The sequence below is a fragment of the Sceloporus undulatus genome, chromosome 5 (assembly GCF_019175285.1).
Source record: "Sceloporus undulatus isolate JIND9_A2432 ecotype Alabama chromosome 5, SceUnd_v1.1, whole genome shotgun sequence".
NCBI classification, from domain to species: domain Eukaryota; kingdom Metazoa; phylum Chordata; class Lepidosauria; order Squamata; family Phrynosomatidae; genus Sceloporus; species Sceloporus undulatus.
The window spans coordinates 13,500,072-13,571,765 of record NC_056526.1 but is presented as its reverse complement, the minus strand read 5'-3'; the positions used below and the strand labels follow the sequence as shown (position 1 = coordinate 13,571,765).

At 41.4% G+C, this 71,694-nt stretch overlaps 3 protein-coding genes across 12 annotated transcripts in view; all 3 read left to right on the top strand.

Annotated features, from left to right (window-relative positions):
- Window positions 1-8,890, top strand: part of LOC121931224 (islet amyloid polypeptide) — a 26,963-nt gene extending 18,073 nt beyond the window's left edge. Inside the window, exons 1-4 of one of the 2 annotated variants that reach the window (XM_042468705.1) lie at window positions 1-42; window positions 363-479; window positions 648-785; window positions 8,273-8,890. The exon at window positions 1-42 is cut by the window's left edge and continues 51 nt beyond it. In XM_042468705.1, coding sequence (XP_042324639.1) covers window positions 400-479; window positions 648-785; window positions 8,273-8,444 — 390 coding nt within the window. In that variant the 5' untranslated portion in view covers window positions 1-42; window positions 363-399 and the 3' untranslated portion in view covers window positions 8,445-8,890. The remainder of the gene's footprint in view (window positions 43-362; window positions 480-647; window positions 786-8,272) is intronic. The other variant, XM_042468704.1, reaches the window with a different exon arrangement.
- A 24,533-nt stretch (window positions 8,891-33,423) lies between these two features.
- Window positions 33,424-51,904, top strand: PYROXD1 (pyridine nucleotide-disulphide oxidoreductase domain 1). Its single transcript, XM_042470865.1, has 12 exons — window positions 33,424-33,555; window positions 34,517-34,597; window positions 37,343-37,462; window positions 40,099-40,227; window positions 42,849-42,922; window positions 44,256-44,416; window positions 44,921-45,021; window positions 46,515-46,653; window positions 48,097-48,209; window positions 49,802-49,924; window positions 50,885-51,022; window positions 51,609-51,904. Exons 1-12 carry the CDS (start codon window positions 33,460-33,462, stop codon window positions 51,855-51,857), a joined length of 1,524 nt encoding a protein of 507 aa, XP_042326799.1. The 5' UTR covers window positions 33,424-33,459; the 3' UTR covers window positions 51,858-51,904.
- Window positions 51,905-55,500: 3,596 nt separating this feature from the next.
- Window positions 55,501-70,393, top strand: LOC121931305. Of its 9 annotated transcripts, XM_042468910.1 has the most exons (7): window positions 55,501-55,551; window positions 55,701-55,751; window positions 58,120-58,179; window positions 58,565-58,614; window positions 63,146-63,283; window positions 64,074-64,404; window positions 65,419-70,393. In XM_042468910.1, exon 7 carries the CDS (start codon window positions 66,609-66,611, stop codon window positions 69,165-69,167), a length of 2,559 nt encoding a protein of 852 aa, XP_042324844.1. In that variant the 5' UTR covers window positions 55,501-55,551; window positions 55,701-55,751; window positions 58,120-58,179; window positions 58,565-58,614; window positions 63,146-63,283; window positions 64,074-64,404; window positions 65,419-66,608; the 3' UTR covers window positions 69,168-70,393. The 9 variants fall into 9 exon arrangements, with proteins under 9 accessions (XP_042324844.1, XP_042324846.1, XP_042324842.1 ...); XM_042468912.1 differs by lacking the exon at window positions 58,120-58,179 and having other exon boundaries at window positions 55,538-55,551; XM_042468908.1 differs by lacking the exon at window positions 55,501-55,551 and having other exon boundaries at window positions 55,565-55,751.
- Window positions 70,394-71,694: the final 1,301 nt, after the last annotated feature.

Below are 71,694 nucleotides of genomic sequence, written 5' to 3'. Positions count from 1 at the left end.
CAGTTCCTTGACTTCTTTGGTGCATTCTTGGACCACCAAAAGGTAAGTCTTGTCACAGCTTATTTATAAAACTCACTGTCGAATAAGCAAACAATGAAACAAATGAAATAAAATGCCCAGAGTTGAGTAGAAAAACTGTTGCTTTCCCATTTGATGCAGGGAGTGGGAAAATGAAGGTTATGTGTAATCCTTTAGAATGGGAAGGGGGTGGATTTTGTTGGTTCACACATGTTGAGGCATTTGCCGTTGTTTTCTCGTTGTTTGATCATTGCTACAGGTTTCCTTACAATTGTTATTGAGTATTTAATGAACAATTTGTGTTTTAGGCTGAACTCTTTTCCTTTCTTTCTTTTTCTTTTTAGTCTTGTGATTCTTTTTCTTTCTGGTGACTCCTCAAAGATGTGTAGCCTGAAAGGACCCTTTCTTTTCATGATCTTGTGTATTACTTTGAATTCCCTGGAAGCAACACCTGTTGAGAGGTCAGTAGCCTTTGCTCATGTCTTACTTTTGCAAGAAGTTGAATGACTTGTTTTGTACAATTTCCTTCTGTCACATGGTTCAAAAGCCAATTACTTTAGCTGATGGTTGGGGAAAGAACAAGAAGTGTTAATGGGAAGAGGAATTTTGCTTTTTGTTCTCATTTATAGACTGCTGTCTTTGGCTGACGATCTATCTGATGGAACTCCTGACAGACAAGAGTGGTTTTTACCCATCGTGTCACGAAGTACTGGCTTCTTGGGAATTAATGGTGCACTGCTGGGGGAGGAAGTGCTAAAGCCCAAAAGGTATGAAATGCCTTCTGACCGTGTTTCATTCAAATGCAAAGCAGGCAGAAAGAAACAATGGGTTGCAATTTGCAGTCAGGCTGTAGATGTCTTCAGTTCGGTTCCACTTGCTGTGATAATTCAATTGTATCTCAAAAGAAGAGCTTCTGATATTCTTCATCTGCAGCTTCCCCCCAATGGCTCAAAACAAGAAATTCTACAAACTGCTGTATATAGAATTCTCCACATTTGAAGGTTTATAGGATCACACCTTTTTCACTGTAGAAGTCCTAATATAAAAAAAACTAGGTTTTTAACAGAGCTGTAATCCTCTTTACAGTGAGGAAAGGCACTTTATTAACCATGTGGATAAGTGAAATTTTAGTTTGGTTTGAAAGGAACTTCCCAACCTTTGCAAATTTCTTGATGAAAGTATTTGAGGTTTTAAATTAAAAAACTGAATGTGGGAATGTATCACCATTCCACTCTAAATGTGGAGCTGTACAGCTGGGATTTCTAGCAATCTCTTGGGTTATTTTCTGTGTGTCACTTTTTCCTTCAGCTCAAACTTCCCCAGATATAAATGAAAAATACAGTATTTAATAGTGCATTGACCTTAACAAATGTAATCCATACAAAACAGTCCCCCGTGCCAGGTGAGATGATTCAGTGTACTGTACTGACATCTTGATAGCTTAAACACACTATGTTTCAGCTCCTTGCAAACATACTTAATCTTAAATAGCATCCCACTGATCCCAAGAGCATTTTAATCAAATTAAAAAGAGAAAAAAATATTAAATATGCCCATGCAGGTATTAAATACCAGGAAAAAAAGTCAACAAGAAGTGAGGCACAAACTTTTCATACAACTTATTTGGTCAGTGAAAAGTTTTGTTTTGAGTGGAATTCTCTGTTTTTCCTTTTGCATTTTAAAGGAGAATATTAAATAGTAGTTTTCTCTTTTCCTCTCCAAAAACTAAAAAGAAATTGTCTTGTGGAGCATGCTAATAGGCTTGAGAAACAGACATATCATTTAGTATTCCTTGTTCTGTAAAAAAAACAAAAAACACAACCGACTTTCACAAAGAACCTATGTAAACAGCAACTGCTTATATGCCTTTCCATGTACTTATGAGTGCCTTTGCACTGAATGAATTATAAATACAATTTTTCTTGAGGAAAATAGCATTTTTAGAGCTTTTGGTTTACTAAATACTTCTCTAATTTTAGAATGACAAACAGAGTCAGATAATGGCAATGCTTGATAATTTTCAAGAAGCATTTCAGCAGCTGTAAATCCATTTATACACTAATCCATCCATCCATGATTAGTTCAGAATATCCCAATAACAGTTGAGTTCTCATGCTATAGACAGTACAGCCACTTGTACTGGTTACTGCACTGGATCAAGTGTGAGACTCAAGAGATCTGTTCAAATCCTCAGTTTTCCCTCTCTTTTGTCACCACTTGTCTTACCCATACATCTTCAGCCAAAATGAATATTTCCCTCAAATATGCCTCTACTTTTCATCTTCTCTAAAGCCACAGTTAAGGGCTGATCCTACTCTTAGGGTGAGGAAACTGCTGTCAGTTCTTCCTAAATCCTTTCTGTTGAAGTCCTTTCTGTTGAAGAACCAAATTGTGTGTACCATGCAACCTGATTCCCTTTAACTGCCTTGTTGCTCTGAAATGCAGTAGAACATCCTATTCCAATGCCTGGCAGTCTACATAGCTTCTTTACATGGAATGGGAAAGGAGATTGCCCCAGGTAGCAAAGATGGGACTGAGCTAGCCCCATCTTTGAAGACTGCAAAACTCTATGGTGAAGGGATCAGTGATAGCAGGTTTGGGTTAGTCTGATGTTCTCTTTTGCACCACTATCCAGTCTACACAGGCTGAGCATTCATTTTGAAGTCATTTGTTCAACTGTCTGGCAAGCTGTAGATTTGGGACAGAAAAAGCAGCTCATGAATGTTCTGCACACAGGGCTATCTCCCACAATAATGTTTTTTATTTGAAGGAAGCAGTTGGAACAATCAAGTCCTCTCTGCTGCGGAACAGAGCTCAGGAAATTCCTTTTGGATTCCAGCATCCAGAACTGCCAGCCAGCATGGCAGGAAGATTCAGGGAGATTTTTTTAAAAAAAGATGCCAAGTTCTATTTCAGGCCTTGTCTACATTGGCAAATGTTTTTCTTGTCCCATGGCACAGGTGATTGTCCAAGTCAGGTTTCTCAGAGTGCCTGGCTCTGAAGACCCCTCTAGAAGTCATGCAAAAGAGAAACAGGCTGCTCAGAGCCAGCAGCTTTATCTTCATGATGATGACTTTGATGTTTATCACACTATGCTCTTAAAGAGCTACTATTCCAGTGTGACTCCTCTAGCAGCCTCCTGTTGCATGCTGGGATTGGCAGTTTTAAGGAGCTGAACTTCTCTGCCTGAGAATTCTAAATACCCCTCCTTAAAACTGCCAATCCCAGCATGCAACAGGAGGCAGCTAGAGGAGTCACACTGGAATAGTACCACTTTAAGAGCATAGTGTGATAAACATCTTTGTTTTCTTGCCTATACCATCACCATTGATATTCTGGCATAGTTACCCAACAGGATTTTGGCTTCAGTGCTTAACTGCTGAAAGTGTGAGCTTGATTCCCTGTGTATTTGACAATATTTATGGTGCAGAATTAGTATTGTACTCTCTTTTGTTTTTGAAGTCTTCTCATCACCTGGCAGACAGATACAACATGATATTCTATAGGGGAACATCTACACTATAGAAATAATGCCGTTTGACACCACTTTAACTGTTCCATCCTAAAGAAGCCTGGAACTTGTAGTTTGGTGAGACACCAGCATGCTTTGGCAGTGAAGGCAAAAGACCTTGTAAAGCTACAAATCCCAGGATTCCATAGGCTGGATCTCTGTGTGTATGTGTGTTGTGTGCCCTCCAGTCATTTCAGACTTATCATGGGGTTTCCTTGGCAAGATGTTTTCAGAGGAGGCTTGCAATTGCCTTCCCTTGAGGCTGAGAGTGACTTGCCCAAGCTACAGCACTTAAAATGATAAAGCTACAGCACTTAAAGTGGTGTCAAACTGCATTGTTTCTACTGTGTAGATGCTCCCTAGTCTGGAAATAGTGGTACCTACTCAGCTGTATGTGCATGTTCCTTCAAGTTGCCTGCCGACTTACTGTTGTGTGCCTTCAAGTCATTTCTGACTTATGGTGGCCCTAAGGCATTTCTTGGCAAGGTTTGTTCAGCGGTAGTTTGCCATTACCTTCCCATGAGGCTGAGAGCATGCGACTTGCCCAAACTATCCCAGTGGGTTTCATGGCTAAGCAAGGAACTGAACCATGGTCTCCAGAGTCATAGTCCAACACTCAAAATACTACACCAATTAACCCTGGTTTTTTTAGCTTGAGGTTTGTTTTTTTCTCACGTCCCTTGTTTTTGACATGATCTGATCCAAATTGACAAATGTTTTAATATTCATCAGGGGAAAGGTGATGCTTTTTTAAAAAAAAGAAAAAACGAAAATCAAATGCAAGAGAAAGCAAAATAGAAATTTTCTACTCCCACATTTCCTGGTCTTATCATATTAGGTAGTAAGGCCTAAAGAGAAGTCTTACTCATGTTTACATCAGTGCAAGGACATCTTGCAATGCAGTTGGCAACCCTGATGAAACAACATGGCAATGTTGGACAGGAAAGGCTCAGAGACAGTGCACAACAGAGGTATAGAAACTGTTCCCCTTTCTCACATTTGTACCTTTAATGCCTCAACAGGGTTTGTGTGGTTGACATGAAAAAAATGAGTTCTGTTTTTCCTTGCTTGGATCCATTGTAAACTAGAATCCATGATACAATGCATCATTCCTGTGCAAATAGCATTCAATGAAGATCGGGGGGGGGGGGGACTCATGATTAGAAGCTTTTTTTCTCCATGTTTCAACATACTAAAGGAGGAAGAAGAAAAAATCAGAACTACTGCTTTTGATGGTAATTCCATGGTACTTTCAGTATTTTCCTGCTTTTGCTATATTTCTGTTGTGGCCTCCAGATCCATTCTTTACACAGCATAATGGTTTCAGTAATTGTTCAGAGCACTTCACACAGTGTGTGTGTGTGTGTCAATGGCCCTTACAAGAGCCTTTAAAAGAAAGTCCTTATTCTCTAGTTCTAGGGCACTCTGTGGTATAGCTCTAGAAACCCTATGAGAGTTCCAGAAATTGTACCATTTGCACTTCTAGGAAGCTTCCTAGACCACTGTAAGATGTGTGAAAAAGCCCTGTGTGTCCCATAGACAGGATTTTATTAAAGAAAGATTAAAAAGACATTGACAGGAAGGGGATTCAGCTGCAGCCTCCATGAGAAGTAACAGGGGAACCCATGCCTCCTTGCAGGATTGGGGAAGGCATAGTGTGGGACCTCATTTCTCCCATTCAAAAAGTAATGGCATGTGTCAGCTGTTACCCTGAGATGGAACAAATTGTATATAATGCATTATTGTGTGGCACATTATCTCCAAGATCTGTGCAAATGTAACAAATTAAAAAGGAATGGTTCTCAAAAGTGCTAGGTGACTAGGGATGATTCTGGAGAAACTATGAGGGAACAACTGCCACTGCTCTGCTCCTTCAGGAGCTGCTGACAGAAGCAAATGATTGATTCTTACACTAATCATTCCCATGATATCAGCAAGTTCCCTAAATAGCCTTTAAAAGTTCATCTGAAAGCTAACACTGAGTAATTGTTGCCACTTAGTAACTTTACTATAATTATCTACCGCTGAAGGTGCTACTATGAACAATCAACCTAAGATCTTCTGTATATAACCTATCTGTATGGTTGTCACTGGTCACTTTACAGTGTTTTCCTGAGAGTTTCTTATGCACATTTTCTTATCCAAGCATAAAGCAGGTGATGATTAAATGCTTGTGGCGATGATGGTGTGCTTCCAAGTCATTTCCAAATTATCATGACCCTAAGGCAAATTTAGCATGGGGCTCTCTTGGTATGATTTTTATTTTAGAGGAGTTTGCCTTTGTCGTCCTCTGAGACTGAAAGGATGTGACTTGTCCAAGATCGCCCAGTGGGTTTCCATGGTTGAGTGGGGATTTGAACCCTGGGCTCCTGGGTCCAGCACTCTATACATGCTGGCTCTCAAAATAGTAATCCGCTGTTGTTGTTGTTGTTGTTGTTGCTCTGCTTTCAAGTCATTCCTGACTTATGGCAACTTTAAAACAGAAATCCTTTGAAAGAGTTTGTTAACAACTTTTGTATATGCACCAATAACAGTGATAGTGTTGCTCTGGATAAGAGTAAAAAGAGCTTACTTTTGCACTAGATAATAACAGCTTCAGAAAATGCAAAAATAAATTAGCATGCTGAAGAATCAACACCAACAAATCTTACAAAAGTCCTTTCCAAAGAAGCTAAAAGTGTGTGAATCAATTAAAACCAAGCTGATAAAATTCTGTGTATATGATCCTTGTCTACTGGAGGCAAAATTTACCTTGGGGTAGATGGTGTGAAAAAAATATTTTCTAGAGCATGCTATCCAATAACTGGAAGAAAACAGAACAAATGTATTGGTTTTAATACAACAGAGATATTGCCATCATACACTGAGCTTTGGCATTCTAGTCAACTTTTAGGGTGCAAGATTGTCCTCTGAAGACTACCATTACTTTGATGGAATTTTGTCAGATCCTGGAGTTTTTACATACCTCATTGTCATATTGCTTCAATGATTCTCTTGAAAATAGGTGTTTTTGTGGACCTTGACCTCTACAGATTTTCAGACTATACTTTTTATTATCAAAAAGAGGAGAGTGAATTGCCTCTCCCAGAAACTTCCAAGAGTGGCAAGTTACCTTTTCAGTAGGCTGCATTGATTTTCAAAAATATTGTTTTTCAAAAGCAATAGTGGCATTTGAACCTCTGTTTCTCTGTTTGTTATATGACATTTTTGGTAATCCATGTGGCCCTTGCAGGTTCTCGGGAAGAAAGGTATTCCAGAGCCCATCCAGTAGCCTATTCCTGCTAAATGTCAAGGGAATGACAGCAAACAACATGGAAAAATTATTTTTTGGTTGAATGTTCCTCAAATCCTGTAGTTAGTAAGGGTCCTAGGAGTTATATTCTAAAAAGTAACTTTTCATGCTATGGACAAAAACAATGGGCCTTTATTTATTTATTTATTTATTTATTTGCTTGCTTGCTGGCATTTTAGATGTGTTGATAGAATTCATTATTATTATTATTATTATTATTATTATTAACCTTTATTTATAAAGCACTGTAAATTTACACAGCACTGTACATAAATTTTTTAGTCAGACGGTTCCCTGCCCTCAGGCTTACAATCTAAAAGACACGACACAAAAGGAGAAGGGAGTGGTGGTGGGGAATAGGATCAGGTCCAGCAGATCTTCTCCACCTCTGAGGCCTGGACCAAGGCAGATGGACTGGAGGAAGGGCTTGGCTTCATAAAATTCATAAAACTATTTGTGTCCCATCCAAGAGTAGGGGGAAACTTGTCCATTTCAGTTCTTGTTAATGAATGTTTGTGACTGATAATACGTGTTTTCATTTAAGACAATAACTTTCCATGTTTATACATTAAGTATTAATGTGCATTCCACATTATTTTTTTTTAAAAAAATACTTTGAGTCAATACAATACACAAAGGACTCCCCCAAATGAGTTCTCACAATATAGCTTTTTGGCTTTTGCAAGTTGTTGTCTCTGCTGCATCCACTGCTTCCATCCTTCTGGGAAGCTGTTTGTAGAGATTTATCAGATTTGAAGTAGGGCTCTTCCAAAGGTTTTTTTAAAACTAGAGTACCGTTTACTGAGGTAATCCTACAGTTTGAGGAGCAAATTGTCTGCACTCTTAAAATTCTTAGTTATGGTGTTACAGTGCAAAAGTGCCAGTTCACCAATATACTAATGGAATATAACTCTATTTTTTTTTAAGGCGGAGAAAGAGATTTTTGTTGTGATACATCTCAAAAGTAGAAAGAAACCCACGCAAGAGTGGGAATAAAATATTATTGCCGCTGCCAGGAATTGTCAGAAAATAATTCCAGAAAACAGGAAATCCATCTGGATATTTTTAAAAACCTTTGAGAACTACAGCAACAAATACCACACCTTCCTGACATATTTGGCCTATCTGGAGAAGCTCAAAATCTTTTGTTTGTTTGTTTGTTTGTTTTGTTTACAGAATTTGTACCTACTCAACAGAAAAGGCTCCCACAGCCCTAAATCCAATTGCTAGTCCCAATTAGAGGTGGCCCATTGTGTCAATGGATTTACATGTGTCTATTTACAATTCAGTAACTGAGTCAGAGGTCTACAATCTACTGACAAAAATAAACATGCATTTTAAAAGCATGCAGTGAAGTACACTGGTTTAAGACAGTGTGCAACACTGAAAGCAGAGGGTAATTTTGAGGGCCTGCTGGTTTTCACAAGACTGTCTCTGTTTTATATTTCCAGTCACCGCTTGGAGAAACGGAGGTGCAACACTGCCACATGTGTGACACAACGCTTGGCTGACTTCTTGGTTCGGTCCAGCAACACCATTGGTGCTATCTATTCACCTACCAATGTAGGATCCAACACCTATGGGAAGAGAGACAAAGAACCTCCCAACTATCTACAGCTTTAATGTTGCAACAAGACAGTAATGGGTGCAGTCCTCCTCACTAGAAATTCTTCCTCCTTCCCTTTCTTCCCCCTAGCAATGTATAATCCAGGCCTCCACATATGTTCTCTTTCTTTTAGTGAGGCTGCCACTTCAACAAGTCATTTAATGATTTGGCTGCTTACACAACCTTTTGGTTATTGACTACCTGTTCATTCTTACCAGTGCCTTGTTTTCTTTGTGTGTATTTTATGTATGTGCATGGGTTTGTCATACTGCCTAGGTGGATGATGGCACACAGAGGGGCTCCCAAGTGGTAAGGCTCCAATGGCTAAGATGCTTGTGAAATTCCCCTGTTCAAAAGAAAATAAACCTCACACACCCATGCCACAAGAATCTGAAATGCAGAAGTGCCACAAGTGTTTGGGTTTTTCTTTTTCTTTTGACTTTTTTTTTCCAGAAAATTAAAACTGTAAAAAACAACAACATGTGAGATGTATATCTTTGTATGGGAGCAGATTTCTGTCAGGGAAATATCTTGATACACTCACAAAAAACTTATTCTTTTAATGTGGAAACTTATGACACCAAAATTGTACTACGGGTCACCACCACCCCGTACCTACAATATTGGTAACTGTGGTTTTATTTAGCCATGGTCTCTCTAGATATCTAGAGTGTCTCTCATTAGGCAGCTGGAGGTCCTCCAGTGTGGCTCCATGGCCAATCTCTGCCAGTTTCCCACTGGAGGACCTCCAGATGCCTAGAAAGGTGTCCTCTCTAGGCATTTCCTAGGTCCTCATCACAATTCCATGCTGTGCTACAGCATTCTTTGCATCACCTGCAGTTTCATTTATAAACAGTAAGTCCAGGAACATATTCACTGCAGATACGGTGTGTGTGTGTGTGTGTGTGAGAGAGAGAGAGAGAGAGAGAGAGAGAGACTTGTATCTGTACTCAATAAATAGATTGTCCTAAGGGACATTTTCCATGGGCTGGATGATGGAAGCTAGTGGTCGCCACCGATCACATCACTGCCTTTACATCATTTGGGTTTCTTAGCCATCAGTTGAAGGAGAGCTCTTCTCAACTGGCTTCTTGTTTGGAAGCTGGGTTCTCTCTGCCTAGGACTTCCCCAAACAGAAAAGGATCAGATGGTGTGAAGAAGAGAGAAACTTCTACTCCTGTGTTCTCTGAACTGGGGTGGGAAATCTTTGGACTTTAAACCCTAGAAGCAGATGTATCTTGCTATAAAGCAGCAGCTGCTGCTGTTGCTGCTGTTGTGTGCCTTCGAGACATTTCATATTTATGATGACCCTAAGGTGAACATATCACAGGGTTTTCTTGGCAAAGTTTGTTGAAAAGGGGCTTGCCTTTTCCTTCCTTCGAGGCTGAGAGAGTGTGTCTTGCCCAAGGTCACCTAGGCTGAGAGGAAATTCAAACCCTGATCTCCAGAGTTGTAGTCAAGCACTCAAACCACTACAGCATGTTTGCTTTCTTGAGCAGCCACTAATACCATTAAATCTGAGGAACCTGTTTCTTAAATGATAGGTCTTCTTAAATAGATATGTAAGTAAAAATGCAAATTTTATTTCATGAAATAAAAATAGGCAATTATTTCTTAAAACCTTCTTGCCATTCAGGCTTGCCATAAATAGAGACCACTATGCATTTAGAAACCTGTCAATAGGATAAGGAAAAGAGGTAGTTACATAAATAAAGAACCAATTCAAATAGCACCAAAGACCCCTGAGTCCAATTTAAAACCTTGAATTGTGAGGTATTCATAAAAAGGTAGAATTTATGCCTACTATCACTGAACACTGTAGTGCAAACCTGATCCGACATGAAAATGACTTGGGTGAGGTACAATGTAGAGGAAGCAAAGCAATACATTTCAATGAGAGATTAGTTTCATTTTGTAAGAAAAGCTATTTGCAGGATGAAGGAAGGAAATCAAAATACTTTCTCCTCTTACAGCATGCAAACCTCTTTCTGCAGCTACAAGGGACCAGTATTCAGAGATCCATGAAGTCAAATACTAGCTGAAGTTCAGGGGAGGGTAAACTTTGGCCTGTTACAGACAGCCAAAATAAAGCTGCTTTGAGTCACAGTGGAGGTATGATGTTTCAATGATGCATGCGTCTTAAGAGTCCAGAAGCCACACCAAAGCCACGCTCCAGTCCGGAGCGTGGCTTTGGCACGACTTCTGGACTCATAGGACACATGCATCATTGAAACACCATACCTCCACTGTGACTCGAAGCAGCTTTATTTTGGCTCTCTGTAACAGGCCTTTGAGTCTAATTTGACCTACAGAATCATAGAATCATAGAGTTGGAAGAGACCAGAAGGGCCTTGGTCCAACCCCCCACCATGTACAAATACACAATCCAAACATCTTGACAGCCATCCAGCCTGTGTTTAAACACCTTCAAGGAGACTCCACCATTTTCTGAGGAAGTGAGTTTCACTGCTGAACAGCTCCCACTGTCAGGAAGCTCTTCCTAATGTTTAGGTAGTATCTCTTTTTTCCTGTTGTTTGAATCCATTGCTCTGAGTCTTATTCTCTGTGCAGGCGCAGCAGAAAACAAACTTGCTCCATACTCAATATGACATCCCTTCAAATATTTAAGTATGGTTATCATGTAACCTCTTAACCTTCTCTTCCCCAGGCTAAACATACCCAGCTCCCTAAATCACCCCTCAGAAGGCACAGTTTCTAGACCTTTCACCATTTTGATTGCTTTCCTCAGGACACACTTGTGGTGCCCAGAATTGGACACACTGTTCCAGGTGAGGTCTGACTAATGCAGAATAGAATGGCACTATTACTTCCCTTGATCTAGAGCAGCGGTTCTCAACCTGTGGGCCACAACCCTTTGGGGGTTCAACGGCTCTTTCACAGGGATTGCCTAAGACCATCGGAAAACACATATTTCCGATGGTCTAAGGAACCAAGACGAAAATAATTTTATGGTTGGGGGTCATGACAACATGAGAAACTGCATTAAAGGGTTGTGGCATTTGGAAAGTTGCGAACCATTGATCTAGAGACTGTACTCCTATTGATGCAGCCTTAAATCACACCAGCCTTTTAAGCTCCTGCATCACACTGTTGACTCAAATACACCTCGTCTCTAAGGGGCTGTGCAGACCACCTTAAGGGGCGACCTGCAGCCACCTTCTTTTTTGATGGATCGGAGCCACAGCAACCGCATGTGTGGCCCTCATCCAGCCATTCCGGCTCCTTTTTGCACCCTGGAAAGGGAGCGATAGCCACAGCACTGCAGCTTTATGGTGCTCCTTTGGCAATGTGTCATGCAGACGCAGTGCCAGAGGAGTATCATGATGCCACGCATTGTGCAGTGTAGCTTTTGGCATCACACTGCCCTGGGGGCAGAGTCAGGGCATGTGTCATATGGACGCTATGCCCTGACTCCACCCCCAGGCCAGCCTTTCCCACTGGCATCCACAGCTCCTAAGACTCCTATATCACCTTCATGTGTACTGTTGTCAAGACAAGTGATACCCATCCTATAGCTGTGCATTTCATGGTTTTCTGCCTAAGTTTCTAACATTTCTCCCTGTTGAACATTTCTCATTGTTAAAATTCATTTTGTTAGTATGGACCCAACTTTCTAATCTGCTAAAGTCATTTTGAATTATGATCCTGTCCTCTGGGGTATTCACTATCCCTCCTAATTTGGTATTATCTAAATGTTTGATAAGCATATCCTCAATCCCATCATCCAAGTCATTCCCTATCTGCTCTACAGAGGTCTGAGGGAAAGTTCTGCACCTTTCCCAACCTCCTGCCCACACACACTCACCCTAGTAGAGGGAGAACCCTTGTACATCACCACTAGCCTTCCCAATATAGCACAGGTTTAAGTGGTTATAGGATTGTGGAAGTAGCAGATTAAGGCAAACGATTGTGGAAGGCTGGTATAAGCCCACAATGTATTCCAAAGCTGATATCCATATTCATGATAGTATGAGTCCCTGGTAACCATGCTTTTGAAAGAGTGAAGATAGACTGAAGAGGGGAAAGACATAAATAACTGTGGGCTTTCAGAAGATGTAATTGACCACATTGTGTTCCTTATTAGTAATGCTACACATTGCAACTAACATTATTTGGGGGCTGATGTTGCATGTGTGTGACCTCTTGTCTTACAACTCCATTCATCTGAGGAAATAGATTAGTCTTCGAAAACCTATGCAGCAACATCTTTCTCTCAGTCTCAAAGGTGCTACAAGATTCCTTTGCAAGTTGTGGATTTTATCTCTCTCTCCTTGTTTCTCTCTGCCCTGTTTTGAAAAAGAAAAGAACTACAACTTGCATCATATTTCATGCACCAGTCAAATCAGAATCATCATATTGAAAGTCATTTAGTATTGTGTTAATCAGAAAAACCAAAAAAGACTAATTCAAACCACAGGGTGAGATAAATCAATTAAAATACTAATCATTCTGCAGCTTTGTTCTCCTTTTGTAATGCTAAAAGGTTTCTCTAACAATGGAAGATATAGAAATTATTCCAGTCATGTCTGCAGGTTTGTGTCACTATCAGTGCTGAAAACTCATTTTCAGTTTCTCTTTAAATTCTCCAGTTACTACCAAGTGTTACATTTTAGGATAGAAAAAGAACTCTCAGGGGGACTACAGGATAAATACTGCACTATATGTACTTTCTAGAAAGGTAGGGCACCTCATAGCCTTTATCTCTGAGGATATTTTCTTGCTAATGTAGAATGTGCCTGCACTACAGGAGATTATCACACTCAGAAGGGATAGGGATGAGATTGCTCTCCCATCCTTATCCTGTCCATGTTGTGTGTGGGGGGGGGGGGAAGGATCACGTGAAAGTCTTTCATATCATACATGCTGATGATATACATGCTGATATCATACATTATCCTGTCATTGAAATGCATACAATTAATGTGAACTCCCATTAATGCAAAATGCCAGGGCAATGCCACTTCAATGATGGGACAATGACAGGATCCATGCGATGTCATTTGAAAGGCTTTCGCACGATCATTGTCACTCACACTTTCCGAATGGGATAATATCCAGATAAGCACAACGTCGTATGAAAGCCCTTCCCATAATCATGTGGGAAGGATGGGACAGGACAATTACGTCCCATCCCACGAGTGATAATCTCCACAGTTATAGCAGTTCAGTATCACTTTAGTGGCAATTGGCTCCATCCTATTGTATCCTGGGATATGTAGTTTGGTGTGTTACTCAGGTAAATCATGGTGGGGTAAGTGCAGCCCTTTGCATGTGGGAAAGCCCTCTACTGGACCTCAAATTGACTCCCATGTACCATAGGGCATTCAGCACCCCACCCCCCCAGCAAATTTGATGTGAGGAGGGTGCAGCCCTTCAACATGTTCAGGGGGCAATGTGGCCTTCTGAGACCCAACAGATCTGAGATGTGAACATAGGTGGGTAGGAGGGGCTTTCTAGCAGAGAATTTTAAATACCTCATCAAGCTGCAAGGATTCCAAAGGACAGGGCCGTGACAGTTAAAGCAGTACTGTATCAGATTCCCTCCAACTATTCTGATATGAGATTAACAGCCTCAGTTAATCTTCTGTCTTCCCACTTCCTCAGCTGTTTGTAAAATGTCCTGGTTTCTCTCTCTTCTTCCCATTTTCCCCCTTTGTCTTTGTCTTGAGTTCGGTCAGTGCAAAATGAGTTCAACACGCAAATTGCATTCAGTTTAATTCATCATGGGAGAAAGAAGAGAAGGGCGTGGAACCTTACTCATCCCAGCAGACTCATGGAAAAGCAAACTGCTGCAGCATTTCCTTGCTTGTCTTCTTCCTCATTAATAACATTTGCCATCTTGACGGCATTCTGATGTTGTCTTGGTGTCATCTGATGTGTCTTGGTTTTTATCTGTGAAATATTGGAGAATATGCAATCACCCACCCACTGTAACTGGACAGGAACGTTCTAGCAGAGAATTCTAAATACCTTACCAAACTACGTGGATCCTAAAGGACAGAGCCATGGCAGTTAAAGTGGTGTAAAACTGCTGTAACTCTGTAGTGCAGATACACGGTGTGAATGCAGGTTGAGGCTGATTGTACAGGTAGAAACCTGCCACTTGTCATGTGAGCCTGGGGGAGAGGAATCACAGTACTTTCATTTGGAAGAAAGAAAATGTTATATTTTACAATGGCCCATTGAGTCATGTCGGTCTCACTTCCATTAAGCATCAGCAAGGAGATTCCGGTGAGATGGGGAAAAGGCCCATAAATGTCATGTCATCTCCATTGTATTAGATTTATTTCTATGACACCTTTGTTGTTTAAGGGAGCACTGAGATTGGGTAGCTCTGACTAATCCTATGCGTGCAAATTACTGGGGGAAGAAATCAGCTTCTTGTCAAGCCCAGATACTTTATAAACCCAGAACTTCCTTCTCCTCCTCCTGCATTTCCATCAGTGGAATTGCAAGAGTGAGGTGGAAAGGGGAAAAAAAGACAAGATAGATATATGCCTCATTTGTACTTTATCTAAACAAAAACAACAAAACAACCGTTGCTATCTTTGTTGGTGTCAAACAGACATCCAATTTAAATTTCACACAGTTTTTAGTATAATTACCAACAACTGTAACTATTCTTTTACATCATCTTTAGCTAAAGTTAGATATTGCTCTTGTTTGCTCCTGAAGAGTTACAGAGCTTTCATTTTCTTCATCTCAGTTCTTTTACTTTCCTACTTTTGCAAGTAGTAAGTAGGGTACAAAGGGAGACACTAATGTAAAGGAGTTCATGTAAGGGAGACACTACTGTAGTTTCTCAGGGCCCTTTCATATGACATAATTACAGAACTATGATTCCAGTTTAACTGCCACAGTGGCATAGTATGGAATCCTGAGCTTTGTAGTCTGGGGACGCACTAGGTCTCTCTGTACGAGAATTATAAATGCCTTTCCCTAATATGCTAAGGCAGGCTTACTGCTGAACATTAAGAAAACAAATAATGACCTTAGAGGACTTATATAAATTTGCTTTAGATCAGGAAATTGAAATAAAGATTTCCCATATCATGGATCAATCACTGACTAGAATGGAAGGTGGAGCCAAGAAATCAAAAGAATTGACTAAAACTGGGTCAACTATGAAAGAACTAGACAAGATCCTATTATTATTATTATTATTATTATTAAACTTTATTTCTAAAGCGCTGTAATTATACACAGCACTGTACAAAGTCAGTAAACTTAAAGAGTATATAAAAGCCTGCCCAAGGCGTACACTCTAAGATAATAACAATTAAAAAGAGGAATAGATAAAATTACCATATAGAAAAGAAAAAACAAATTAAAAACATCAAATATAAAAACAAATCACATCACATCAAATAGCCAGATGACAATCACAAATTCTCTGAGAACGCTTCCCTAAACAATATGGTTTTCAGCTCAGCCTTAAAGCTGGTTAGGGAAGTGATGAGCCGTGCATGCAGAGGAAGAAGGTTCCAGGAATGAGAGAAGGGACGGATCCGGGATGGGGCAGAGAAGGTCCTGGGTTGAGAGAGGAGACTTTGGCTACCAGAGCAGAGAGTGCGAGTAGGGATGTAGGGAGAGAGAAGATCGGTTAAATAAAGAGGGGCCAGCCCATGCAGGGCTTTAAAGGTGAGTAGCAAAAGTTTGTACCTGATACAGAAAGGAAAAGGGAGACAGTGAAGGGAGGACAACAGAGGAGAGACATGATCATAATAGCGAGCGAGTGAAATGATGCATGCAGCTGAATGCTGAACAGAAATTAATGGGTGGAGATGAGAGAGGGGAAGCCCTGCCAAGAGGAGGTTACAGTAGTCTAGTCGTGAGACCACTAGGGCATGGACCAGTGTCTTTGTGGTAGAAGCTGAGAGATATGGATGGATTTTGGCGATATTATAGAGAAAAAATCTACAGACTTTGGCTGTAGTCTGGATCTGAGGGATAAATGACAAAGAGGAGTCAAAGATGAAACCAAGACTGCGGGCTTCCTGGACCAGCTGGATAGAGATGTTATTGACAGAAATAGAAAAGGAGTAGTGAAGGGTGGGCTTAGGAGGGAAAACAAGAAGCTCGGTCTTGGACACATTGAGCTTCAGACGCCGGTGGTGCATCCAGTGGGAGACAGCTGTTAAACAGGATGACACTTGCTGCTCTAGCTCTGGTGAAAGATTAGGGGTGGAAAGGTACAGCTGGGTATCACCAGCGTACAGATAGTAGGAGAAACCAAAAGAACTGATAAGTTTGCCAAGGGAGAGTGTGTATAAAGAGAACAGAAGGGGACCCAAAACAGAGCCCTGAGGAACTCCAACAGATAAGGGGACAGAAGACGAGGTCTGACAACCCGAGACCACTGAAAAAGATCGATCTGTGAACCAATCGAGAACAAGGCCCGAGAAACCAAGGTCAGAGAGTACGTCTATTAGGAGACAGTGGTCCACAGTGTCGAAGGCCGCAGACAGATCGAGAAGGACAAGGATAGAGTAAAGGCCATTTCCCTTGGCCCGCAAAAGATCATTCGAGATGTTAGTAAGGGCCGTCTCTGTGGAGTGCCGTGGGCGAAAACCAGACTGGAAGGGATCCAGAATGGAGTTGGTTTCAAGAAACTCAAGACAGTGTGAATAGACAACTCGTTCCAACACCTTAGAGAGAAAAGGAAGAAGAGAGATTGGACGATAGCTAGCCAAGGAAGAGGGGTCGAGAGAGGGTTTTTTCAGGATAGGGGAAACTAAGGCATGTTTGAAGACTGAGGGGAAGGAACCCGAGGAGAGAGAGAGAGATTAAAGATATAGAGGAGGGAGGGTAACAAAGAGGGGGCTATAGAGATTAGAAGATGAGAAGGAATTGGATCAAGAGAGCAGGTGGTGGGTTTGGATGAGTTCAGCAGCGAAGAGAATTCTTCCAAAGAAACAGGAGGAAACACAGAGAGTTTATTAGTAGGAGGGGCGAGGAGATTAATGGTGGGAGCCAAATCATGAGGAGTTAACTCAGAGCAAATGGTAGTGATCTTTGTAATAAAATAATTGGCGAAGTCGGAGGGAGAAAATAATGGAGAGATGGAAGGAGGAGAGGGTTTTAACAGTGTGTTGAAACAGGAGAACAAACGCTGCGGGTGCCTCTCGTTGGCGCAGATCAATGATTTAAAGTAGTCTTGTTTTGCCATCGACAGGGCGCGTGAAAAGATAAAAGAATGAATTTATAGTGGATAAAGTCGGCCCACTCCCTGGACTTTCTCCAGAGACGTTCGGCGGCTCGGGAGCAGGACCGGAGAAATCTAACAATGGGAGTGATCCAGGGCTGAGGCCTAGTCATAGAGGAAGAGGAGGACACGCACGTAGATACTGGGGCAAAGCTGACAAGAGTTGAAGAGAGAGTAGAATTCAGTAAAGACATAGCTGAGTCAGCAGAGTCCCCAAGATTGAGAGAAGCAAAGGATGAGTCCAAAGACTGAGTGAGATGGTTAAGGTTAAGAGAATGAAGATCACGGAACTGGCAGAGGCTGGTATGATGGGGAGGTGGGATGTAGGTAAGAGTAAAGAAAAGTAAGTGATGGTCAGATAGTGGAAAATCAGAAGCCGAGTAGTCGGACACGACACACTTGGAGGGGAGAACTAAGTCAAGACAGTGACCAAGGGAATGGGTTGGAGAGTTGGAATGTGGTTGGAGACCGAAGGAAACTAAAAGAGAGCTGAAGCGAGAGGTTGAGGAATTCTTGGGATTGTTGAGGTGGATGTTAAAGTCACCTAAGATCAGGGAGGGGACTGTATCTGAAAGGAAAAATGTCAACCAAGACTCGAAATCTGTGAAAAACTGTGACACTGAGCCAGGAGGACGATAGATGATGGTAACCCGAAGTTGCAGAGGAAAAAAGAGTCTGATGGAGTGTAATTCAAATGAGGAGAAGGAATAGCTGGGGGGAGGAGAGAGAACCTAAAACTGGCAGGACTTTGATAATAAGTGCAAAGATACACAACTAAACATTAGTTAGGATTGTGCATAGCATCATAGCATCACATTTTTCATCACTATGTATGGAGTGAAAGTTGAACAGTGAAGAAGGCTGATAGAAAGAGAATGAAGTCATTCGAGATGTGGTGCTTAGAGAGGGGCTCTGTGGGTGCTGTGGACAGCTAATATAATAAATGGGACTTAGAATAAATCCCTAGAGGCCAGGATGACTAGCCAGGGTTTAGAGGTCTTCCCAATTGTATCTTGGTGCAGAATGGTTGCCTTCTAGGGATAGAAAGAATATTCAACGTTATTCATTCCCAGGATCAAGAACTAGTTTCCCAACAGTTGGTAATAGTCCAGCAAGAATTTTCTGTACAATTTTCTACTGTTATTTAACATCAAAGCAACAAAAAAACTGACATGCCAGAGTGTTGCTCAGTAATTATTCTATGCAGGAAAAAAGCACAAGAAGGGGCTGCATTTTTTTTAAAAAAAAAACTGCTTTCTGATAAGAAAATGGGTTTCTTGCCCAGAAAAGTCTGGTTCCTATGCAGGAAATTTATTTTCTTTGCAAAAAGAAAAAATTTTGAGCAAGAAAACAGAAGAATTCTTGTGCAACACTTGGGGGTGTTCAAATATGGGGGAATACTGTGGAGTAATATTCATGTTCTCCTGCAGTTAGGAGAAAACTACTGAGGTGCAAGGATGAGATTTATATCTCAATTGCCTTCTCATCAGTAAATGCGCCTATTGTAATTCTGGTATGTATAAAATTTCCTATGTCTGACATGATGTCTACCAGCAAAGACCTGCCTGCTATCCCCTAGTGTAGAAATATTATTCATGAAATGGAGAATGATTCTTCAAGGATACCCATTACAAAGAAAATCATCTGAAGACTTCTTTTATTTGAACTAAACTATGGGCCCGAACAGACAGGCCAAAATAAAGCTGCTTTGGGCCACTTTGGAAGTGTGCTGTTTAAATGATGCATGCATCCTAAGAGGTCTGAAACCACGCCAAAACAGCTTTGGCACACCTTCTGGCCTCCTAAGATGTGTGTGTCATTTAAACAGCATACCTCCAAAGTGACCCAAAACAGCTTCATTTTGGCCTGTCTGTTCGGGCCCTTAGTTAACAGATTGATAGCTCACTTACAAATACATCCAGAACGTCCCCAGTTAATAATAGAACATTCCTGATGAATAATAATAATTATTATTATTCTTTATTTATATAGTGCTGTAGATTTGCACAACACTGTACATAAAACAATAAATATATAAGAGTAAACCTGCCTATGGTGTACAATCTAAGAAATAATAGGATAACACATATAAAATACATAGGAATACAGGAAATGGTACGATAAAACAGGCAACAAAAAGAACATCAAATAGCAAGTGACAATTATGCAATGCCTGGGAACGCTTCTCTGAACAGGATGGTCTTCAACTCCATTTTGAAGCTGGTTAAAGAATAAGAAGAGCACTTCTCTTGAGAGTCTGCAAATTTACTTCCACATATATGGAGACCTGTCTTAGCAAAGCACAATGTCCTTAAGATTGAAAAGCAGTTGCTTTGGGCCAGAAATCAATACAAATTATAACTGAACCAGAAATCAGTTTAAATGTATTGGTCTCATTTTGTTTTATGTAATTAGTCATTCTGGAGATTGAAGTTCTTTGTTGTTCAGAGTGAAGAACTGTACAATGTCATGAATTACACTAGCTGGCTTGCTCATGCCTTATGCATCACAATAATATAAGCCATTACTCATTAATGGGACTTTTCTTGAGATTCTTAATTTGGAAGGTCTAATGCAACTTTTGGTCTTTTAGATGAGTTCAAACTTCACACATCTAGTACATTTTGTACTTGTATTCCATTGGCTATAGGTGGTGATTCTTTAATGGACTAATCAAGTCTTAAATAACAGGGAAGAATAATGGACTATGGTCAACATGACCGATAATTGGAGAGATATAGCCACTAGCCCCCAACATTAATATGTCAACAGGACATTAAGATATTTCTTTTGTATATATAAAAAAGTCTTCCTACGTGACTTTTGAACCTAAGTATCGATGGCATATTTTAACAGAACATACTGTGCCAAGAGAAACATGGACAAAATTAATCACTTCCTTGGTATCACTTCCTAAATAAAGAAAGGAAAAACCAGATGGGAAGCATATTCAGGGTACCTGAAAACATGGCTTGGTGGCCAATACTCAACTGTACATTGCATTTAAGTCTCTGAGCTCACAAAAAACTGCACACTTGAATGAGTAATCTCTATGGGTTATCTCTCTATAAATAGAATCATAGAGTTGGAAGAGACCCCAAGGGCCATCCAGTCCAACCCCATTCTGCCATGTAGGAACTCTCAATCAAAGAATCCCCGACAGATGGCCATCCAGCCTCTGCTTAAAGATCACCAAGGAAGGAGACTCCACCACACTTCAAGGGAGTTTGTTCCACTGTCGAACAGCCCTTACTGTCAAGAAGTTCCTCCTAATGTTCAGGTGGAATCTCTTTTCCTGTAGTTTGCATCCATTGTTCCGGGTCCTGTTCTCTGGTGCAGCAGAAAACAAGCTTGCTTCCTTCTCAGTATGACATCCCTTCAAATATTTAAACAGGGCTATCATATCACCTCTTAATCTTCTCTCCTCCAGGCTAAACATCCCCAGCTCCCTAAGTCATCCTCATAGTTGTTCCTCCCTAAGTCGTTCCAGATCCTTCACCATGTGTAGTACCCCTGTGCCTAGTTCTTCATCAATTTTTAACAGTATATCTAGTGCTGGGATTCTGCACACGTTACCCCCTCTTGCAAAGCCAAGCTGAATATACCCTAAACTAACTGAAGAGACTACAAGCCCCATACATTTAGGGTAACAATGGGGACAGATATAGGACCATTTAAAAATAGAGATAGTGCCAGTTAGGAAGAGGAGAGTGGAAGAAACCTGAATAGAGTTTTCATGGGATCTGAGAAATGTGGAAACAGTTCAGGGAGAAATATTACTTTGTCTGAAACTGAGGTGCTACAATGTGCGGAACCAGCCTAAGCCTATATGAGGCTTATCACATGTATTATTAAACCAGCTTACCTCTATCTGGCTTAAGGGTTAATTCAGGCAGCACCCTGATTTTATCACACACTTTTTACTGCATCCCAGGGCCATCCTCACTTGCAGAGCCGCTCCTCCTGTCTTTTTGAATCCAGGCTTATGTCAACTTCCAGGTTTTGTCTGAGAAAGCTGTACCCTTTGAACATTCAGCTACCCAGACTCTGCTATCTTGCCTTATGGAGTAGAGATTTCACTACCCTAATCTCAGTACAGTTGGCCCTCCATATTTGCAAGTTTGACTTTTGTGAATTTGATTATTCATGGATTATTTGCTGCCACCTCTGCTTCTGCTCTTTGCCATTTTTAATAGGGACTGGAAGCCTTGCAAGACAGAGAGACTGAACAACATTTGTAAGTCCCTATTAAAAATGGTGTAGGGCAGCAGTGGAGGTTTGAAGGAACCCTGTCACCTAGAAGGCATCCATGGAGGGTTGAATCTATGGGTCATATTTTTTGTGTATGTTAAATATGATCTGGGATGGCCTACAGTTATTTGTGGTTTTCCACTTTTTCAGGGGTCTTGTGTCCCAAACCCCAGTGAATGTGGAGGGATGACTGTAGTCCTAGTTCAGCACAACATGCTACGCATTCAACCCCTCTCTCAAGAACAGGAAACATTTTGCATCTAGCAATTGTAGGGCATTATGGTGAGGTAAATCAGGTCTAAATCAATATAATGAAATCAGACTTTTTTCTTTCTTTTTAAAAAAAATGTTTGAAGGATCACAATAAATCCTAGAGCTAAAAGCTGAAATTTCCATAAGGTCATATTTCCAGATCAAAATAAAAAATACAGAATTGCTAAGGTTGCTGTCATCCTGCCAAAAGAATTTTTAATTTGAAACACCGAGGTCCCATATTGGTTTGATTTTTAGAACGTTTTCTACAAGGTTAACAACAGATTGACCTTTTCACATAAATCTTGTAAAGTTGCAGGAAACCACTTATGATAGAGCCAAACAGACCCCCACAAATGCCTCCAGAGCTTTGGACTAAGTCACAACTGTATGGCTCTTGATGATCAGGAGCAAGGGAGGTAGACAAGAATGAATCATCAACACAAATGAATGGCAAATAAAAATATCTGAATTTAGTATTTGTCAAGAAGGGATCAAATATCCAAGCTTTGAACCAGACTATTTATAAATACAGATCAATCTGAGATGGATAACAGCTCATTTGGCCCATTGGTTCTGCTTCTATTCTCTTGTCTGAATTTAATTTCATATTTTTATAATGCTCACATGGTAAAAGACATAGGCCTGTTACAGACTGCCAAAATAAAGCTGCATCGGGTCTCTTTGAAGGTATGCTGTTTAAATGATGCATGCATCCGAAGAATCCGGAAGCTGCACCAAAGCTGCACTCCAGTGCTTAGGAATGGAGTGTGGCTTTGGCGTGACCTCCGGACTCTTAGGACCCATGCATCAATTAAACAGCATACCTCCAAAGAGACCCAAAGCAGCTTTATTTTGGCAGTCTGTAACAGGCCATACTGTCTTTCTGATCAAGCACTCAGGATAGTTTATGGCTCACCATCTGAGACATAACACCCCACAAACACACACACACACGAAGACATATGAGATGAGAGATTTTAGTTTCTGAAGTCTTTTGTTTCTGAAATGTAACTAAAGTATTATTTATAATAACCAGATGAAATGGTCACTGCAGAAGATAATTTGGGGAAAGGAAGCACCAAGTGGTATACTTTGCCCAGCTAATGAAGACAGCCTCATTTTCAAACCAGAATGGCCATTGTGTAAGACAGTTCAGGGAGAGGAGAAGCCAAATGCAGCTGAATCGAATTGATCTCAGCCAACACGCTGCAGTCGTTTGAGTATTGGAGCAGGACAGGGACGTAGCCAGGATTTTAGGAAGGGGGGGGGGTTCAGACTAAGTGCCACCATTATAATGGGGCTTGGGTGCGGTGGCACAGCAGCACGCACCATTCATTTTTCTAATGGGGGGGTCCAGACCCCAAGAACCCCCCCCCCTTGGCTACGTCCCTGAGCAGGACCACAAAAGACCAGGGAGCTTTAGCACCACTAAAAAAAAACCTGGTTTACCTCTCCCAAGTTGAATTCTAATTCAGGAGGCATTTGGGTTCTATCGCACATAATTCACATGTAATCCTTGCTTTTGTAGTTTGTTGAAAACTCCCGACTTTGAAAAGCAGCTTATTGAGTGCTCCTGGGATTCGGCCTGCAGAACTGTGTTTGTCCAGCAGATTCTGCAGCAAATTACATGTAATACAACCTGGCTGCCTCCTGAATTAGAATTCAGCTCAGGAGAGGTATGCCAGGTTTTTTAAGCGGTGCGATAAACTCTCATAATTTGAACCTCCATTCACCAGTGGAAAACTATTGAGTAACCTTGGGAAAGTCACACTCTTTCAGGCCCAGAAGATAATGGCACACCCCTCTGAACAAATTCAAGAAAACCTTACCAAGAAAACCCTGACATAAGTTCATCATGAATCAGAAAGAATTTGAAAGCCTATTGCTCCAACCTTATGGAGCAATACATCAACAGAGGAAAAGTCTGGCAGTCCAAAGTCAAAGCAAAAACTAGGGCCCGTTCCGCATGGGCGCAAAGTACGTGCACGGCAGGTACTAGGGTTAGAAAGGGGCATCCTTTCTGGACACCCCTAACCCTAGTATGTGCCGAACGCATACAAAATGGCAGTGCCTATTTTACATGGGCGCTGCCATTTTGACGTCACAGATGCCTAGTGTCCGCACATCGCGCAGCAGAAATGACGCCGTGAGTGCACCACTGGCACTTTGCAGCGCCATTTCCTTGCTGCAGAAAGAAGCCACTTTTTGAGGCTTCTTTTTGCTGAGCAAAGGAGTCGCACAGTTTGTTTGCTGCGGCTCCTTCACGCAGCAATCACGGGCGCCGGCAGAGTGCCTTTTTGGGGTGCTCTGGAAAGTGCCCAGGATAAAATTTAACAAAAACAAAAACAAAAAACCCAAAACTCAGTCCTAGGCCAGATAATTTATAAACCATCCCAACAAGAAGCACAACTTACAAGAACCAAAACTCAGCTAGAAACATTGGTTCCAGAAATTTGAGAACATAATTTTTTTGTCTGAGTTGCCCAAATCACACTCAGAGCTCAGGTGCAGGTGCTCAAGCATTAAGGCTTCCTACAAGCAGACCCTTCACTTGAGAAGACCTCATACTCATGAGGAGCCCTCTTTTATCAAGAAAGCCACCACTCAAGTTGAGCAGCCATCCTGATAACCTCAAGCTAAAGAGCTGCCTTCACTTACTACTTCATCACATGAGCCCCATTCTTGCCACAATCAGGCAAATTAATGAGGCAAATCAACCTCCTCTTAAATAACCTGCCAAGGAAATCTCATGATATATTCACCTTAAGGTCACCATCAGTTGGAAATGACTTCAAGGCACATAACAACAGAGAAGGAGACCCCACCATTTCTCTAGATAATTGGTTCCGAACTGTTCTTACCATCACGTAAATTTACAGCGCTTTATAAATAAAAGTTAATAATAAATAAAGTTAATAATCACATAGTTCCTTCTAAGGTTAAATTGAAATCTACTCTCCTGTAACTTAAAACCATTAGACTCATAGAATCATAGAATGATAAAGTTGGAAGATACCACAAGGGCCAACCAGTCCAACCCCCTGCTATGCAGGAACTCACAATCAAAGCACCCCCAACAGATGACCATCCAATCTCTGTTTAAAAACTTCCAAAGAAGAAGACTCCAGCACACTCCAAAGGAGTGCGATCCGAATAGCTTTTACTGTCAGGACTTTCTTCTTAATGTTGAGGTGGACTCTCTTTTCCTATTGAGAAGGGGCCAATGTGACCTGGTCCCACCCACTGGGGCAGCAGAGAATAAGCCTGTACCCTCCTCTCTGTGACAGCCCTTTAGGGATTTAAACAGTGCAGTTACATCACCCCTCCATTTTCTCTTCAACAGACTGAATAAACTCAATTCCTTCAACCTTTTTTCATGTTTCGTTCTCCATACCTCTTTTATCATCCTTGTTGCCCTTCTCTGTACCTGCTGCACATCCTTCTTCAAATGAGGCTCCCAGCCCTGAATGCAATACATCAGTCTGATCCGATGGAGACTGTCATCTTAATACAGTCAGTACCATTGTTTATATTCTTTTATATATTCTAATCTATATTCTTTTTCTGTATTATAAACTATTTCCACAGAAACCTCCCATATAGTCTGGCTGACATAAATATGCTTAGGGCTATAGATTTTAACAGGCTGGGTCTCAAACTTAATTCTCTCTGGCCCAAGTAATTTGCACGCCTCTCTTCAACAGTAATTTGTTCTTGTCTTTTTTTAAATCATTGCAAGTACTGTCTGAAACAATTTCCATTACCCCCTGAAGACAAGGAAAGAAAATGAAGAAAAAATCCCAGGAGAAAAGAGTTCTGACTTTCCTTATTAAGGGCTTTATTGAAATATGCTGAAAATACTGAAAGCAAAAAGGACTGAGGTGTTTGTGACTGCATCAGTGTTTGTATTATTAGGGGAACTCAGTGAATGCAGGTTTTCTTAACCACACTCTGATGTTGCTTGGCCACATACGTCCCAGTTTTCATCTGCGAAATGCTGGAAGGTATGACGTTCTGAGACTCAGTTTGTCTTTTACATCTGTTTCATTTAATATTTCCAGTTCTTCCTGCTTTTGTTACACTGAAAGTAATGTCATTTGCAACAAAGGCTACTGTGCAGGAACAACAGTAGCAGTTAAGCCCCCAACACACCTCTTTCACCAAATCTTCTGTATATCTAGAGTTGGAATTGCTGGGCCATTTTGTGCATGCTTGCACAAAAATATAGGCCTGTTACAAACAGGCCTAAAAGTGAGCGCTCCGCGCATGCTAGAATTAGAAAGGGGCGTCCTTTCCAGACGCCCCCAACCCTAGCACGCGTGGAGCACGCACAAAATGGCGGCAGCCGTTCCACACGGCCGCTGCCATTATGACATCACGACCGCGCTGCCTCTATACGGTGCGGCGTGGACATGATATTGTCACGCCGTGCCAGGGCGCATAGTACGCCCCTTCCCCGGCCGCAAAAGTATCTCCAAACGGAGCTCCTTTTGCCGTTTGCATTGCTAAGCGCAGTCTTCAGATGGCTGCGCCCAGCGACGCAGAGGAGAAAGGGGCCAAGCGGCCCCTTTCTCCTCCTCCCCGCCGCCGCAGGGTGTCCTTGGGGCTTGAAGCCCCAAGGACACCCCTTTCCAGGCTGCGGGGAAGGGGCCTTTTGCCGCTTCCCTGCAGCCTGGAAAGCAGCAGATCGGGGCCTCAGCGGCTGCTGCTCTGACTGCTGAGGCCCCGATCCGGCGGGGAAAGGGGAGGGTGCAGGCCGCCGCTTTTCGGTGGTCTGTAACCCACCATAGAATCATAAACCCATAGACCCATAGAGTTGGAAGAGATCCCAAGGGCCATTCAGTCCAACCCCATTCCATGCAGGAATACACAAAGTACCCTCGACAGATGGCCATCCAGCCTCTGTTTAAAAACTTCAAAAGAAGGAGGCTCCACCACACTTCAAGGCAGCATACAGTAGTCCATTGTAAAACAATTCTGACGGTCAGGACATTTGTGCTAATGTTGAGGTGGAATCTCTTTTCCTGTAGTTTGAATCCATGGTGTCCTATTCTTTGAAGCAGTTAAAAACAAGCTTGTTCCATCCTCAATGACAATATGGCATCTCTTCAGATATTTAAACAGGGATATCATATCACCCCTTAACCTTCTCTTCCCTAGACTAAACATACCCAGCTCCATAAGTCTCTCCTCATAAGATATGATTTCCAGACCCTTCCCCATTTTGGTTGCCCTCCTCTGGATACACTCCAACTTCTCAATATCCTTTTTGAATTGTGATCCCCAGAAATGGACACAGTATTCTAAATGAGGCCTGACCAAAGTAGAATAGAGTGGCACTGTTATTTCCCTCGATCTAGACACTATACTTCTATTGAAGCAGCCTAGAACTGCATTGGCTTTTTTAGGTGCTGCATCACACTGTTGGCTCTTGATTCTAGCCCCAAACTGTTTATGCTATGTTCGTGTTTAGTATTTTCAAACAATTTGGAGTGTTTATAGCGTCTCACACCTTCTACAGTTTCATAGATGAAAACCAGGACACATGAGGGTGAGCAACACTAGTGTGGTGTCAAAAAGGTGTGACCAGGCCAAAAGAGACCAAAAGTTATTAATGAGGAAGAACACATAAAAACTACTATTTTGAGCAGAGAAACCTTGGAATTTAGGTAATGAGTTTAGAAAAAAACCAGGGGAAAAACCCAAATGAGCCTACTGGGAAGGGCAAAACCTTGTTCCCACGGCCTCTACAAGTGAAAAGGTAAGCCAACAGAGGATTAACCAGAAGTCCCCCTCCTTGATCAGGACAGTTGGAAGATATGCCAACTTGAGAAGCCTACATATGTCAAACTGCTCAATATATTTGCTTTGCAGCAGAACAACGTATTTTGAACAACAACTCCAAATCCCCTCCAATGTATTGGGAAATGTATTCCAAAAAGTAGCTTTTCCAAATTCTGCTCTAGTGAAAAGTTGAGACATTTGGCAAAAAGCGAAGGTTGGTTCCTTCCTGTAACCAAGCCACAACGCCTACTTACATTTTATTCTCATTTCACACTAGTCCCAATGTTCAATTTAGTTTTTATATTTGCAGATGCAGATTCAGCCTTCATAAAATTTTAAAAAGGCTCCTGTACCGTGAAGCTCATTTTCAAGGTTATATCCAAGTCGGTTTGGCTTTGGGGATAGAAAAAGCTATATTTGTCCAAACTTGATATAACTATACAACCCTTTATCATAAAGGTTACTATGCAGGAGTAAAATACATCAATTTATCCAAGTGAGGGAATTCCTGATTATCTTTTCGCTGTCCTATGCTGATGAGAAAAACCTCATTGCTGTATTTCATTTCTTGCAGTGCATGCCTGTCCAATTTCTTGTATTATTTAGATCAGGTTGTTTGTATTGGCAGCAGGGACTACAACTGAGAACGAGTAATATTTAGTTTATGGTAAACTGTCTAGCAATTTCTTCAGCTGGAAATTACATTTAGCCCTGGAAAGCAATGTTGCTTTTAAAATAATAGAACAAAACAAAAATATTTATGATTAACAGTTTACGACTTCTTGGGCCATAACTCACTTATTGATACTATTTTCTACTCAGCCCACTTCTGAACAGTAAAAACAGTCTTCAATTTCCACTGAAGAAAAAGAGGAAATTGAGAGTTTGGGTGTATTTTTAATAGCAAATATACAGATTAAGCAGGTATAATAGTGGGTGAGAGAACATGTTTACAGATAAGAAAAATCCAATATTATCCTGAGCATTTCTGTCAAAACCTGCCAAACACATAGAATATAAACTGTTGTAGACCTTCAAGTGATGCAGTTGCTTTCCTAATTCGCTCCAACTTTAGGAATAGTGCTTTTCCAAAGTACATCCCTGGCAGAGTAGTGAAATTGCTAGGTAATATCATGCCAATGTCCCAGTCACCCCAAATGACCTGTTACCATTTCCTTTTGCTTACAGAAACTATGGCGCGTTACACACGCGCCGAAAGTACGTGTTAGGTTTAGGAAGGGGCGTATTAGGGTTAGAAAGGGGCATCTATTCTAGACACCCCTCAACTCTAGTACGGACTGGGTCCATACAAAATGGCAGCGCCCGTTCACATGGGAGCCACCAACTTGACGTCGCAGACGCATAGCGTCTGGACGTCGCATGGCGGAAGTTTGGGACAATAATACTGCTTATAAAGTTCCTAAAAGAAGTGCCCACCCTTCCTTCGTAGCCAGGGATCTTTAAGGTAAAGGTAGTCCCTTATCTTTACCTGTTCAGGCTGTTTGACAGTGGAACACACTCCCTCAGAGTGTAGTGGAGTCTCCTTCTTTGGAGGTCTTTAAACAGAGGCTTGATGGCCATCTGTCAGGGATGCTTTGATTGAGAGTTCCTGCATGGCAGGGGGTTGGACTGGATGGCCCTTGTGGTCTCTTCCAAGTCTATGATTCTATGAATGTCTAGTCGTAACCGATTGTAGGGGGAGGTGCACATCTCCATTTCTAAGCCGAAGAGCCAGCATTGTTTGAGGACTATTCTGGTGGTCATGTGGCCAGCATGACAGCACCAAATGCAGTTACCTTCCCACTAGAGTGTTACCTATTTGCATCTGCATGGTTTTGAACTGGTAGTTTGGCAGAGTGAGGGGGCAGGAAGGGGCTAGTTTTGAATTTTTTATTGCATTCTGTATGTATTTTTATTATTATTATTATTATTATTATTATTATTATTATTATTATTATTATCTGGGACTAGTGATGGGAGCTCACCCCATCATGTGGCACTTGGGCCTTGAATTGCCAACTTTCCGATCCTCCGATCTGGTGTCTTAACCACTAAGCCACCGCATCCCCATTTTTAAACAGCTCCCCATTTGAGTCCCCGCATGCTCTCCTCTCTCTGTGTGTGTCTTATCCCTCAGCCTTCCTTCATGTTCGTAGCCAGAGCTAACAAACAGCTGGTGAGGCAAGGGAAAGAGAGATTATACCAAGGCTTGTACCCTCTTTTGTAAGCCATTAGTCTTGGAAATCCTGGAGGTGAAGGGAAGAGAGAGACAGAGAGGTTTGTACCCCATTTTGCAAGTCATGAGCCTAGGAAATCCTAGGGGTGAAGGGAGGGGAGGTGTGTGTGTACGCACGTTGAGGTTTGTTTCCTTATTTTCCATGCCGAGACTGTGACCTTTGGGAGAGGTCCAGAGTGGGAGAAGTACGGAGGGAACTGGTGCTTTGTTTCCCCCTTTAGATCTTTTGTAACATGCCCCAGTGTTTGACCCTTGACTTATCCATGGGTCATATCAAAATCCATGATTTTGGCCCCCAAAACTGCCCTCGGCTTATACATGAGGTCAACTTATACACAAGTATATATGGTAATAATAAATGTCTCTGTCACAAAGAAAGCATAGCTTTTTTAGCTGCTAGAGCTTGATTAAGTATTGCCAGAAACTGGAAGCTAGGTCATCTGTCCATGGATCAATGGTGGATGAAGTTCTGGGAAGGATGGTTAATGGAGAAGCTTACAGATGATGTCAGGGGAACCTTTGAGGCAAGAAACTGAACCCAGTTCAAGGAAAAGCTGCCTCTTATAGAATATATAAACTCCAACTCTGATGTTCATGTCCCACCACAGCATCCCAGGAGATTTTGGTCTGGAGTGCTGAATGAGATCTCAGTTTTGTAAATTTGTATTTTAGCTTGTGTTTTTAAAGCAGAATGGTGAGTTAATTGTGTTTTACCTTTTGCAAACAATAAATGTATTTAAATTTTTAAAAATGCCATTTTTATGCCACCCTCTGTTGATGAAGACAAAAACCTCTACCAAGGAAGGCTTACAAAAACACAAATACCAGAAAAGAAAAGAAAAAAGAAATCCTTGAAAAACATATTTTAGAACTCAATCACATGAAATGTCGTTCCTTTATTGATCTATTAAAGCAAAAAAAAAAACCCCATTCAGAACAAAACACAATGTCCTGGAATGGCAACTTCCAAATAGGTCAAACCAGTTCACCAGTCACACATGAATGGATGAGCGTAATGCAACAAATAAACAAAAGTCCACATTCCAATGCCTATTCTGTGTGTGTGTGTGTGTGTGTGTGTGTGTGTGTGTAAATGGCCTGGAACATCAACTTTCCACCGAGCCACATGAAGCCAATTTGTGATTTAGATGATTGAGCTCTAATGTCAGAAACATTCAGGCCACTGTATTCCCAATTACCATGTAGAGATGTGAGAGCTGGATAGTGAAAGAAGCAGACAGAAAGAAAATCAACTCATTTGAAATGTGGTGCTGGAGAAGAGTACTTAGGAGACCATGGACAGCCAAGAAGACAAACAAATGGGTTCTTGAACACATCAGATCAGGGCTCTCCTGGGAAGCAAAGATGATCAAGTTGAGACCATCGTACTTTGGGCACATCATGAGAAGGCACGGATCACGAGAAAAAACAATAATGTTAGGAAAGGTCGAAGGTAGAAGAAAGAGAGGAAGACCACAAGCCAGATGGATAGACTCGATCAGGAGGGTTGTCGGCAGGGGCTTGCAGGGTCTGGGCAGGGCAGTGGAGGATAGGGATTCTTGGAGATGTCTCACCCACGAGGTCGCTATGAGTTGGAACCGACTCGAGGGCAGCTAACAACAAGAACAACAATGCAATATGTTTTTTAAAAACCTGCACAGAAACCACATTGACATACCCATTCCATAAGATCCATATTTTGGAAAACAACCTGGAGCACCAATGTCTGTATAGACCAAATCAACCATGGTCACCAGTCTTGGATACCTTGATGGGAATGGTGCAATAAGACATAAAAAATTCATTTTGGTACCTGTTCCGGGTACAGTATAAAAGTCCATGTTTCAAAGCAGCCCAGAAAGCCAGCTTTCCCAGTAAGGACACCAACTTGGTTGCCCACCTATCTATGTGTAGATGAACTAATGCAACAAGCCAGAAAAAACAAATAGACAAAAACCTCGCCTAAGATCTGAAGTGTCTGGCTTGGCAAAATATTCCATAAAGCATCCTGGAATGCCAGCTTCCCAGCACCAACCAAATTCAGACACAATGTGATACAAGTGGTGCAAGAAGCCATAAAACCACCAATGAAATCACATCTGTTCATTTTATTTTTATTTTTGGCAGTCTATGGCATGATACAATTCTCCTTCAGGACTGCATTTCAAATAAACTCTCTTCCTGTCGTTTTTTTTCACTGCCCAGATTTTGCAAATACACAGAGATATCAGAAGTACTATAGTATGGATGATCCTGATGTTGGTATTTAAGCATATGCCTTTACACTTCAGGATCTTGTCTAGTTCCTTCATAGCTGCCTTTCCAAACCTTACTGTTCTGGTTCCTTAACTATAGTCTCCATTTTGCTTGATGTCTGATGCAGTGGATCCGCACACTGCAGAAATAATCCAGTTTGACACCACTTTAACTGCCATGGCTCATGCTGTAGGTATTCTGGGATTTGTAGTTTTGTGAGTTATTTAACCGCCTCTGTCAGATGGCACTGGTGCCACAACCAACTACAAATCCCAGGACTCCATAGCAAAGAGCCATGGCAGTTAAAGTGGTCTCAAAGTGGATTATTTCTGCAGTGCAGATGCAGCCAGAGAAGGCTAAAAAGCTTACAAACTACAAAACCCAGAATTTCATAGCACTGAGCTGCAGCAGTTAAAGTGGTGTCAAACTGCATTAATTCTGCAGTGTTACCACAGGCTGCATCCGCACTGCAGAAATAGTCCGGCTTGACACCAGTTTAACTGCCGTGGCTCAATGCTATGGAATTCTGGGATCTATAGTTTTGTGGGCTATTTCACCTTCTCCGTCAGAGAGCTCTGGTACCACAACAAACTACAGATCCCAGGCCTCCATAGCCTTGAACCATGGTAGTTAAGGCTGTGTCAACCTGGATTATTTCTGCAGTTGAGCTGGACTGATTCACTCAAGGAAGCCACAGCTTCTCTCTTTCTTTCTTGTGGTCTTATGCCACAACAAACTACAGTTCCCAGGATTCCATAACACTGAGCCATGGCAGTTAAACTGGTGTCAAACTGGATTATTTCTGCAGTGCGTATGCAGCCACAAACTGTCATCGTTTCCCTTAAAAAAATGGTTCTTAATTCTCATTTAAGACTCTGGCCATTAGGGGGCAGCAGAGAGTCACCCAACTCAGACGAACAAAAAAAAACCCCAGAAACGCAAACGGAGCCTCATGAGCCTCGGAGGGACCCGTAGTCAAGGAGTGACGACAAAGCAGTGAGAAGACTGAGAAGCAGAGGCTGTCATGGCCACCGGTTCTGGGCCTCTTCTTCCTGAAGTCCCCCGGAGTGGATTTCTCGTAGTGGGCGGAGGAATCGCCGGAGTAACGTGCGTCGAGAGGGTAATAGCTCTCGCCTGCGAGCTGCGGTCCGCTCTCGGTCTCCTTCCCTCAGCTCACCTGACAGCTCTGTTGCTTGGAGACGGCACTTCCGGGTTGCTTCATAGATTTAATAATAGCAGAGTCAGGCGTCGCGTGCTGTGCTTCCGAGTTGAATTCAGATTGCAAGTCTGACATACAGACCACTTTAACTGCCCCTGGCTCAGTGCTAGGGAATCCTGGGAACTGTAGTTTATTGTGGCACCAGAGCTCTCTGACAGAGGAAGGCTGAACGTCTCACAAAACTACAACCCCCAGAACTAACTCAATAGCACTGAGCCATGGCAGTTAAAGTGGTGTCAAAGTGGATTATTATTCCTGAAGTGTGGATGCAGCCCCAGAGGAGATATCTAAACGCCTAAAGCAATCATCCATCTTGAGATCACTTTAACTGCCCTGGCTCAATGCTAGGGGATTTTGGGAAATGTAGTTTTGTGATGCATTGAGCCTTCTCTGTCAGAGAGAGCTCTGTGCCCCCAATAAACTACAATTCCCAGGATTCCCTAGCACTGATCCAGGAGCAGTTAAAGTGATCTCAAGATGGATCATGTCTGCAGTCTTGTTTTGGCCCCTCAGTGAAAGGGAGAAGTTGCTAACATGAGCATTTGTAGATTTGAGCCTCTTTTCTCAGATGTAGGGACCAGGAAATGGCATCTCCAAACCCTTGAACCATTCAGTGCCACCTATAGCCTTTTTTGTGGGTTTTTAGGGCTATGTGGCCATGTTCCAAAAGGAGTTTGTTTCTGTGGCTGGCATCTCCAGAGAATACTCATCGCAGTATAATTCAGCTGAATGTTAATCATGGGTGAGGGCAATAGATGAGTTGTTTAAAACTCCCTGAGTGTCTGAAGGGACATGGATCTAGCACTAGTTTCAGAAACTGCCTCTGAATGTTAACATAAAAACTTTTCTCTCTTCTTACTAGCTGGCTACAGAGTTTCCCACCGACGATATTTTATTAGTCACAGCATCTCCGGTTATAAAAGCAGTTGTGAATTACAGACAGGTAAGGTGAATTTAATGCTGCTTCTTTGGGATTTAGGGGATTATGCAGTTCCTTACAATGGAGTTTCTCACACGGGAGGAATTTCTCTTAATTTCGAATGAAAAGAAAGTGGGACCAGAACGCATTCACTTGAATTCACTAGTTCAGCGAATTTACGTGAATTCGAATTGCGTTCGAACTGACTTCCCATTGCCCAAAAATAGCTTGCCATTGCCTGAAATTGTGTGTGATCACTTCTCACGCAATAACGTGAAACCTCATGATTGCGTTTGGACTGACTTCCCATTGCCCGAAATTGCGTGTGGTAGTCTATCACGCAATAATGTTAAACCCCATGATTGCATTCAGATTGCTATTGGATTATACTTCCAATTTCCCTTGTCTGATAACATCCAATGCTGGCACAGTCCACTTCTTGGATCAGCCATCCACCTCAAGCTGCCAAACCCAGGTGTGTGGAGGGCCGAAGCATCTCATAGCCAGTATCCCTGAAGGAATGGCCACTGAGACTCCTTGCACAAGGCTTCAGGAGTGAACCAGAATCAGAGGCCAGGGCAAAGGAACTGGTGTGGTGAGTAGGGATCAGAATGCTGCTTTGGGATTTGAGAGCTCCAGCATTTCATCTCCACACTGAGCCCTGAAAATGAGTGGCTGGCTTTAGGCAATTCTCCTTCTCTCTCTTTTTCTCAGCCTGATCTGCCTCACAGAGAGGTTGTCATGATGAGTGGAAAGAAAGAGAGCTGCTTAGATTGCCATTGAATGAAAGGTGGGATATAGATGTAACTATGGACCTTATCACACGGCGGCACTTACGTGGGTAAAATGTTGCTGAACTGTTGCAGAAGCGCAAAGTTGGGATTGTCCGTCACGCTTCTAAAATGGAATCGAGGCTTCCCGCTTTGCTTCCATCGATGAAGCGTTTGCGGAAAAGCCTTTTTTTCAAATAACGGGATATCCTAGTATTCAAAAAATGGCTTATCCATGAACACTTCATCGACAGAAGGAAAACGGGAAGCCTCAATTATGTTTTAGAAGTGAGATGAAGAGTTCCCCCTTTGTGCTTCTGCAACAGTTCAACAATGTTTTACCCACGTAAGAGCCTCTGTGTAATAATCCCCTATGGTCCAAAACGCACTGCTGAAGTAATCCAGTTTGAGACCACTTTAGTTGCCCTGACTCAGTGCTAGGGAATTCTGGGAAGTATGGTTTTGTGAAGCATTTAGCCTTCTCTGTCAGAGAGCTCTGGTGCCACAATAAAGTACAATTCCCATGATTCCCTAGCACTGAGTTAGGGCAGTTAAAGCAGTGTCAGAGTGGATTATTTCTGCAGTGTGTTCTGGACCAGAGGGGAAATAATTGTTCCGTTCATTATAAACTCCCAAAGTAGTTGCAAATTCTAGCCAGGGATGGCAAATGGCCTCAAGCAGCTAGTTGATTGCAGGATCTCACCTGCTTTGGTTTGTTTGATGAGTGAGGGGAAGGAATTGACAGTGTTTGCATTTGTGTGATGTGTGGCTTAGTGATGAACACTTAGAACAGAACATTTTTATTGGTACAAAGATGTGAGAAATGACACCAAATTAAATCTGGAAGGGACAGATTTTAAATCTAAAATTTAAGGACGTTTGGATGGTGGCCAGAAAGAGTGATAAGACGCAGTCAGCAGGTAGAACACTTAGGGTAGGACAATATATCCATCCCAAGCTCTCCTCTGCTAGAGCTGCTGTTTTTGGCAAGAGCCACCTTCACTCAGCATTTTGGACATAGAAAGCTTGGGAGTCTTTATCATACTACATTTACTTCTAGACTAGATTATTTTAAAGTGTGCTACAAAAGTCTGCCTTTGCAAACAGGTGCAAACTTCAGTTTATCCAAAATAGAGCAGCTAGACTTTTGTTTGGCATTTATGGGTTGTATCGCATAACCCCAGTCTATATATCAGCTCCATAGGCTTTCTGTTTCTTTCCAATACTAGATAGTATCAGTACTTTCCAAAGTACTGATGCTACCTAGAAATGTCAAAATCTTAAATGTTTTAGTACCGGTCTACATTAAGAACAATTTGTTTCCATATTGACCTTCCTGAGAATTTAGTTCAAGTTGCAGCATAATGGTTTTCCTCTCTACCTCTTGTCCTTGCAACAACTGTGAAGTATGCTAAACTGAGAGATGAAGAGAATGGGAAGCTAGGATTCTGCACTATATAGCCTCTTAAAATAATCTATACTGTGCATCTCCTGCACTTTACTTCCAGTTTATTTAAATTCATTTATATCCTGTCTTTTACATCAGATGGTATACATGGATTTCTGAGATGATCCCCTATCCCAGCCTCTGACAAGAACAAATTGGATTTAATGTTAGCAAACAGCTCATCCTGTCCTAGGAAAGCATGTTTATACATATGCTCAAGGCAAATAGTATGAAGACAAGTGCACAGATCTGTTTTATGATACAATAATTGCAATTCCAATAGGAAATTATATTTGTGCTGCTAAAAAGAAATAATTGTTACCATGTGATGTAGCCAAATTAATCTTTTTACCAGCAGCATTCTAATTCCCCCCTCCATCATTTTGTTTTGATATTTATGAAAACTCATTATATGCCATATCATACACTAAATAATGACTGTCCTAAATAGTTGGTTGATAATTTATCCATTATGAAGATTGTCTAATGTATAGTGGTAGATCCTGACTGGAAACTGGAATAGTACTCAAAGTGGTTTATTCTTTTTAACAGGTCTCCAGAACTTTAGAAGAGTTTGATGTTGAGGAACAAGCAAACCATGTCTTAGAAAAGCGCTACCCTAACATTAAAGTTATACAGTCAGCTGTAAAACGACTGAAAAGTGAAGAACATGTAAGGGGATGCTTCATCTTTACATCTTCCTGAGTAATGCAAAATAATTTTCAATCTGTTGTTGTAAAACATAGATAATTTAAATTTAATTATTAAGATTAATAAGTGTTGTTGACAGTGCAATTCTGAATGACATGCTCTATATGCTTACTGGGCTGATACATAAGACAGAAGAATCATGGACAGCACTGTTTGACAGAACAAAAATGCTTTCCCCTGTAGTAAGATCAATACATCTCTTTAATAGATGGTTTAGCGCTTTGGGAAAATAGAAAGGCCAAACTAACTATGCAATATTAGACTTGTGATTGAATCTTCTGACGTCTTTCATCAAAGAGAAAGCTACTTTGGGAGAACCAGTTTGGATTGAGGCTGAGGGAGGGTGTTATTTTCTCCCTCTTCGAGCTGCTAAAACAGAGAATTAAGGTACAGGTGAGAGACAGCATAACTTGAACGACTGGTGTGATAAGAAAATGCTGCCCCCTTAGGGTTGCCATAATTCTCTACTAAAAACCGGGACAAAATGTAGGACAAAATTTAGACCAAAATATAGGATAATTGTAGGATAAAATTTAGTCCAAAATGTAGGACTTTTAAGGTCCTCCATTTTTCTTAAATGTCCTACATTTTGGGCTAAACTTTATCCTACAATTGTCCTATATTTTGGGCTAAATTTTGTCCTATGTTTTGCCCCAGTTTTTAGTAGAGAATTATGGCAACTCTATCCCCCTCCCCCTTGCACTGCTCTATTTCTAATTCACATCCCCCCTCGATTTAAATGAAATAAAAGAGAAAGAGAGTTCTGATCATGGATCTCTTATATCATGCATTGCTTGCCTCCCAATATAGCTGTGCAATATTCTGGAAAGAACATTCAGGGTTGCCAAGTTAAATAATGGACAGGGCTCTTGTGATTTATTAGTTGTGTAAAAAAGGAAATTCCAGCAGGTGATACATACATGCCAAGCAGTGCCTGCTGAAATTCCCTCTCTTACACAACCATTAAAGCTACAGAAACCCTATCTGCTATTTAGTCTGGCAGCCCTAATTCAGGGTATAAAATGCAAAGTGATATCCAATTCATTATGTATACTGGGGCTTCTTTGCATGTGTGTATAACAGAGGATTTGATGGGAGTTATTCATGCAAGAAGAAGGTTGAACATGGGAGAAATTAATGCACACATATTAGGGTTCCCTTCCCCTCTCAGAATTTGAGGGAGTCCTCCAGAGCAGTCTCTGATGCAGGATAACAAAAATGCAGTCTGAAGAAAATACTCAGGAAGCTTGAAGAAACTCCTGGTGCACCATACAGGGTTAATTGGATATCGGCCTTGGTCTTTAAATTTGAAGTGACACTTGAATTAGGAGGAGAAATTAAGTTTATTAAATGACACAAGCTGCTAAAAATCCAGAGTCTAACCTAGCACTTTCAATAATGTGTTTTTCCCCCCACAAAGATCCATACTGCCACCAAGAGGAAACATTTAAGCATTGGATTTGGTGCTTCCCACCCATGATACCATGAACGTTCATATTTGCTCCTATCACTTCATAGATAAGTCCTTGACCTAGAAACCAGGGAGACACATAAGGCTATTGAAGGAGTAGTTTCAAATAAATAATTTCAGATGGATTGTTTGTGAGCAATCAGCATGGTGTAAAGCAGCTTGGTGCCTCCAGATATGGTGAACTTCAGCTCCCTTTAGACCCACCCCACTTGGCTAATGGTCAGGACTTTGGAGAATTGAGTTCAGAATTGCCTATGGCTGGGAAAAACTGGCATAAAGTGTTGCATACTAGAAGCAATTGCTGTCCAGTACACTTTAGAAAGCACTCTCAACAGATGGGTTACTTGGTTCAATACCAATTTTTCTAACTTCTTTTGTAATCAAATATTTTAATTCCTCAAATGTGGCCAGCATACAAGAAAAAGCCAATCTAGAAATATACAATCTGGAAAATGTTATAACAGCTATCTCTTTGAAAACTCTGTCAGTATGTCTGTTGTGTGATAGTATTATACATATCAGTTGTTCTGCCTCCTTGAATGAGGATAGACTCATATCATTGTGTATCTGGAGACTTAGCAATAGGGAATTTGCCACCCCTTTCGAAAAGTGACCTTTAGAGGGAACTTTCTAAAGATAATAAATAATCATATATTAGAAAATAACAATTTGTTAGTGGTATTGTAAATATAATGGCTGTTGTTGCTTTGATGAAATAAAGTTTAGGTGGTAGATGGAAACATAAATCCACATCTAAATGCCATATGTTAGCCAGATGTACATTCATATCTACATTGACAGTCCAACACTACTAAATGACAATTCCATTTTCAAATACCTTGAGAATGGGTTTGGTCTGACTGGTAATCATTAGCTTTGCCAGCAAAACTGGCAACAAAATGTATCACCACTCCATAAAAGATATGGTCTTTTGAAGGAAGAAATATGCTTTTATGTCAGTTGTTTTCTATGATTTAAACAACAATTTAACAAATGATTTGTAAATTCATTTTCGTTGAATTATTTTCTTGTTCATTAGAGTCTTTGAACCAACTGAACTTGCTTTGATTAGGCTATTTACACAAATCATTCCCTTATTTATCTCCCATTTTAAATCTGGTTGCAGAAAATAGTTACAGAGGCTGACAAAGAATATGTTTATGAAAAACTTTGTCTGTGTGCTGGAGCGAAGCCAAAACTGATTATTCAAGAAAACCCATTTGTGTTGGGAATCCGAGATACAGACAGTGCTGCGGTAATGTTGTTTGTCTTTGTGCTTTCAAATGTATCACAATTGAGAATATTGTCAGAAATGGCTAGGAATGTGGCAATACTTTGCTCAGCTTTCTTCTTTCAAATCTTTATAGGTTTATATACTGTAATGATTAAAAATAGTGTAAAGATGGGAAAAAATACAAAATGAGCAAATGAAACCATCAAGGGACTAGAGTATCTTACTTATGAAGATAGGCTCAATGCATTTGGATTATATTGTGGAGGTGGAGAAATTATTATGGTGGAGAAAGCGTCTGTTCTCATGGTTTGACCTCATTGGCAAAGCAAAATACCTCTCCATACATGATCTATGCAGTTAGTTCCAGAAAGATGAAATTCATGTCCTCTAATTTGCATCCTTTCAAATATGGATTAGACCAGTGATGGCGAACCTTTTACGGTTCACGTGCTGGAGGCAGGTCTTCTACCCCCAGGATGGGGGCTGGGTGCCAAGGGCGGGGCTTTCACCCTCCAGGGGGTGGGGCTTCTGCCCTCCTTTTCCTGGCCTCCAGCTGTCCAGAGGGAGGGAGTCTCTGGCTCCTCTCCTAGCATTTGCAAGCCTCTGAGGGTCCCTTTGGGACTCTCGGAGAGAGCAAACAGGCCTCGGAGGACAGCCGCAGTTTGCCAGCTTCTGAGGGTCCCTTTTGGGGCCGTCAGAGGCTGGCAAACAGGCCTTGGAGGATGGCACCCAGCGGCGGGAGCTATTGGGCTCTGGCTTCTGCAATTTGCCAGCCTCTGAGGGTCCTGGGGAGACACCTCAGGACCAGCAAAGGCCTGTGAGGCAGCCCAGGAGCCAGCACGCCGCCATTCCTGAGCCTCCCCATGGGCCTTTCCTCCCTCAGAGCTCTCTCTCTGGAGGGAGCCCTGGGTAAGGAAGGCCCCATGAGGCAACCCAAGACCCGGCACAGAGCCGTCCTGAGCAGCCCCATAGCTGTTCCTCCCCCAGAGTTCTCTGTCTGGAGGGAGGTCTGAGGGAGGAAGGGCCCGTGAGGCAGCCCAGGACCTGGCACAGAGCTGTACTTGGCTGCCCCACGGCCATTCCTCCCCAAGAGCTCTCTTTCCAGAGGGAGCTCTGAGTAAGGAAGGGCCCATGAGGCAGCCCAGGACCCAGCACGGAGCCATCCCGGGCTGCCCCATGGCAGTTCCTTCCCCAGAGTTCTTTCTCCAGTGGGAGGTCTGAGGAAGAAAGGGCCTGTGAGGGAGACCATGACCGGGCACGGCACCATTGCTCCACCTCATGGGCCTTTCCCTGCCCCCAGCTGTCTTTCTGGAGACAGTTGGAGGCTGGGAAAGGTCTCTGGGGAGGAGCAACTGGCACGCGCCGGTCGCTCCTCCTCCTCCCCCCCGACCTTTTCCCAGCCTCTAGTTGTCTCCAATAGGCAGCTGAAGGCCGGGGAAAGGCTGGGAGGAGGAGTCAGATGCACCGCGTCTGGCTCCTTCTCCCCAGTGCCATTTTCTGCCTTCCTGCTGTCTCTCAGAGACAGCGGGAGGCCCGAAAATGGCGGGGAGGAAAAGGAACGGGCACGCGCGTCCCTCTTTCTCCTTTCCCCAGTGCACGTGCCTGGCGACACGGCCCAGAGTGCCACTTCTGGCACGTGTGCCATAGGTTCGCCATCACGCGATTAGAAATTCTAACGGGAAGATGGGCCTGTCAGCTACTGCTAAGCAGTCCATAGACCTACCACTTGTATAAAAACTGTTCCTAAAATAATCTCATATTACAAATTGTGAGCTAGGATCAATCTCTAAACTTTTCCTGAAGAAGACTGGTGTGGTTTTGTATGTCTGTGTTTTATCAGCTTGCTAAAAGTAAAAAAAGAACATCCCTGGACAGTGGAGGCAGGGAGCCCTACAGCACCGGAGGGAAATGTGAATTATGGAGAAAAAGAGGGCCACAGGGAGTGGGAGAGGATTTTTATACATCCTTACAGTCCAGGCAAGCACATCACACATAACACTGTTAAGAGGGTAGTTTTATTTAGATATAGGCCAGAATTCAGATAGGAATAGCTGTATGTGTAAGTGTCCCTTACAACTACAGAGGTCTTTTCTCATGTGCTGGAAAGGTTGGTATTACCGTCCTCTCCAAGCAACACTCAAAGCCTCTCTTCCAGCCTACTTTAAAGCCCCCAAACCATCTCATACAGGCTTTTGTGCCGCAATGTAAACAGACATGATTGGAGAAGCATCTGGTAATCCCTCCCTCCATATGCTGGTGGACCCCAGCTGATCTCAGCACCAATGTGACTGTTGTATGTCTGGATATGGAGGGATTGCCAGACCTTCTCCAATCTTGCCCGATCATGTTGCAGCACAGAGTGCCTTTTATGAGACAACTTTGGGGCTTTAAAGTAGGTGGGATGGTATATGGGTCAACACAGCATAAGATCCACAGGCATTTCATTACACCATGCTGAGATGTTGAACTGAGGTAAATCAGAGCAAATGGTGAGTTGGGTCTTCAGCACTTGAAAGCTTAGGAGCAACTTCCTCTACTATTTGACCACTTATGTGAGATTCAGTTTAGTCTGTCTTGAAGACAAATGGAGCATACTTGGTATCTAAAGCATGTTCATAAGGACTTTTTTGTTGCAAATGCAGGATTTTCAGAAACGTTTGGCAAAAGCAAAAAGAATAGTCATTGTGGGAAATGGCGGCATTGCACTTGAACTGGTGTAAGTAAGCTCTTTTTTTGGTTGAATGGATTGAAGAACTTAATGTGATAAATAACTAATTTGTGCTGCTAGAATCATAGAATCATAGAGTTGGAAGAGACCACAAGGGCCATCCAGTCCAACCCCTTGCTATGCTGGAAATCTCCATCAAAACATACCCGACAGATAGCCATCCAGCCTCCATTTAAAGACCTCCAAGGAGAGAGAGTCCACCACTCTCGAAGGAAGTGTGTTCCTGCCTTTACTGTCAGGAAGTTCCCTCCTATTGTTGAGATGATCTCTTTTCCTGTAGCTTGCATCCATTGTTCCGGGTCCTAGTCTCTGGAGCAGCAAAAAACAAGCTTGCTCCCTCCTCAATATGACATCCCTTCAAATATTTTAACAGGGCTATCATATCACCTCTTAACTTTCTCTTCTCCGGGCTAAACATCCCCAGCTCCTTAAGTCATTCCTTATAGGGCATTGTTTCCAGACCCTTCACCATATTAGTCGCCCTCCTTTGGATACACTCCATTTTCTCCTCATCCTTTTTAAATTGTGGTGCCCAGAACTGGACACAATATTCCAGGTGTGGCCTGACCAGAGTAGAATAGAGTGGCGCTATTACTTCCTTTTGATCTAGACACTATACTTTTATTGGTGCAACCTAAAATTGCATTAGCCTTGTTAGTTGCCACATCTCATTGTTGACTCATGTTCAACTTGTGGATGTGGTCCCACATCCCTTTCACATGTAGTCTCGTTCAGCCAGGTGTCATCCATCCTATATCTATGCATTTCATTTATACCATATATATACACTCAAGTATAAGTCAACCTCATGTATACGTCGATGTCACGTTTTGGGGCCAAAATTATGGATTCTGACATGACCCATGGATAAGTTGAGGATAAATCTTAGGGAGACTGCTGGGTCAGAGGAGAGCCCGCACTTCCTCCTTGTCTCCAGCCTGGAGTCAGAAGACAGGCTTGAGGGGGAAGAGCCCACTCTTCCTCCTTCTCTCTTTAATATTTCATAAAATATTAAAATGCATTTTTAAAACTCATTTTTAAAATTTATAAATCATTCAATTTTTTAAAAAAATTATATTCATACCTTTTAACACTTTTGTATTCTTTTTGTTTAGTATTGTTTTTAAATTTATTGTTAGCTGCTTGAGTCCCTATTATCAAGAAAAAGATGGGATATAAATGAATATTAACAACAACAATAATAATAATAATCCCTAACCCTCACCATTTGCTTTGTTCTCCTATCTACCTACCACTTTCAGCTATAAGAATGGTAACTGAACCAGTGTCTCTTCTTTTCTTTTTAAAAATTTCCTTTTAGGTATGAAATTGAAGGTTGTGAAGTTATTTGGGCCATCAAAGACAAAGCAATTGGAAATACCTTCTTTGATGCAGGAGCAGCTGAATTTCTGATTCCAAAACTGAGTGCTGAAAAGCCAGAGCCTCCTCTTGCTTGTAAAAGAACAAAATATACAACAGCAGGTAGAGTCTCCACTACAGTACATGACATTCTAACTGGCTCGTGTGTGTATTCAGGATCTAAAATTGTGTGGAACCATCACATCAGCCCAGTGCATTCACTTCCAATATTTTTGATCTGATCTAACATATCGGTTGAATCTATGTACTGGGAAACATTGTGAAGAAGAACCCAAAATCCCAATAGCATGTCACATAGCATATACAAAGCAGATATTTTAAATGTCATAAATAATGGCATCAGGGTGTGAAATGGATCTTTAGTAACTTTGTTAATGTTCCAATGGCTTTACTATATTAAGGGTACTTTTTAAATAAAATGCTCTAATTTTCACTCAAAAAGAAAAGGAAGTCATATTTTACAAAAGGATATCAGCAGTGGTCCCTGGGTTTTCAAGAGAATGCCTCTGAAGGGAACAGAAAAGAAGAACATTAGCACCTGAGCCCCTCCTCTATGACACTTTTATATGGTTATCTTAAAGAGGGTTTTTTTTTTTCCCCTTTCAGAAAGTAAGATGGAAGAGAGAGCCACAGCAGGATCCGGAAGAACTGGCAGTGCCCTAGGCCCTGATTGGCATGAAGGCATGCAGCTTAAGGGGGCCAAAGAGGTATTGTTTTTTCTTTAATAAATTCTGGATTTCTCCTCTGATCAGTGATCACTTGAGGCAGTCTGTTGGTGAAAAGAGTAACTCATATAAACTATGAAATCCAAGCAGCTTATAGTGCAATAATATTGGTGTTTAATGATAAAATTAGAGGGGTATTGGTTATGAAAAGCTTAGTAGAACAATATTGTCTTTCTCAGCTGTCTGGAGGATAATAAAAGGAAGAAACGAGCCAAATCTTCCTGGAAAGGGAGTTCCATAACAATGGTGCTGCTAACAAAGGCCCCTGTTTGGAACACTCACCTACCTCCCCTATCAAAGAAATGGGAGAATTAGTATTTAAGTGAAAAACATATTACTTTTCTTTCAAAGCCTCATTTGGGCATTCAGTTTCATGTAATTAACAATCAGATGATGAGGAGAGCAAGGTGGCATCCTCTGAGCCTGACCTGAAATGTTGTATTGCTGTTTCACTCTGTCACTCTGTCACCTACATTGTGGAGGGAATGTCTGAAGGAGGAAGCCTACTCTTAAGTAGTTATACATACACACACACAAACACATCAGTACCAGTGATAGAGAGCCCTTTTGCATCACAGGGACAAATTTTAAATATAAAGCAGGTTCCCTTTCTTCAAACATTTCCCTATAGCACTTGGCTAGAACTGATGAGTGTGGCCCCACATTCTACCTTAGGCTTATTTCTCAGTTGCTTTGATACTGGTCCATCAGTTACCAGCATCATGTTACTCACTTAGGTATGCGTGAGTGCAGTTTACTTATGCCTAAGTTCTTTTTTAGATGGGACACAGAGGGCTGTTGATTTGCCCTTATGCTCTTTCCAAAAACCTTCCACCTCCTGGCAGCTATCAAACCCTGGAAGGATCTACATCTGTTTCTTCTTGCCAGAGGGAAGAGAAGAAGACCCCACACACACTGAATGGTGGATAAATGCAGAAGTGTATGTGCCAGAACTATGCACACATGTAGGAACTTGACTGGTGCGTGGGGAAATACAAGCACTGCAGCTGAAATGGTTTGACAGTCAAGAATTGAAAATATTGGTTTCTTCTAAAACAGGCATGACCAGACCTCACATTTCTTCATCTTGTTTCCCATTCAATCTACTTGCTTTAAAGCTGTGTTCCTACTATAGAAATCCCAGAGTTCCAAGGAAGATTACTTGATGTTCCTTGCTGAAAGAGATACACATCTTGCTGGACAATCTATCTTGGGTTCACCTGAGGAATAGATGCAGATTCTCTGTCATCAGAATGTTTATACATGTGACTCCTATATTTCACATACACCTTATCCATGTAATTTGTGTTCTGTAATGCTAAACTGGACAAATGTTGATCAGATTAGGCAAGGCAAATTTTTGGCCTGGAATAATAAAAAAAAAGTCCTCTCTGTGTTTCATCATAAGCAACATCTTGTAAAGAATGTATTCATAATTGTGGTGTTTAATGAATATAATTGTCCATCTTATTTAGCTTTCCCATAAAGTTCATATTGAACATCTGTGTGAAATTAAAAATACATACCTCCAGGAGGAATTTCTTCAGTCTCAGAAGGTTTCCTTAGCTTTTCCCAAAGCTCAGCAGGACAAGAGGAATGTGGAAACAGATGAAGGTAAATAGTACAGATTTCCTTTTTTCTTTTTTTTGTAAATGCTTCTGTAGTACACAAGACAACATGAGCTAATTGACATGGAAGATTCAGCAGACCTTATATATAGTGGGAACCCTCTCTCTAAACTGTCATTATAGCTGACAAGATTTGTAGTTGGTTGGAGAGTACAGTTCCTGCTCCCTTTCCTGCCAGATGAGGATTTTTCTGCTGTGCCATTACAAAATTACAGGAAGGAAATTACCAAGTAAAGTATGGCCTGTGATCACATGCTGATGCTTGGAATTTTGAAGTTTCATCTCTTATTTGTTTCCCAATCTAGCCCAATATTGTCCTCTCTGACTGATATCAGAGTTTCTTCCCTCACATCATCATTTGGCACCTGCTCCTTTTAACCGGTGAAGTTTTACAATGAATTTCCAGGGAGAACCTTCTGTCTGCCAAGTGTGTGCTCTGCTACTGAGCTACTGTCCCTTTCCAGATAAAATGCTTGTTGTACGAGCTCACCAAATAAATAAATAAAAATCCAGGGTTCAACTGAGAGTTTTCAGATTATTCCCTCTCAGTGACAACAGGTGAATGTTAGGGTGATTGCTTCAAGTTTTTACCCATTCAGAAACCTTTGCCATCATTCTCAGCTTGCTTCAGTTATCCTTAGTTAGTTTGGCTGTGTATTATCCCATTGACTAGGTTGCCAGGAGAGAAAATGGGACTGTATTTTTTGTTCTCTGAAGCCCACTCCCCTCCCCCAAATTAAAAAAAAAAGTGTGGATTTTTTTTGGGGGGGGGGTCAAAATTGGCTCAAACATGACAGTTCTGCATCCCCCCCCCCCCCCCCAATTCTCCAGTGTTCTCCCTCCAAAAAACAAAACATTGACTGAAAAAGAATCCCAAAAGTGATGTGGCACCACATTTAGCAGTGTCAAAAGTGTTGGTATGACCTCTGCAGGCAGCATGGGAATGACAAATGGCCCCTGCCCTCTCCATAGTTGTCCACCCTTGCACTAATTGGCTGGGATTGTCCATGTGACTAATTTGAGAAAAAGTGGATACTGTGATCAGAAGAAGAGAATAATACCAGAAGAAGAGAATAATAGCCGGCAATGGTAAATAATGGCACTAAAGTGCTAGGAGTGAAAGTTGTGATGCTTTTACAATTTAAGAAGGTTTTCGAGGACTGTTCTCCTCTCTCTCCACTAGCACTATTTTTGATGTGAAAAATGAAATAGTAACCTTAGGGAAACAACTTGAAGGCATACAGCAGCAACAACAAGATTAGTAAAGCCATGCTGATATGGACCATTATTGTGACCTGTTCTAAGGCAATCTTAATGGAAGAGGAGAAAATCTGGATGTATACCTTCTTAATACTGTGTCTTGTTTTATGATTGGATTCCAATTCTCTTACAGTGAGTCAGTCTTATGCTTGAACTTTCATTCTTTCAGAGCTTTGGCCTGTATATGTGGAATTAACCAATGGGAAGATATATGGCTGTGACTTCATTGTTAGTGCAACCGGAGTGCTCCCAAATGTCCAGCCATTCCTTGATGGTAATAATGTAAGTAAAGATTACTGTTGAAAATGACCAAAATCTGCTGTTTTTTAAATATACACTTATTCCTCGGCAATCGTGGGCTTGCCATTTCGTGTCCCTCGGTCTTTTGCGAATGGCAAGCACCAAGGGACAAAATGGCATGTGTGCCCACAGTGCACACACAGGGCTGTGCGCAGGAGCACATGGCCATTCAAGCCAATGGGGACTGAATACTTGCAATTTTTCATTTTCACAGGGGGGTCTGGAACGGATCCCCCACAAAACAGAGGGGGGACTGTAACTTGAATTACATTTTCACTGCTTATCTGTATTATTTTTAGGGCAGTGGTTCTTAGCCTTCCTAATGCCGTGACCCTTTAAGACAGTTCCTCATGTTGTGGTGACCCCAACCATACAATTATTTTCATTGCTACATGCAAATATGTGTTTTCTGATGGTCTTAGGCGACCTCTGTGAAAGGGTCGTTCGACCCCCAAAAGGGTCCCAACCCACATGTTGGGAACCACTGTTTTAGGGATACAAAATAATAATAATAATAATAATAATAATAATAATAATAATAATGCTGGCTATTTGATGTAAATTATTATTATTATTATTATTATTATTATTATTATTAATCCCTTTAAATGACTATAATTGTAACATTTAATTGTAAGAGCTCAGTCTATTTAATAGAACAATTTATATTTATGAGTGCTTTTTTTTTAACAGAACTCTTGAAATGTCACAATACAGTTGGCCCGCCACATTCACTGGAGTTAGGGGCACAGGACTTCTGTGAAAGTGAAAAAACTGCAAATAACAAAACCACTGTGTTTTTACCTGAGAAAACACCTCTCTGGGGGTCTCTAGATTCTCCAGCACAATTCTATGCTCAACACCAGCCTGAAGATGACCAAGACTGTAGGACCTACAAATGCCTAGAGAAGTGTTTTCTCTAGTAATCTCCAAGTCCTCCAGTGCAACTCTGTGGTCAGTTTCCAACAAAGTTACTCTGGATGACCTAGAAATTCCTAAAGAACCTGTGTACAATTCCTAGTTCTGATCTAAGAGCTCATATATTTTGGGAGGCTTGTAGAAGTGAGTGTGCTAGGAAAACCTTGCCTGTTACTTACAGTTTAAGATATAGACCAAGAGGTGCTATCTGTACACAATGGTCTGAATCCTATTCGTTAATCCCAACTAGAGTTGTTCCATTTAATATATTGTTGACTAGTGAGTCATTTCCACTGATCTGATCGATTTGATTTATCCTGGTTGGGACCAACTATAGGATTCAGATCTGTATACTCATTGTATTTGGACCTTGAAAGCAGCTATAGTGAATTTTCTCTGCCTCTTCTTGCCCTGTTAATTGGTTTCACTGCTCTCTGAATACCAAAGGCAGTCAGATATTCTCTACCAATCAAGAGTGCATGACTGAAACGGGTGATTGCCAAGGTATTCAGATCTTTCACAGGCCTGCCAATGAATGAGCTGGATGTTGGTAACTAAACTGAAATGAGATGCAGTTGCATCTTGATAAGCTGCCACTTTTAAAAACAGGCAGAGAAATCTTATTAAGTGACATGTTCAGTTTTCTGTGTTTTCAGTTTGCTCTAGGTGAGGATGGAGGTTTAAAAGTGGACAAATACATGCACACATCACTGCCAGATATCTATGCAGCAGGGGACATCTGCACAACATCATGGGAGCCCAGTCCACTTTGGCAGCAGGTAAAGCATGTGCTGATTGTACTTCCTAATTGTGGTTTACTTTCCTCCCCACACACTCTACCTTGCCAAAAATGCTAGAGAGAGGTCTTATAAGCCTAGCATGGGTTGAGATGTGAGGCTGCTGAGAGATGCCTGAATATTGTGGGAGCAGGGGCACTTTATTTAAACAAAACTCTACTCACAGCTGTGTTTCCCAATGTCCTGGAGGGACAAGTGAACTCAGTTCTGAGTTTTGTTCCTTGTTCAGCCAATCCTACACCAATTGCACACAAAGAGGATGTTTGGTAGAAAATAAAACCCTAAATGTGGAGAACTCCCAAAACAGTCCAGTGAGGACTAAGCATGCTCAATGGGTACAAAATGCTTACTAGCTGCATAATAAGAAATGATCAATCTGATGTTGAAGGGAAGAAAACAGAAAGGTGTATTCTGGCAGATTAGCTGGAATCCTGAGTAGAAACACTGTTGTCTTGTAAAGTCACTATAAAAGAGTGCTCTTGGGGTAAAGCTTTACTTGTTAAGTTTCCAGAATGGAATAGATTTTTAAAGTACAATAGGCCCTTCACATTTGTTAAGGGCACAGGACCCCTGTGAAAGTTCAAATAAAAAAGCACTACTTTTTTAATCTGAGAGAACACCTCTCTAGGAATCTCTAGGTCCTCCAGTGCAAATTTATAGTTCATGTCTGCCAGAAGTTGACCATAGAATCATGGTAGAGGACCTACAAATGCCTAGGGAAGTGTTTTTATAGTTATCTCTAGCTCCTCCAGTGCAACTCTATTGTCAACTTCCAGCAAAATTTCTCTGGAGGACTTAGAGATTCCTAGAGAGAACATACTAATCTGTAGTTTCCTGATGAGCTGAACACTTGATATTTGGCTATAGGAATATATGCATATCTTACCCAGTTTCCTGCACCATGATACATTTGTATGTGTTCCCTTGTTCATATTGTTTCAGATGAGACTTTGGACCCAAGCTAGGCAGATGGGATGGTATGCTGCAAAATGTATGGTTGCTGATACTCTTGGGGAACCTATCGACATGGATTTCAGCTTTGAACTCTTTGCTCATGTTACAAAATTTTTCAACTACAAGGTAATTTAATTACATTGAAATGACTGCAACACAAGAGGTGTGTTGCTGCTTTGCAGTAGCTTCCTGGCAATTTTGTATCTGCTTGGTTTAGTTCCAGGACCCTACATGGATATTCAAGCCCCATTAAATACAGTGGCATAATGAAATGGCATGGCATAGTGGTTTGAGTGTTAAACTACAATCCTGGAGACAAGGGTTTGATTTCCAGCTCAACCATGAAACGCACTGGGTGACCTTGGGCAAGTTACAGGCTTTCAGACTCAGGGGAAAACAGTGACAACCCTCCTCTGAACAGCTCTTGCCAAGGAAAGCCCATGACAGGTTTGCCTTAGAGTTGCCATAAGTCAGAAATGAAGTGAAGGCACACAACAGCAATATAAAATAGCAAAATCAATGTTTGCTTTTTGAAATTTATATATTTTTGAAATATTTTCAAGTGGATGGTTGAATCCATGGATATGGAGGGCTAACTGTAATTGCATTTGAAGGTCAGCCAACCATGTCAGCGTGTAGCCCAGAAGTATGCATTTGTAAGCATCACCATGCAGTCCATAACTTGTTTTTTTCTCTCTCCCTCTCCCTCTAGGTTGTGCTGCTAGGAAAATACAATGCTCAAGGACTGGGTTCAGACCATGAACTGATGTTGAGGTGCACCAAAGGACAGGAGTATGTCAAAGTAGTGATGCAGAATGGACGAATGCTGGGAGCAGTGTTGATTGGAGAAACAGACCTGGAAGAAACCTTTGAGAACTTGATTCTAAATCAGATGGATCTTTCACGCTATGGTGAAGATCTCCTGGATCCAAATATTGACATTGAGGATTATTTTGACTGAGCTTCTGAAAATAATAGCATCTGTGGCTTCCTATAATGTTTGATAAATAGAAGTTTTTTCCAAAAAAAAGAAAAAAAAAGAATGGGGGAGGGTCATTGCTTGTATGCCAGCATGCAAGCCCAGGAAAACCAGACACTGAAGAGTGATAGAGGACAATCGTTTATTTTATAATACAGAGTTTAAATGGAATTTACAGTGCCTTAATTTGTGAGGTTGTTCAAAAGTCACCTATTAGCATTGTAGAATCTCCTTTTCAGAGGAACCGGCACATAGCATGATACCCAAGTTATTTAGGTTAATTTATTTAAAGTGTTTGTATCCTTCTTGCTTATCAGATAGCATACCGCAAGGGTAAGTGTTTTCTTCAAACTCCACTATGGTAATATAACCAAAAAGCCAATATCCATTTTTGCTTAAAAGGTTAATGAATCCATTAAAAAAAGAAAAAAGAAATAAAACCTCTAGTGAAATAACAATAAAAATAATAAATCAACAATGCACTAAAAACAATTTAAAATGCAAAGAGCAAGTGTCTAAACAACTTACCTGAAAGATATAGGGGTGTCATGGCAACTGTCCCCTGAACAAATTTGCCAAAAAACACCCCATGATAGGTTCGCTTTAGGATCGTCTTGAAATAACTTGAAGGCACACAACACAGAGACATAAATCAGGAAGGACTGCAATTCAGAGATTAAGAGATTAATCTCTGTCCAGCATTCAGCTGCAAGCATTATCACTTCCACCCACGGCTCTGACCACATCTCTCCTGTGTTGGCATCCCTTCACTGGCTCCCTCTCCCTTTCCGCATTCAGTATAAGCTCCTGCTGTCGACATTCAAAGCCCTCCATGGACTTGCCCCTCCTTACTTATCAGACCTTCTTTCTCCTCACCTTCCCACCAGGGCCCTCCGTTCTGGTAGTCAAGGGTTCCTGTCCCAGCCCAGGATTTCCTCTGCCTCATCCCGGATTCGCCCCTTTTCACTTGCTGCCCCTCACTCCTGGAACCTTCTTCCCCCACAAGCAAGAGCCATCACTTCTTTAACCAGCTTCAAAACGGAGTTGAAAACCATCCTGTTCAGAGAAGCCTTCCCAGGCATTGCATAATTGTCGCTTACTATCTGATGTTCTTTTGTTGCCTGTTTATCAATCCATTTCCTGTATTGCTATGTATTGTATATGTATTATCCTACTTGAGAGTATGTATTTTCCCTGGAAAATGATTAACCTTCCATTTTGAAGCCAAGCCCTCCCTCCAGTCCATCTGCCTTGGTCCAGGCCTCAGAGGTAGAGAGGAACTGCTGGACCTCTTACCCTTTCCCTCCACCACTCCCTTCTCCTTCTGTGTCATGTCTTTTTAGATTGTAAGCCCGAGGGCAAGGAACCGTCTAACTAAAAAGATTGCATGTACAGCGCTGTGTAAATTTACAGCGCTTCATAAATAAAGGTTAATAATAATAATAATAATAATAATAATAAGAGTGACATAAGAGAAATCCCCATATCATCAGGCAGTGATGCCCTCAAAAGGCCCAGTCCTACAGATCTTAAAAACAGGCAGGATCATAATGAGATAGAAGGTCTTTCAGAGACACAAGCCTTAATAACTTTTGCATCTTGACCACATGTATCTTGAATACATGTATCTTGGCTGTCATCTGTGAAATGTGGGATGGTATATAATAAGTGGATTTAATATAAATAGAAGCAAGCAATAGAGGTTTAAGGTGTGGGGCAGTCATCATGTTATGAGAAGTCCTGCCTGCATTATTTGGCACTGACTTGTAAAAAAAAGAAGAGAGAAGATTATGTGAAATAAATGGCTCTCATGTTGGTCACTGAAGAAGATGAGATAAACTGAAATACATCTGGCCTTGTTCAAACTTTGTCCACACTGTTATCTGTCCATTAATACAGAGATACTTACTCTGATCTGATCTATACATATTCATGAGTATTTTAGCTTGTGAGTTCTTCTTTATTAATAAGTTTTGCCATCTTGACCACCATCCTGATGTTACTTGGTCACATGTGCCCCAGTTTTCATTTGTGAAATACCTGAAAGTATGAATCCATCCTGTCAGAATACTAGAAGTGATCATTCCAACCCGCTTCTAGGGTATGCAGTTTTTATTCATATACAGCAGGGGCAGGCACTTTGGGCAGATCCAGTAGCTGCGGCATCCCACACTGGGGTGTCATCCAGTGTAGGAAGGGGGGCTGAAAGGGCACTATCACCTCCCTGTCTGGTGTGGCTTTACACGCAAGTAAAACCAGGCAGGGCAGGGAGGAAGGGCCTGTCCCTCCCTGCTGTGTGTGGGCCTCTGAGCTGGGTGTCACCGCTCTTCTGGGATGTCACCCGGTGTGGTCTGCACCCCCCTCCCCAGTGACACCATTGTCCAGTAACCAGTCCCCCCCCCTTCCATAGGACTCTCACTGGCATTTAAAAAGGCCAAACAAAGTACAGTCAGCCCTTCTTATACACGGATTTTTTACACGGATTCAAACGTTCATGGTTTGAAAATGTTCCAAAAAAGTATAAATATCAAATATCAAACCTTGATTTTCCATTTTTTATAAGAGACACTATTTTGCTGTGTCATTAATTTAATGGGATTTGAGCATCCACTGATTTTATTATCCAAAGGGGATCTTGGAACCAAACCCCAGCATATAACAAGGGTCCACTGTAAAACAGGAAGTCACTAGAAAAAATTCAAAGTGCCTTTGGGGGAAAAAATTAATCTCAAAAAGTAAGGTGTATTTAAAGCATTAACTGTGCTTCTTGGAGGCTTCTTAGGTTTTGCCAATTTATTCAGAGCTGTTTAAAAAAACAGTAAAAACAAGGAAAGACATCACTATTAGTAGAACAAAGAAAATGATTTTGTTTTCTTTCATGCTCAGTAGTGGCTGGCACAGATAAATGACTCATTCCCATAAAAAAAGAACTTTGGGTGGGGAAAGAACAGAAACTGGAATGAACAGATACTGTCTTAAATCAATGTCTTCCTGGCACATAACTTTTAAAAACAGGTTAGATGAAGTAACTAAGGAGTGAGTGAACTACCAGGATTCAAATCCCTGTTCACGTATGGAAACCTACAGGGTGAACTTACGTATGTCACATACTCTCAGCCTTCAGAAAACTCCATAAATCAGAAATGACTTGACAGCAGAGATGAGAGGAAAGGTAAAAAAGGGGGGGGGCTTCTGGATTTGTTTTGGTAGAGAAGACTAGAGAATAGTGATTTGGTTAAGCCTACATAGTAGGTTTGTTGCTGTGATGAGAATTAAATCTTTCACTTTCAAATATGCTTCACTGGTTTATATGAGAGTTTCAGACAATATCTTCTGCTTATAACCAGCCTCTTGCTTCCCAAGTGCTTCTTTTATCTTTTTCTCCTGATGACAGAAAGTTTGCTGAGGAACAAGCGGAAACATTTGTAGAATACCATAATTGTAAGAACAGTAGGTTTACAGGTCATGTTTCAAGTCCCTAAATTATACCAGCTGATTTCCTCTGTTCGGGGGATAGTCTGTCTTCTCCATCCTGCCTTCCCTTGGAGTTGGTTCCTCTCCTTCCTTCTTTTTCAGTGCACAACTCCATCACACGTCACACAACACTCCTCTCTGTGTCACATCACAAACAGAGAGAAAACAGAGCACAAGCAAGCGCACCAGAGGCAAGAGTGAGGTCAGGAGAGAAACGAAACCATAAAGAAGGGAGGGCAGGAAGAGTGGAGGGGGTTGGTCTGCTTTCTGTGATTTCTGAAAAAGAGAAGTCCCTGTGACTACCAGAAAACAGCTGACTTTCTTGCTGGATGGCTGCTTTTTCTCCACTAGGGAACAAGGAAGAGCAGCAAGAAGTAATGGCTGGCATAGATATCAAGTGTGGTGAGTCTGGAGGGTATGGCAGTTGTGGTGTAGCATTTTGGTTTTTTGTTTGTTTGTTTGTTTGTTTGTTTTGAATATCTTTATTCAACAGCTATAAATTCATACGTTTTAGAATAATCGTTATTACATATTGTATGTATTTACAACTTCAAATATTTATACTGTACATCTCTGTATATATTGTCATGTTGTGATTTTCTATAGTTAATCACTCCTCCCTCTCTCCCTATTTAACATACAATATATTTCGTTTGGTTTTTGTTAAAGCTGAGATAATCCATTATTCTTTCTATAACACTTACTATTCTTTCTTTGATCTGTGTTTTATCACAAAATATTTTTAATCAGTATCTGTATATCATGATAAACATCTATCTAACCTCTTTATATCATATTTCTATTTTAGTGATTTGCTATTTTATCTACTATTAGTGTCGGAGGCAAACAGTAACTATTTTTGTTATGTTTAACCATATTTCTTTGTTGAAACAGGTGTTTATAGTTTCATTTCAATTTTCTTTAATTTTCTTTTTCTAATATATTATTTTTCTTTCTGTGTTTATACATACATTAGAACATACCTACCTACCTACATACATTAGTATTTACATTAATTTTTATTTTATTCATATTGTTTTTGGTCATTTATCCGATGTAGTTGTGAATTTTCTTTTTTGTTGTTTAAGTCCAACGTATTTTACAAAAATTTGTTAATAACTCCCAGTCTCTGTTCCATCCTTCTTTCCATTTTTCATGTAATACCAATTATGTCAAAATATTTTCTTAACCATTCCATCTAGTGTTGGTATTGTGGTGTAGCATTTTGAATGTGCACTTCACATTCAGAGTTGGGATGTGACAGTTTATTTGGACGGGGTTTTATTAAACCATAAGCTTTTTGTGGGCTATACATAGGGATGCCATAATCCGGCTGCGCCCGTGCTTGTAACGGTTTTGGGGGTACTGGCACGGTCACGGTCCGGTTCCCTCTAAATCACAGGTTTGGGCCCTGGCTGGCAGCCATTGCACCTAAAAGGAACACTCGTCCCCTTGAGGCTGGCTGGCCAATGGCACAGCAGCTGGGGCGGAGCTGTTTCCAGCCCCACTCTGCCATTGGCCAGCCTCAAGGAGGAGGTGGACCCTTGGAGGAGGAGGAGGAGGAGGAGGGAGACTCTGGGCCAGTCAGGGGGAGGGGAAAGCACCCTTCCTTGGAGCATGGCAAGGAGGAGGAGGAGGAGGAGGTGGGTGCCCATTTTCAAAGGTTTTTTCCCCTCCGAAGTGCACTTTCTGTGTACAGTAGAGTCTTGGTGAAGAAGCATGGGACATCGGATTAGGGACAAAAGTCCCTCGCCTAGCCTCCTCCCTCCCTAGTTCCCTACTTACCTTCCCTGCTTGGGTCAGGCTTCTCCCTTTGGCCTGAGGAAAATGAAGCCTCCGAGGAGAAGCCTGGGGCTGTCCTCCGCAGCCGCTGAGTCCTCGCCTTCCCTGCTCCCTTCCCTTCCCTTCAAAGGGCTCCAAAAAGAGCCCTTTGGAGGAAAGGGGAGGTCTGGGAAGAGCAGGACCGGGCCAGTGCCCAGGTCCCTCCTCTCCTTTCCTGTCTCCCTTCCCTTCAAAGAGCCCTTTGGAGGATAGGGGAAGTCCGGGAAGAGGAGAGTGGCCTCGGAGGACAGGCCTGGGCCGAGCACACAAGTCCCTCAGGAGCCTGCATCCTCGGTCTAGGCTTATCCTCCACTGCCCAGGCTTCTCCTTTCTGGGAATTTCCTCTCCCCCGAAGGGGTTGGGGGGAAGGAAAGTGAAGCTGGGAGGGAGAGGCTTGGATCTGCAAAAAAAATAAATAAATAAGTGTCCTACATTTGAAAATGTTGTCCTACATTTGTCCCGGTTTGGAGGTCCTGATTTATGGCAACCCTAGCTATACATGATGTCTAGGAAGCAAACAGTCCTAGAAGGGTTGTTGCAGCCACATACAGAAGTGAATGGAGGGGAGAGTGTCAGATACACCTAACATCCCATTGTATTTTCCAGAAGTAGGCCAGGGGTAGGATGGGACACAAGACTGCATTGACTGGAGATCTTAAAAACTATTTTTTTTCCTTCAATTTCTGCATTTGATCCTCTGTGGGAATATCTGATGTCCCACTTTTTCAGATGCTTTTGAAATGTCCCAGTTTCTCTTGCCTTCCTCCCCTTTCCCACTTAGTCTTCAGCTTACTTCAAGTGCCACAAACAGAGTACAAAATTGCAAAAAGAAAGTAGTTTGTAGTCAGTTAACAGCAGAGAGGAAAGGAAGGTGTAACGTGTTGCTTTTCCCATTAGGTTTAGGTGAAGGCTTAAGCCTTTTTTAGTTTGTGTATTCCTCTTATCACAGAAAATTCACTGAGGAAAAGGATGAAACATCTGTAGAGTACCATCATCACGTGAAAAGCAGGTAAGCACATCATGTTCCTAGTCCTTAAATTATACTGGCTGATGGCTCCCCTGGTTGGGAGGAAATGTTCCCCACCCTGCCCTCCTTTGGATTTGGTTCTTCTCCTTCCTTTTTTTTTCAGTGCACAACTCCATCAGACTTCACGCAACACTCCTTGCTCTCTCTTTCTGTCACACAGAGGACAGACCACAAGCAAGGGCTCAGGAGGCAAGAATTGGGAAATGAGAGAAACGAAACCAAAAGGGAGGGCAGGAAGAGGGAGGGTTGGTCTGTATGTGGTGCGTTTCTCTGACAAAGATGATCAGATTGTGCTGTGATAACCAGAAATCATCTTACTTTCTTGCTGATTGACTCTTTTCACCCTTGTTCTGTTTTTTCTACACAGTAGCACATTGAGGAAGAGCAGCAACAAATCACGGCTGGTGGAGACATCAAGTGAGATGAATCTGGAGGGTGTGGTGGTATTGTAGCATTTTGAATGTGTGGTTCAACTTCAGGGTTGGGAAGTGGTGATTTGTTTAGATTTTTGTGGGCTACATATGCTGGCTGTAGAGTAACGTTTCCTGGCTCTGACCAATTTATAGAAGCAATGGAGGTGGGAGTGAGTGGGGAGGGAAGGAACGAGCTTTTGTGAAAGAGAGTGACTAGAATGCTTCCAGAAGGAAGGTGGGGGGGGGGGTCTCGTAGTCCTAACAAACAATAGTGTGGGTTGTTTTATTTTTAAATTATTTTTCTGCCTCATTAATTTCTTTTGGAAGAACTAAGCTGGAGGGAGAAGTGGGAAAATACAGGAGGGTTAGCAGTGGAAGGTAGCAGTAGTGGATTGTTGGATCCCCAATAGTATTCCATAGGCAAGACAAGGCAGTTCAGTGGTATAGTTAGACCCTTCTGGAATTCAGCCTTGGTCTTACCCCATTTCTGAGACCCACTGATATCAATGATATTCCTGAGTTGCCACTAACAAATCCTGCTCATTTCAGAGGGTCTCCTTTAAGGACTATTTATTCCCTTATATAGAAATGCCCAGATTGGGCTCTGGGTTGTGCACAGGGAAGCAGCAACAGGGCACAAGAAGAAATGGGTGACACAGCTGCCAAGGTTAGTAAATAGTTCGCCTCAGCAAAGTTGGACAGTGCTGTAAGTAGAACTGGAAACCAACACAGACAGGGTTTGGGTTTTAGTTTTTGACCTGAGGAAGGAGCAGAGAAGCTTGAGGAAGAGGGGCAACCTTAACAGTAGGCAGAGTGAAGCCACCACCTCAGGTGACAGATGCAGGGACATCAGTAGCGGCCATCTAACCATTCCTCCCGATTCTCCTAAACTGTTTGCTGGAAGACAGAGCTATAGTGCTGTGCTACACCCAGCCCGTCTTGCACCATTTACATTCACTTGCTGTCTTTGGGGAGTCAGCATGATATAGTGGTTTGAGGGTTGGGATATGACTCTGGAGAACAAAGTTTGAATCCCCGCTCAGCCATGAAATCCACTGGTTGACCCAGAGCAAGTCACTCTCTAAAGAAGCTTGCCAAGAAAACCCCATGATAGGTTTGCCTTGGGGTCACCATAAGTTGGAAACAACTTGAAAGCCCACATCTACAACTATCCCAATGCTAATGTTGAACCAGTCCAGTTTGCTTCTATACATGGAATTGGGGAAGGAACATCATTTGCCTCAAGCAGCAAAATTTCTTGGACTAATCCTGCTAAGGAGGTGGAGGTGGAAGTAGAGTTGAGAGGAAGGACTATGACCTGAGGAAAACCTGGCAAAGAGGAGGCTTTCACTATTGCCATTCTAGAGCTATCTTAAGATGTGCTCCTCACTTCAAAAATCTCAAAGCAGTTTATAATAATGAAGCATTTTTTAAAAACATGATATCACAACAAAACAATGATCCAACAGACCAAGATCTGTACAAGATTTGAAAAATCATTAGGGGGGATAGTCTTCTCATTGTTTTCTACTTTATCTCAGTTTAACTTCAGCCTTTCCATTCATTTACTTCCTCAAGTTCTAGCTGTTCTAGCTACAGAATAATATTGAGATTTTATTTAATTCTGGGTTTATCCAGAATGGACAAAACTCACGGGAAGTTTCAAGATTTTACAGTACTCTTGTTTTTATCTGCCTATTCATGGCTTTCCATCCAAACTCTTCCTTGAAATATCCTAGGTTCTCTTCCCTGCCTCCATCCCCCTCCCACTGAGCACATGTCACATCTAGACTCCAGCAACATTTCAGAAATGGACAAAAGTCTTTTATAATCCCAGGAGTTCCCCAGGAATACTTCAGGATGGGTATAACATCATGTATCTCTCCAAAACAAAAACAGTTTGTATAGGAACAAAACTTTCAAATAATCCCCCCCCCCCCGGTCTGGACTGATTCTCGGAGTGATTGAATGTGAACTTATCTGACTAGATATATATCAGGCAAAGTGTGTGTAGAAGCAGAGACTGGAACTAAATTATTAAGTCATTGTCTAGAGATTTCACCTAACTTTATAGATTTAGCAATTAATGTTGAAGTAAAAAATATGCTTTAGTGACTCAGGTCATTAGGGTGGAAGGCTGGCTCCCTCAGAGAAGAAATATTATTTTCTGGAAATGTTCCACTTAGCGCCGTTGGTATGCAGGCTCTGTGATTGTTTTCAGATGACAGCAGGGAGGGTGGAGGGGGAAAAAGAGAACTTTTTGCTCAGATTGCTCAATTGGTGATGCAGAAGAACAGCTAAATTTAGGGGGAAAGTCAAACAGAATAATGTAAAAGGAGGGGAAAGGTGTGTTTTGGAATGGAGTGAAGGTGAGAGGAATAATTTGCTTAGTAGAAGACCAAAGCCCTCAAAGAACTAGGGACTTTTCAGGGGTCTGCACGGAAAAGGAAGTGTTTAGAGTCTTAGGAGCATTACTCTCTTCAGTAACGTCTTTCTTTACTTGATTACATTCTGGACTGGTTTCTGTTGAAAGCATTGTATAATATACAGTGCACTCATGTCATATGTGGGCGCACTATACACGGCTTCCAACTTATGTGGAAGCCACGCGACAATAAAAGCAATGGCGTGTTTCCTATGGGGCATGAGCATACACGGATTTGCCCTTATGCAGAGAGATCCAGAATGGATCCCCCTCATAAGAGGAGGACCCACTGTCTAATTATTATGTAATATTATTTTAAGTGAGCTGCAATGAACCCATTTGTGAGTCCTCAGTGTATTACTCACACAGTGCCAAGATCTTGGAAAATTAAATGAAAGATTTTCCTCAAACCCATCTCCTGCTTCTTTCTCTTTTGGCTCCTCCATCTCACTTTCTTTCTCATTCAGACCCTTCTATCTTTTCCTCCTCCTTCCCTACTCACTTTTATTGATATAACAAAGGTAACATGAGTGCAGGGAAGATCATTTCAACTGAAGATGCCATAGATTGTTTTGGTACCCAAAAGCTGGGGGTTTCAGGAGGGCACCCACCAGTTAATATATTTTAGGAGAATTGTAATAGCTCAAATAAAAGTACATCTTGGCTGGAGCAATGTTCAGTCTGGGATCATTCCCTTTCTACATTGATTCCAAACCACACAGAACTCCAGAGGCAATTCCAAATAAGGTTTCTTATTTTTGTTAGGAAAGTAATCAACACACACACACACACTCAGGAACTAATGAAACAAAGGTAGGAGGAGGTAAAGTTGTAGGCTTTGCTAATGGAAATACTATTCTGAAGCATAGCTCCAATTGAGGGATGTCCAGAATAGAGATGCCTCAAGAGCCGCCATGGCAGGGGGGGGGTGGTCAGTTTATTGAGGAATCTAGTAGAAGTTGGACAGAGGTTCTGTCCTGCTTCAAACTAGACCAAATTGCTAGTGCCAAAGCATCTACATTTATACTCAAAATCATATCCCAGGCCAGTATTCTCAGGATGAATGGATTACCTAATTGCTAAATGGTTTTCCCAGGACCGTAGTAGTTTGAGTGTTGGAATAGGAGTCTGGGAGACAAGAGTTCAAATCCTAACTCAGCCATGAAAACCCACTAGGTGCTCTTCAGCAAGTAACACTTTCTTAACCTCAGAGGAAGACAATGGCAAACCTCCTCTGAACACAGCTTACCAAGAGAACCCATGATAAGTATGCCTTAAGGTCACCATATGTTAGAAATGACTTGCAGGCGCACAACAACAATAAAAGAGTGCATGGAACTGATTAATCTCCTAGCTCAGCACAGTGCTTTAGTGTTAGATGTACTTTCATATGTAGATTGTGGGATATCTGGTTTATTCATTCAGTGGTTAGGAAAAAGTAATTTATAGGTTTTTGGGCTATGTGGCCATGTTCAATAAGAGTTTATTCTCACCAGCTTATGTGGCTGGCATCTTCAGAGAATACTTCAGAGAATTTCCAGTATTCTCTAAAGATGCCCACCACAGGTGCTGGTGAAACGTCAGAAATAAACTCTTCTAGAACATGGTCACATAGCTCGAAAAACCCACAAAAAACTATGGATGCCAGCCATGAAAGCCCGTACAATCCGCCTCGCACCCTCAGAACATCCGGGCAGCAATTGCTGAAGGTGCCTGGGGCCAGGTTAGCTTCCACTTCGAGAAGGGTCTTTTCCACAGCTGCCCCAGCCCTTTGGAACACGCTGCCCACCGAGCTCCGCTCATCTACCACCCTGGCCCAATTTAGGAAGGACCTCAAAACCTTCCTATTCAAGCAGGCATTCCCCGATTAAATATCCTGTGGGCCTCCCTCCTCTTCCGTGGCCATGAGGTTGGGCTAAGGGGCTTTTATTGTTATTTTTTAGTCTGTTGTTACTGTTGATTACATGTTTTTAACTTCTGTATTTTGTTTGCACTCGTTGCACCATTGTAAGCCGCCCTGATCTTTTGGAAGGGCGGGATACAAATAAAGATTTTATTATTATTATTATTTATTATTATTCGACTTCATAAAAAGTAATTTGCTTTTCAGATGCATTTTCCTGCCTGCACAAAACCTATTTCAACAAGATTTTTGGTAGCTATGATCTCTGAAACAGTTTGGATGGCTAAGATTATTCATTAGGAAATGGATAGTGTTTCTGAGAGAAATGGACACAAAAATTCACAGGTGTGTTCTCATACGTGTATTACATGCAAGAATAATTTAAGATATGCATGCAGCCCCATTACAGCCCTATGAATGCAAGAATTCACCAGTCACTACTGCTAAGGCTTCTGCTTTTGTGTAATAAATGAAAAATGCAAGACACTTAGCCTTTTAAAGCTCTCTCTCTTTTCTTATAAGCCTGGTATAAATGGTGCTAAAGCACCGTGCTTACACCGTACTAGGGTTAAAGGACCACACAGCAACCTCACAGTCCCTAACCCTGGTATGGCACGGCACCGTAACAATGGCAGCGCCCTGCGTACACGGGTGCCACCATTGTTACATAAGCGCTGCACGGCATCCGCACATTGTCATGCGGCGCTTACATAACAAGTGAACCAGTGGTGCACTTGTTACACCGCCACTGCGGCTTTAAAAGAACCCATTTTTTGCAGGTTCTTTTTTCTCCTCAGGGAAGCTGCGTGGTTTGGCAGCTATGGCTTCCCTGTGGAGGAAAAAAAGCCACCACTGCTCCAGTAATAAAGTCAGGTATGTACTGGGCCATAGTCTGTGAAATATAAGCTTCTGTTTTTACAGTCCCCTCTTTTATATGTCTGTGCTTGATGTTTTGTATTGACAATTAATGTAGTGTGTGTGGATATATGTTTATATTTAATAGGAGAAATCCAAATGCCAGTGAAATTTCCTCAAGGTGTGACAGGTTGGGCTGGGAACAAGTCTGGAAGGTTAAATAACTTTGGACTTGTAAAGATTTCTTGAGACTGATGTACTCTGTTTTCTTCCAAAATAGGCTAAGCTTCCAACAGCACTGAACAGGCAAGACACCCTTTGGTGACTGTTTGAGGAGAAAAGCAACAGCAAATCAAAGCTCCTTAGAACAATTTTTACTTTGAACTCACCACCTCCGAAGTCCTTTGGTCCAGAAGATCCCAATAAACAAAACACACCATTGGCTAAAGACATGATGAGTACAAACAGTCCTGAAGATGCTGTGACTGACTGTCCACTGAACATAAAGCAAAAAGAGGCTTTGGAGCCTCTCTCTAAAAAACAAAAAATGGACATTCTGGATAGTTCCAATCCTGATATTTCCTCTAATGAGTTCAAGTTGACTTTAAAGGGTAAGAAATTAACTGGTGACAAGGAAAATGCAACCCTCACAAAAGGAGTGAAGTCCAGACAGAAAAGTAGTGTAACAGCTTTAAACATTTTAAATAAAGCCATAAATATGGACAGAACTGGATGAAAGCAAAGAAATTGAAGCGTAATCCAGACAAAACAGAATAGCTCCTGGTCAGTGAAAAGACAGATCCAAGAACAAATATTCAGTCTGTGTTAGATGGGTTTATGCTCCCCCTGAAAACACAGGTTTGAAGGCCCAGATATCAGCAATTACCAGGAGCGCTTTTACACAGTTAAACCTAGTACACTAACTGTGCCCATTCCTGGAGAAGTCAGATCTGGTCACGGTGGTGTATGCCTTAGTTACATCCTGTTTGGATTACTGTAATGTGCTTAACATGGAGCTGCCTTTGAAAAGTGCTCAGAAACATGAGCTGACCCAAAGAGCTGCAGCCAGGTTGTTAATGGGTGCTGGCTATAGAGAGCACTCAACTCCCTTGTTGCATCAGTTTCATTGGCTGATGGTCTGGTTCCAGGCACAATTCAAAGTGCTGATTTTGAGCAATACAGCCCTATGCGGTTTGGGTCCAAGTTATCTCCCTTTATGAGCCCACAAGAGCATTGAGATCATTGGAAGGGGCCCTTCTCTCTGTCCTACCACCCTCTTTGATGGGGGAGAAGAGAGAGAGCCTTCTAGTGGCTGCTCCCAGATTCTGGAACTCCCTACCTAGCAGATAAAAACATTCTTATGCCACCAGGCTTTTTCAATCTGATAAAGGTTGGACTTTAAATACTGTGTGAGGTTTGTATAGAGTTTTGTATAGGGTTTTTAATATATTTTAATTTTTAATATGTAATATTTTTAAATTTTTAAAATTGTTTAATTATTTTTAAAATTTTGTATCTTTATTGTAATGCTTTTAAAAACTTGTACTGATATTAGCCACCTTGAGTCCCTATACTGGAAGAAAGGTGGGATATACATAAATAAATAATAACTGTCTCTATTTCAGATCCTATTGTCTTCAACTGTAACCTTGCTGTGTGAAGCCCCACGGACTTGTCAAATGAGGAAGCCCCTACCATCTTATCAAACACAAATACCAATGTTGGTGTGTCCAAGGGAGATTCTCCAGCTGACACAGAAAGTTCACAGTCACCAAGAATTCACCTGCAAAGGTTAGATCAGTGGGAACGCCATGCTTTTCAGTTACTAGTAGCCCAGTATGGAGTATCATTCAGGATTAACAATCTGGAACAATTAAGTGATCCCTTCCAAGCACAAGAGAAGTTCCATGACATTCTACAGCAACTGATTGATGAATTTAATGAGAAAGTACACTATGATGACTTAGTTCAACTATGTCTAGACAGCGATCAGTTAAGCGTTCCTTTTATCTTTGTAAAGAGGCACAAGGAACACTTGTCTGCTGTGGACTTCCTCAACAACATTGCAGATTTGTCACAGAGCAATAGAGAGATCCACCTTGATGGCACATTACGACTTGTTGTCACAGTGATCAGAAATAAGGGTGGGTATGGGCGTAGAACTATAGGATCTATACTTTACAGTGAAGTATTACACAAGAAGAAAAGGCATTTAGTGGATCTAAATAACAGAGGCAATAATCTGTGTTTTGCTGGAAGTCTATGCAGTTATGACAACTGAGAATCACACTGATGCTAACTTGATGGAAAATGCTAGACGTTTATATGAGGAGCTTGGCATTTCAGCTGAGAGAAGAATAACACTGAGTGATGTAGTGACCTTTGAGAGACATTTAAAAGTAAATATAGGTGTGGTCCATAATGTCAATGATGAGTGGAAGATCTTTAGGTCAGAAGAAGGCCCAATATACGAACAAACATATTTCCTATTGCTATATGATGAACACTATTATGGGATTCGAAATATAAAAGGATTCTTCGGTATGAAAAACTGTTGCAGTGTGTGTGGTACTGTCTACAGCCACAGCCATAAATGCAAGTACCTATGCTCTCTGTGTTTAGAAAGAAATTGTGAACCAGGATTTGGGAAATGTTGCCCTAATTGTAAACTGTTTTGCAATCTGAGACCTGCTTGGAAAGACATAGTGTTTTGGCATCAGAAAAAAAGGTCAAGTGCGAGAAAACAAGGCGTGAAAGGAAGTGCTGCAAACAGTGTCAGAATCCAGTTGTCGATATCAACACTCATCTATGCTTCATGTACCCTCTCAAAAATCCTAAAATATCAAACAAATATATCTTCTATGATATTGAATGCTTACAGGAGGCAGGCAATCACACCCCCATCTATATTTTTGCCATGTGCTTAGAAAAGGGTGATACATGGGTGTTCAAAGGAACAAAGTGTGTTTCAGATTTTGTTAGTAAATTTATTAAACCAAAATACAGAGGCTACACTTTCATAGCCCATTATGCCATGCGTTACGATAGCTATTTTATTGTCCGACAGCTGTTGACTGAAAGACAAAAGATAAAGCTCATAGCACAGGCTAGCAAGCTGATTTGTGTAACTGTGATTAAACTAGGCATAAGGTTTATAGACAGTTCAAATTTCCTCCCCATGAAGTTAGCACAACTTCCTCAAGCTATGGGTTTTGAAGGAAGCAAGAGCTTTTTCCCACATATTTTTAATACAACAGAGAATTTAAACTATGTAGGGCCTATGCCTACAATGGAGAACTATGGTATTGATAGCATGATGCCACTGGAGAAAGCAACATTTCTTTCATGGTACAGGGACAATGAAAACAACACCTTTGATCTACAAAAAGAACTTGCATCTTACTGTCAGCAAAACGTCAAAATTTTGAGGAAGGCTTGTACCTTGTATAGAGAAGAAATTATGGCAATGACTGTTACGGAAGAAGCTGCCAACACAAATAGTAATAAACAGCACAAATCAGGAATAGACCCTTTCCAGTTAGTAACCCTTGCTGGTGTTTCAATGGCTATGTATAAATATATGTTCTTACAGCCAAACACCATAGCAATTCTTCCACATGACAACTACCATAGACAGACTAAGAGATATTCTACCCCTGCAATACAATGGCTTATGTATTTGGAACATACAGAAGGCATTGAGATTAAACATGCTCTGAAAGGTGGGGAGGAAAAAGTAGGCAGATATTTTCTTGATGGGTATGCAGAGGTCGAGGGGTGCCGTACTGCCTTTGAGTTTAATGGATGTTTTTTTCATGGTTGTTCCATCTGCTATGAACAGAATGCCCGGAATCCTATCACAGGCACAACATATTGTGAACTTAAAAAGAACATGGAGAAAAAACATAGCTATCTTAGTACAAAAGGCTTTGTAGTCAGAAATATTTGGGAGCATGAATGGAAGGAGATGCTAGAATCTGATAAGAATCTTAGAGCATTTCTCTCTAAAAACAAACTGCCAATCCCTCTGCAGCCCAGAGATGCTTTCTTTGGGGGCAGAACAAATGCTGTCTCCCTATACTACAAAGCAAAGCATGGGGAGGAAATCCACTATTATGACTTCACTAGTTTATACCCATTCGTTAACAAAACCAAAGAATACCCAATTGGGCACCCTAGCATAATTTATAAAGACTTTAGGCCACTTTCTGAGTATTTTGGAATTGCAAAAGTTAAAGTGCTTCCCCCACGAGGCCTTTTTTTCCCTGTGTTGCCTACTAAGATGGGGGGTAAGCTTATTTTTACTCTCTGCCGTACATGTGCAGAAACCAAACAGTGGGAACCCTGTGCTCACAGAGATGAGGAACGAGCTCTTGAAGGAACGTGGTGCACTGTGGAACTCCTGAAGGCTATAGAGAAGTCCTATAGAATAATCAGCATTTCTGAAATATGGCATTTTGAACAACGATCTAAAGATCTGTTTTCAGAATATGTCAACAAGAACCTACGCCAGAAACAAGAAGCTTCTGGGTACCCTAGCTGGTGTACAGATGCAGAAAAGAAGAACAAATACATCAACACTTTCTATGAGAAAGAAGGTATTCAGTTACGTCCTGATCAGATTGTGAAGAACCCCACAAAGCGCCAAAGTGCTAAATTACTTCTAAACTCCTTATGGGGTAAATTTGGTCAACGTACAGATATGTCTAACACCAGTATTGTAAGAGAACCTTCAGAGGTTCTGAATTATGCATTTTCCACAAAATATGAGGTTATAAGCTTTGATGTTATCAATGATGATGCTGTTATCATTTCCTGGAAATATGCTAAAGACCATTACACACAATCCGGAGACACAAATGCCATAATAGCCTGTTTCACCACTGCTTATGCACGGTTAGAGCTGTATGATGTATTGGACAGATTACAAGACCGCTGCTTGTATTATGACACAGATTCTGTCATATTTGTGAGTCGGCAGGAGGACTGGAAACCACCTTTAGGGGACTTCTTGGGGGATCTGACCAGTGAGATCCCAGCAAATCAATATATTACAGAATTTGTATCTAGTGGACCCAAGTCATATGGGTACAAGTTGTCAGATGGTCAGGTTTGTATGAAAGTAAAGGGCATTACTCTGAATGTATCTAACTCTGAAAAAATCAACTTTGACACATTTAAGGACCTAGTCCTAGATTATTGCCCATATAATGACCACCAAAACCCCAAAAACATTTTGGTTAAACAAGATAGAATTGTCAGTACTAAAGGAACCTTACTTATTCAGATCAAGTCCTTTCAGAGAACACTGAGGGTAACATATGATAAGAGAGTGCTCTGCAAAGACTTCAAAAGTTTACCTTATGGATATTGAGGCATTACCTCTGTTATTATTGAAAATAAATGAGGTGTATGCATTTAAGAAACAAGCAGAGATGGTTTGATGTCATATCTGGAAGAGTAGCCAGAGCCTCCCCATCTATTAAGAAGTCTTGCAAAACCCAACCTCCATTACAAGATGGTTAAAATCCATACTCATTTCACATGTTTTTTTAAAGGCTTAGTCTTGTGGAATGGATCTCCTCTGTCTTAAAAACATATTTGCTCCTGGCCTGTGGTTTTTGTTTTGTTCTTAATAAATGCACATCTTCTGTGGTCTTATTCTGCTGTATGATATAATTTTTTATTATCTTGAACCCTTAAAAAAACTCTGGAAATTTGATACATGAAAAATGTTGTGTGAAATATGAATTGCACAGTCCTGTACATATCTGTTCAGAAATAAAGACTGTTCAGGTCACTGGCTCTTTGTTCTGCTATTAGTTGATTTTGACGTAGGGCAACCCTTTAAATGAGAGCCCTCCAAGGTCCTCATTCATCCACTGACCTCTCAAATCTTGAAAAAACTGGGCCATGCCTTCCTTGATTGAATCAATCCACCTGAAATGTGGTCTCCATCTTTTCCTACTGCCATTGACTTTACCAAGCATTATTCATTTTTCCAATGAATCATGTTATCTCATATAACCGAAGTACAACAGCCTCATTTTAGACTTTTTTGTTTACTCCTTATAAACCCCAGGTCTAGACTATTTGAAAGACCATATATCTCACATATGAACCCTAAGATTTTCAGGAGAAGGCTTCCTCTTGGCCCTGCCACCATCACAGGCTCACTTGGTGAGGACACAAGAGAGAGCCTTCTCAGTGGAACTTCTTAGTTCCATCCTCTGGAACTCCCTTCTGTGAAAGGCTAGACAGGCCCCTTCCCTTCTTTCCTTTCGCTGGCAGGTGAAAACTTTTTTCCCCAGCAGGCTTTTAACACATAATAGTGCACTTGAGGGTTCTTCTTGGGGTGTTTGTTTTGGTATGCTTTTTATGATTTAATATTTTTAACCTAGTATTTTAAAGGATTTTACATTTTTAACTGATGATATTAATGTGGTGTTTTAATTGCATTTTAAAATTGTACTCTTTTATTAAATCTTTTATGAGCTGCCTTAGGTCCAAGAAAGGCAGCATATAAAATAGATATAATTAAAAAGATATATGTAAAGTGTCAAATAAAACAAAACTTTAATAAAGTTGTTTTTAATCATTGGAATGTGTATCACTGGTGGAATACAAAGTAATTTAAGATCTTTTGGCTATTGTAACAATAAAAAGCATTCCAGTACAGATTTTAATTGTTGTTCTTTGTGCCTAACAGTAACATTTATACTCAACAGTATTATTATAATTGCCACTACTAGCACAATTATTACAGTGGGCCCTTGCCCACTGTATGGGATGCGCTGCCCCTTGCACCCCGTGCGCCCCCCACGGCTTGAGCGCATACACTCAAGTCCATGTAAAGCGCGCCCGCATATAACGCGGGCACACTGTACTTCTATTTAATCCTAAGACTAGTTTTGCAATTTGGAATGTTCTCAAAACGTACCACAGATAATAAATGTACTAACAAAATGTCTGTAACTCTATAAATGTTCTTCTTATAAAACATAGGCTTTTTGTTTCTTGATAATTCTGTCACAGTTCAACAGATACAAAATGTTGAAAACTACTGCTATAATCTTTGCAGTGGAAAATAAACTTTAAATGGTTTTCAATAAATTAACTGTTGTACCTGTGTGACCTATCTCTGTGTGAGTCATAATAAAAATGGGGATGAGGAGCAGACAAGGTTTTTTAATCCTATAGGAGGGGTATTTCATTTATAAATGTGATCTTGAACATGCTTAGACATATTGCTTAAAGATAAGGCACCTGAGCAACCTAATGCAGTAGAATATGAATCCAAAATAAATTCAGCAGCAGAATATAAAATATTTCTGCATGAAAAACAAGAAGGTAAAAGTGTAAAAATGTAGAAGTGCTGGCCAGTGGCATCACTAGGGTTGGTGTCACCCAGTATGGTAACTCATGGCATCACCCTCCCATTGAGCTGCCCTTATTTAAACAAAAGAAAACAAAACTAACCCAGATGCCCACCTCTCAGAACCCATTATTAGATCCTACAATAGCCTGCTGTGCAAAATAATCATTTTGCAGAAAAAATATCTCAAATAAGAGCCAACTTGGACACTGATATTATAACAGAAGCAATAGATGAAGTGTCCACAACTCTGTGAAAAAGACTATACTGGATTGGTTCAAGTCTGTGAATACTGAGGACGTGGACAAGCTTCTAGGTAGTGGGGAAAAGACAACATGCCCTCTCGATTGTTGCCTTTCATGGCTGGTAGTCCAGGGTGGAGATGTCATAGTAACGCATGTGACATACATTATTAACGCATCTCTTAGGAAAGGCCAGTTTCCAAGTTGTTTAAAGGAAGCGGTTGTAAGGACACTTCTGAAAAAGCCTTCCTTGGATCCATTGAACATGAACAACTATAGGCCAG

What these genes read in the sequence shown, in the direction of transcription:
- PYROXD1 (XM_042470865.1), top strand. Translation starts at nt 33,460, where the DNA reads ATGGCCACCGGTTCTGGGCCTCTTCTTCCTGAAGTCCCCCGGAGTGGA. An exon ending in GAATGTGGAAACAGATGAAG is followed by an intron (nt 46,654 to 48,096) that starts GTAAATAGTACA and finishes TCATTCTTTCAG; the next exon opens with AGCTTTGGCCTGTATATGTG. An exon ending in CCAGTCCACTTTGGCAGCAG is followed by an intron (nt 49,925 to 50,884) that starts GTAAAGCATGTG and finishes ATATTGTTTCAG; the next exon opens with ATGAGACTTTGGACCCAAGC.
- LOC121931305 (XM_042468910.1), top strand. Translation starts at nt 66,609, where the DNA reads ATGTACCCTCTCAAAAATCCTAAAATATCAAACAAATATATCTTCTAT.